The 72,089-nt window shown below is 47.3% G+C and overlaps 3 protein-coding genes across 3 annotated transcripts; all 3 read left to right on the top strand.

Moving 5' to 3' along the window:
* Positions 1 to 36,191: 36,191 nt before the first annotated feature.
* On the top strand, positions 36,192 to 40,549 carry LOC123413087 (chaperone protein ClpB 1-like). The gene is made up of 6 exons (XM_045106032.1): positions 36,192 to 36,612; positions 36,725 to 36,831; positions 36,939 to 37,276; positions 37,360 to 37,630; positions 37,730 to 37,927; positions 40,339 to 40,549. The coding sequence occupies exons 1-6, from the start codon at positions 36,192 to 36,194 to the stop codon at positions 40,495 to 40,497; spliced, it is 1,494 nt and encodes a 497-aa protein (XP_044961967.1). The 3' UTR covers positions 40,498 to 40,549.
* Positions 40,550 to 53,116: 12,567 nt separating this feature from the next.
* On the top strand, positions 53,117 to 64,951 carry LOC123408026 (chaperone protein ClpB-like). The gene is made up of 4 exons (XM_045101248.1): positions 53,117 to 53,972; positions 54,097 to 54,248; positions 57,601 to 57,941; positions 64,819 to 64,951. The coding sequence occupies exons 1-4, from the start codon at positions 53,117 to 53,119 to the stop codon at positions 64,949 to 64,951; spliced, it is 1,482 nt and encodes a 493-aa protein (XP_044957183.1).
* A 203-nt stretch (positions 64,952 to 65,154) lies between these two features.
* LOC123408025 (chaperone protein ClpB1-like) lies at positions 65,155 to 67,508 on the top strand. Its single transcript, XM_045101247.1, has 5 exons — positions 65,155 to 66,010; positions 66,126 to 66,277; positions 66,358 to 66,698; positions 66,787 to 67,057; positions 67,134 to 67,508. Exons 1-5 carry the CDS (start codon positions 65,155 to 65,157, stop codon positions 67,506 to 67,508), a joined length of 1,995 nt encoding a protein of 664 aa, XP_044957182.1.
* The last annotated feature ends 4,581 nt before the right edge of the window (positions 67,509 to 72,089 follow it).

The following is a 72,089-nucleotide window of genomic DNA, read 5'->3' as shown; positions in this document are numbered from 1 at the left end:
GGGAGCCACACCAGCCCTTAGTGGGCTGGTGGGACAGCCCACAAGTGCCCAATGCGCCAAGAGAAGAAAAATCAAGAGGAAAGAAAAAAAAAGGGGAAGGAGGTGGGAAGGAAGGGGGACTCCTCCCACCAAACCAAGTCCAACTCGGTTTGGGGGGGGAGTCCTCCCCCCTTTGGCTCGGCCGACTCCTTGAGGGTCCTTGGACCCCAAGGCAAGGCCCCCCTCCCTCCCACCTATATATACGGAGGTTTTAGGGCAGATTTGAGACGACTTTCCCACGGCTGCCCGACCACATACCTCCACGGTTTTTCCTCTAGATCGCGTTTCTGCGGAGCTCGGGCGGAGCCCTGCTGAGACAAGGTCATCACCAACCTCCGGAGCGCCGTCACGCTGCCGGAGAACTCTTCTACCTTTTCGTCTCTCTTGCTGGATCAAGAAGGCCGAGATCATCGTCGAGCTGTACGTGTGCTGAACGCGGAGGTGCCGTCCGTTCGGTACTAGATCGTGGGACTGATCGCGGGATTGTTCGCGGGGCGGATCGAGGGACGTGAGGACGTTCCACTACATCAACCGTGTTCTCTAACGCTTCTGCTGTACGGTCTACGAGGGTACGTAGATCTCTCATCCCCTCTCGTAGATGGACATCACCATGATAGGTCTTCGTGCGCGTAGGAATTTTTTTGTTTCCCATGCGACGTTCCCCAACAGTGGCATCATGAGCTAGGTTCATGCGTAGATGTCTTCTCGAGTAGAACACAAAAGTTTTTGTGGGCGGTGATATGCGTTTTGCTGCCCTCCTTAGTCTTTTCTTGATTCCGCGGTATTGTTGGATTGAAGCGGCTTGGACCGACATTACTCGTACGCTTACGAGAGACTGGTTTCATCATTACGAGTAACCCCCTTTGCTCAAAGATGACTGGCAAGTGACGGTTTCTCCAACTTTAGTTGAATCGGATTTGACCGAGGAGGTCCTTGGATGAGGTTAAATAGCAACTCATATATCTCCGTTGTGGTGTTTGCGTAAGTAAGATGCGATCCTACTAGATACCCTTGGTCACCACGTAAAACATGCAACAACATAATTAGAGGACGTCTAACTTGTTTTTGCAGGGTATGATTGTGATGTGATATGGCCAACGATGTGATGTGATATATTGGATGTATGAGATGATCATGTTGTAATAGAAATATCGACTTGCACGTCGATGGTACGACAACCGGCAGGAGCCATAGGGTTGTCCTTATACTAACGTTTGTGCTTGCAGATGCGTTTACTATTTTGCTAGGATGTAGCTTTAGTAGTAATAGCATGAGTAGCACGACAACCCCGATGGCAACACGTTGATGGATGATCATGGTGTGGCGCCGGTGACAAGAAGATCGTGCCGGTGCTTTGGTGATGGAGATCAAGAAGCACGTGATGATGGCCATATCATGTCACTTATGAATTGCATGTGATGTTAATCCTTTTATGCACCTTATTTTGCTTAGAACGATGGTAGCATTATGAGGTGATCTCTCACTAAAATTTCAAGACGAAATTGTGTTCTCCCCGACTGTGCACCGTTGCTACAGTTCGTTGTTTCGAGACACCACGTGATGATCGGGTGTGATAGACTCAACGTTCACATACAACGGGTGCAAAACAGTTGCGCACGCGGAACACTCGGGTTAAGCTTGACGAGCCTAGCATGTGCAGACATGGCCTCAGAACACATGAGACCGAAAGGTCGATCATGAATCATATAGATGATATGATTAGCATAGGGATGCTTACCACTGAAACTATACTCAACTCACGTGATGATCGGACTTGAGCTAGTGTAAGTGGATCATGAACCACTCAAATGACTAGAGAGATGTACTTTTTGAGTGGGAGTTTAGCGAATAATTTGATTAAGTTAAACTCTAATTATCTTGAACATAGTCTAAGTCCACTTTGAATATATTTGTGTTGTAGATCATGGCTCACGCGACTGTCATCCTGATTTTTAATACGTTCCTAGAGAAAGCTAAGTTGAAAGATGATGGAAGCAACTTTGTAGACTGGGCTCGTAATCTTAAGCTAATCTTACAAGCTGGGAAGAAGGATTATGTCCTTAATGCTACGCTAGGAGATGAACCACCCACTACGGCTGATCAGGATGTTAAGAACGCTTGGTTAGCACGTAAGGAGGACTACTCAATAGTTCGATGTGCAGTCTTGTATGGCTTAGAACCAGGACTTCAACGTCGCTTTGAGCGTCATGGAGCATTTGAGATGTTCCAGGAGTTGAAGTTTATCTTTCAGAAGAACGCCCGGATCGAGAGGTATGAGACCTCCGATAAATTCTATGCTTGCAAGATGGAGGAAAACTCGTCTGTCAGTGAACATGTGCTCAAAATGTCTGGGTACTCAAACCGTCTAGCTGAGCTGGGGATTGAACTCCCGCAAGAGGCTATCACTGACAGAATCCTTCAACCACTGCCGCCAAGCTATAAAGGTTTTGTGTTGAACTACAACATGCAAGGGATGAACAAGTCTCCCGGCCAGTTGTTTGCGATGCTGAAAGTCGCAGAGTCTGAACTCCGTAAAGAGCATCAAGTGTTGATGGTGAGCAAGACCACTAGTTTCAAGAGAAACGGCAAAGGCAAGAAGGGCAATTCGAAGAAGAGCGGCAAGCCTGTTGCCAATCCAACGAAGAAACCCAAAGCTGGACCTAAGCCTGAAACGGAGTGTTTCTATTGCAAGGGTATGGGTCACTCAATTGCCCCAAGTATCTGGCAGATAAGAAGGCGGGCAAAGAAAAATCAGGTATATTTGATATACATGTTATTGATGTGTACTTAACCGGCTCTCGTAGTAGTGCCTGGGTATTCGATACCGGTTCTGTTGCTCATATTTGCAACTCGAAACAGGAACTACGGAATAGGCGAAGGCTGGCGAAAGATGAAGTGACGATGCGCGTAGGAAATGGTTCCAAGGTTGATGCAATCGTCGTCGGCACAGTGTCACTTCAGCTACCGTCGGGATTAGTGATGAACTTAAATCATTGTTATTTAGTGCCTGCGTTGAGCATGAACATTATATCTGGATCTTGTTTATTGCGAGACGGTTACTCTTTTAAGTCAGAGAATAATGGTTGTTCTATTTCTATGAGTAACATCTTTTATGGTCATGCACCGAATGTGAGAGGATTGTTCATATTGAATCTTGATAGCGATACACATATACATAACATTGAGACCAAAAGAGTTAGAGTAAACAATGATAGCGCCATATTTTTGTGGCACTGCCGCTTGGGTCATATTGGTGTAAAGCGCATGAAGAAACTCCATGCTAATGGACTTTTGGAGTCACTTGACTTTGATTCACTTGACACGTGCGAACCATGCCTCATGGGCAAGATGACTAAGACTCCGTTCTCCGGAACAATGGAGCGTGCAAGTGACTTGTTGGAAATCATACATACCGATGTGTGTGGTCCAATAAGCGTAGAGGCACGCGGCGGATATCGTTATTTTCTCACCTTCACAGACGATTTAAGTAGATATGGTTATGTCTACTTGATGAAGCACAAGTCTGAAACATTTGAAAAGTTCAAGGAATTTCAGAGTGAAGTGGAAAATCATCGTAACAAGAAGATCAAGTTCCTACGGTCTGATCGTGGGGGTGAATATCTGAGTTTCGAGTTTGGTTCTCACTTAAGACAATGTGGAATTGTTTCGCAGTTAACACCGCCTGGAACACCACAGCGTAATGGTGTGTCCGAACGTCGTAATCGTACTTTGTTAGAAATGGTGCGATCTATGATGTCTCTTACTGATTTGCCGTTATCATTTTGGGGCTATGCATTAAAAACAGCTGCATTCACTTTAAATAGGGCACCATCAAAATCCGTTGAGACGACACCATACGAACCGTGGTATGGTAAAAGACCAAAATTGTCGTTTCTTAAAGTTTGGGGATGTGATGCTTATGTCAAAAAGCTTCAGCCTGAAAAGCTGGAACCCAAAGCGGAAAAGTGCGTCTTCATAGGTTACCCAAAAGAGACAGTTGGGTACACCTTCTATCTCAAATCCGAGGACAAAGTGTTTGTTGCTAAAAACGGAGCTTTTCTCGAGAAGGAGTTTCTCTTGAGAAAATTGAGTGGGAGGAAGATAGAACTTGACGAGGTTGTCGAACCTCTCATCCCTCTGGATGGTGGTGCGGGGCAAGGGGAAACCTCTATCGCTGCGACGCCGGTTGAGGAGGAAGTTAATGATGATGATCATGAAACTCCAGTTCAAGTTTCTGTTGAACCACGCAGGTCGACGAGATCACGCGCTGCTCCAGAGTGGTACGGTAATCCCGTCTTATCAATCATGTTGTTAGACAACAATGAACCTGCAAATTATGAAGAAGCAATGGTGGGCCCAGATTCCAACAAATGGCTAGAAGCCATGAAATCCGAGATAGGATCCATGTATGAGAACAAAGTGTGGACTTTGGAGATACTACCTGAGGGCCGCAAGGCTATTCAGAACAAATGGATCTTTAAGAAGAAGACGGACGCTGACGGTAATGTGACCGTTTATAAAGCTCGACTTGTGGCAAAGGGTTTTTCACAAGTTCCAGGAGTTGACTACAATGAGACTTTCTCACCCGTAGCGATGCTTATGTCCATTAGAATCATGTTAGCAATAGCTGCATTTTTCGATTATGAAATCTGGCAGATGGATATCAAAACGGTGTTCCTTAACGGTTTCCTTAAGGAAGAGTTGTATATGATGCAACCCGAAGGTTTTGTCGATCCTAAAAATGCTGACAAGGTGTGCAAGCTACAGCGATCCATTTATGGACTGGTGCAAGCATCTCGGAGTTGGAACAAACGCTTTGATGAGGTGATCAAAGCTTTTGGGTTTATACAAGTGGTAGGAGAATCTTGTATTTACAAGAAAGTGAGTGGGAGCTCTGTGGCGTTTCTAATATTATATGTGGATGACATATTACTGATTGGAAACAACGTAGAGCTTTTGGAGAGCATAAAAGGTTACTTGAATAAAAGTTTCTCTATGAAGGACCTAGGAGAAGCTGCTTACATTCTAGGCATTAAGATCTATAGGGATAGATCAAAACGCCTGATAGGACTTTCACAAAGCACATACCTTGATAAAGTTTTGAAGAGGTTCAAAATGGAACAGTCCAAGAAAGGGTTCTTGCCAGTTTTACAAGGTACAAGATTGAGTAAGACTCAGTGCCCTGCAACTGATGAATATAGAGAGCATATGCGCTCCGTCCCCTATGCTTCAGCCATAGGTTCTATCATGTATGCGATGCTGTGCACTAGACTGGATGTTAGCCTAGCCATAAGTATGGCAGGTAGGTTCCAGAGTAATCCAGGAGTGGATCACTGGACAGCGGTCAAGAATATCCTGAAGTACCTGAAAAGGACTAAGGAGATGTTTCTCGTGTATGGAGGTGACGAAGAGCTCGCCGTAAAGGGTTACGTCGATGCAAGCTTTGACACAGATCCGGACGACTCTAAGTCGCAAACCGGATACGTATTTATTCTTAATGGGGGTGCAGTAAGCTGGTGCAGTTCCAAGCAAAGCGTCGTAGCAGATTCTACATGTGAAGCAGAGTACATGGCTGCCTCGGAGGCAGCTAAGGAGGGTGTCTGGATGAAGCAGTTCATGACGGATCTTGGAGTGGTGCCAAGCGCACTGAATCCAATAACCTTGTTCTGTGACAACACTGGTGCCATTGCCTTAGCAAAGGAACCACGGTTTCACAAGAAGACCAGACACATCAAACGACGCTTCAACCTCATCCGCGACTACGTCGAGGGAGAGGACATGAATATATGCAAAGTGCACACGGATCTGAATGTAGCAGACCCGCTGACTAAACCTCTTCCACGACCAAAGCATGATCAACACCAGAACTGTATGGGTGTTAGATTTATTACAATGTAATTCACATGGTGATGTGAGGGCTAGATTATTGACTCTAGTGCAAGTGGGAGACTGTTGGAATTATGCCCTAGAGGCAATAATAAATATAGTTATTATTATAATTCCTGTATCAAGATAATAGTTTATTATCCATGCTATAATTGTATTGAATGAAGACTCATTTACATGTGTGGATACATAGATAAAACACCGTCCCTAGCATGCCTCTAGTTGGCTAGCCAGTTGATCAATGATAGTCACTGTCTTCTGATTATGAACAAGGTGTTGTTGCTTGATAACTGGATCACGTCATTAGGAGAATCACGTGATGGACTAGACCCAAACTAATAGACGTAGCATGTTGATCGTGTCATTTTGTTGCTACTGTTTTCTACGTGTCAAGTATTTATTCCTATGACCATGAGATCATATAACTCACTGACACCGGAGGAATACTTTGTGTGTATCAAACGTCGCAACGTAACTGGGTGACTATAAAGATGCTCTACAGGTATCTCCGAAGGTGTTAGTTGAGTTGGTATGGATCAAGACTGGGATTTGTCACTCCGTGTGACGGAGAGGTATCTCGGGGCCCACTCGGTAATACAACATCACACACAAGCCTTGCAAGCAATGTAACTTAGTGTAAGTTGCGGGATCTTGTATTACGGAACGAGTAAAGAGACTTGCCAGTAAACGAGATTGAAATAGGTATGCGGATACTGACGATCGAATCTCGGGCAAGTAACATACCGAAGGACAAAGGGAATGACATACGGGATTATACGAATCATTGGCACTGAGGTTCAAACGATAAGATCTTCGTAGAATATGTAGGATCCAATATGGGCATCCAGGTCCCGCTATTGGATATTGACCGAGGAGTCTCTCGGGTCATGTCTACATAGTTCTCGAACCCGCAGGCTCTGCACACTTAAGGTTCGACGTTGTTTTATGCGTATTTGAGTTATATGGTTGGTTACCGAATGTTGTTCGGAGTCCCGGATGAGATCACAGACGTCACGAGGGTTTCCGGAATGGTCCGGAAACGAAGATTGATATATAGGATGACCTCATTTGATTACCGGAAGGTTTTCGGAGTTACCGGGAATGTACCGGGAATGACGAATGGGTTCCGGGAGTACACCGGGGGGGGGGGGGGGCAACCCACCCCGGGGAAGCCCATAGGCATTGGGGGAGCCACACCAGCCCTTAGTGGGCTGGTGGGACAGCCCACAAGTGCCCAATGCGCCAAGAGAAGAAAAATCAAGAGGAAAGAAAAAAAAAGGGAAGGAGGTGGGAAGGAAGGGGGACTCCTCCCACCAAACCAAGTCCAACTCGGTTTGGGGGGGGAGTCCTCCCCCCTTTGGCTCGGCCGACTCCTTGAGGGTCCTTGGACCCCAAGGCAAGGCCCCCCTCCCTCCCACCTATATATACGGAGGTTTTAGGGCAGATTTGAGACGACTTTCCCACGGCTGCCCGACCACATACCTCCACGGTTTTTCCTCTAGATCGCGTTTCTGCGGAGCTCGGGCGGAGCCCTGCTGAGACAAGGTCATCACCAACCTCCGGAGCGCCGTCACGCTGCCGGAGAACTCTTCTACCTTTTCGTCTCTCTTGCTGGATCAAGAAGGCCGAGATCATCGTCGAGCTGTACGTGTGCTGAACGCGGAGGTGCCGTCCGTTCGGTACTAGATCGTGGGACTGATCGCGGGATTGTTCGCGGGGCGGATCGAGGGACGTGAGGACGTTCCACTACATCAACCGCGTTCTCTAACGCTTCTGCTGTACGGTCTACGAGGGTACGTAGATCTGTCATCCCCTCTCGTAGATGGACATCACCATGATAGGTCTTCGTGCGCGTAGGAATTTTTTTGTTTCCCATGCGACGTTCCCCAACAAAATCATCGCCCACAACCTTTTGTGTTCTACTCGTGCATAGAATCTACGCATAGAAAACCTGGCTCGGATGCCAGTGTAGGGTAACGTAGCATAAATTCAAAAACTTTCCTACGCATATTCAGATCTTCCTATGGAGAGACCAGCAACGAGAGAGGGGTGAGAGCATCTTCATACCTTTGAAGATCGCTAAGCGGAAGCGTTGCTAGAACGCGGTTGATGGAGTCGTACTCGCGGCGATTCAGATCGCGGTGTGATTCCGATCTAGTGCCGAACCACGGCACCTCCGCGTTCAACACACGTGCAGCCCGGCGACGTCTCCCGCACCTTGATCCAGCAAGGAGGAGGGAGAGGTTGGGGAAGATCTCCGGCAGCACGACGACGTGGTGTCGATGGAGAGACGAGGTCTCCTGGCAGGGCTTCGCCAAGCACCGGTACAGAGGAGGAGAAAGAAGAGCAGGGCTGCGCCGAGGAAGAGGGAAAACTGTGTCTCCAAAAGCCCAAAAGTGCCCACTATATATAGAAGGAGGGGGGGTGCCACCCCTAGGGTTCCCACCCTAGGTGGTGCGGCAGCCCCCTGTTGGGTAACGTAGCATAAATTCAAAAAATTTCCTACGCATGTTCAGATCTTCCTATGGAGAGACCAGCAACGAGAGAGGGGTAAGAGCATCTTCGTACCTTTGAAGATCGCTAAGCGGAAGCGTTGCTAGAACGCGGTTGATGGAGTCGTACTCGCAGCGATTCCGATCTAGTGCCGAACAACGGCACCTCCGCGTTCAACACACGTGCAGACCGGTGACGTCTCCCGCACCTTGATCCAGCAAGGAGGAGGGAGAGGTTGGGGAAGAAGACCAGCAACACGACGGCGTGGTGTTGGTGGAGAGACGAGGTCTCCCGGCAGGGCTTCGCCAAGCGCTGGCAGAGAGAATGAGGAAGAAGTGCAGGGCTGCGCCAAGGGAGAGGGAAAACTGTGTCCTGCAAAGGCCAAAAGTGCCCACTATATATAGGGGAAGGGGAGAGGGGGTGCCACCCCTAGGGTTCCCACCCTAGGGGGTGCGGCAGCCCTCCCAAATGGGGTTTGTGGCGGCCAGATGGGGAGGAGGGGGTGGCGCACCCCTCTGGTGGGCCTAAGGCCCACCAGAGTTAGGGTTCCCCCCTCTTTTTCCTTCCCCTGCGCCATGGGCTGAGTGGGGAGGCGCACCAGCCCAACTAGGGGCTGGTTCCCACCCCCACTTAGCCCATCTTACCTCTTGGGGTCGCAGCCCCCCTTCGGTGGTCCCGGTGGTCCCGGTACGTTACCGGTGATGCCCGAAACACTTCCGGTCTCCGAAACCATCCGTCCTATATATCAATCTTTACCTCCGGACCATTTCGGAGCTCCTCGTGACGTCCTGGATCTCATCCGGGACTCCGAACAACTTTCGGTAATCTCGTATAACAATTTCCTATGACCCTAGCGTCATCGAACCTTAAGTGTGTAGACCCTACGGGTTCGGGAGACAGGCAGACATGACCGAGACACCTCTCTGGCCAATAACCATCAGCGGGGTCTGGATACCCATGGTGGCTCCCACTAGCTCCACGATGATCTCATCGGATGAACCACGATGTCAAGGATTCAATCAATCCCGTATACGATTCCCTTTGTCTGTCGGTATAGAACTTGCCCGAGATTTGATCGTCGGTATACCTATACCTTGTTCAATCTCGTTACCGGTAAGTCTCTTTACTCGTTCCGTAGCACGTCATCGTGTGACTAACTCCTTAGTCACATTGAGCTCATGATGATGTTCTACCGAGTGGGCCCAGAGATACCTCTCCGTCACACGGAGTGACAAATCCCGATCTCGATTCGTGCCAACCCAACAGACACTTTTGGAGGTACCCGTAGTGCACCTTTATAGTCACTCAGTTACGTTGTGACGTTTGATACACCCAAAGCACTCCTACGATATCCGAGAGTTGCACAATCTCACGGTCGAAGGAAAATATACTTGACATTAGAAAAGCATTAGCATACGAACAATACGATCTAGTGCTAGGCTTAGTATTGGGTCTTGTCCACCACATCATTCTCCCAATGATGTGATCCCGTTATCAATGACATTCAATGTCCATGATCAGGAAACCATGATCATCTATTGACTAACGAGCTAGCCAACTAGAGGCTTGCTAGGGACACATTGTGATCTATTCATTCACACATGTATTACTGTTTCCTGTTAATACAATTATAGCATGAACGATAGACGATTATCATGAACGAGGAAATATGATAATAACCATTTTATTATTGCCTCTAGGGCATATTTCCAACAGTCTCCCACTTGCACTAGAGTCAATAATCTAGTTACATTGTGATGTATCGAACACCCATAGCATTATGGTGCTGATCATGTTTTGCTCGTGGAAGAGGTTTAGTCAACGGGTCTGCAATATTCAGATCCGTGTGTACTTTACAAATATCTATTACTCCACTCTGGACATGGTCGTGGATGGAGTTGTAGCGGCGCTTGATGTGCTTCGTCTTCCGGTGAAACCTGGGCTCCTTGGCTATGGCAATGGCTCCAGTGTTATCACAGAAGAGTGTCATAGGACCCGACGTGCTTGGAACCACTCCAAGGTCGGTGATGAGCTCCTTCATCCAAATTCCTTCATGAGCCGCTTCTGAAGCAGCTATGTACTCCGCTTCACATGTAGATGCTGCCACGACTTCTTGCTTGCTGCTGCACCAGCTCACTGCCCCACCATTCAACACATGTACGTATCCGGTTTGTGACTTAGAGTCATCCGGATCTGTGTCGAAGCTAGCATCGACGTAACCCTTTACGACGAGCTCTTCGTCACCTCCATAAATGAGAAACATTTCCTTAGTCCTTTTCAGGTACTTAAGGATATTCTTGACCGCTGTCCAGTGTTCCGCATCGGGATTACTCTGGTACCTTCCTACCAAGCTTATCGCAAGGTTTATATCAGGTCTGGTACACAGCATGGCATACATTAGAGAGCCCACGGCTGAAGCGTAGGGGACAGAACTCATCTTCTCTCTATCTGCTGCCGTGGTCGGCGACTGAGTCTTACTCAATCTCATACCTTGCAAAACTGGCAAGAACCCTTTCTTTGAGTTTTCCATATTGAACTTCTTCAATATCTTGTCAAGGTATGTGCTTTGCGAAAGACCTATGAGGCGTCTCGATCTATCTCTATAGATCTTGATGCCTAATATGTATGCAGCTTCTCCAAGGTCCTTCATTGAAAAACTCTTGTTCAAATAGGCCTTTATGCTCTCCAGCATCTCTATATCATTCCCCATCAATAATATGTCATCCACATATAGTACGAGGAAAGCTACAGAGCTCCCACTCACTTTCTTGTACAGACAGGCTTCTCCGTAAACCTGTATGAATCCAAACGCTTTAATCACCTCATTAAAGCGAATGTTCCAACTCCGAGATGCTTGCACCAGCCCATAGATGGAGCGCTGGAGCTTGCACACTTTGTTAGCACCCTTAGGGTCAACAAAACCTTCTGGTTGCATCATATACAACTCTTCCTTAAGGTTCCCGTTAAGGAACGCTGTTTTGACGTCCATTTGCCAGATTTCATAATCATAAAAGGCGGCAATTGCTAACATGATTTGGACTGATTTCAGCTTCGCTACGGGAGAGAAAGTCTCTTCGTAGTCAACTCCTTGAATTTGTCGAAAACCCTTTGCGACAAGTCGAGCTTTGTAAACGGTCACATTACCGTTCGCATCAGTCTTCTTCTTGAAGATCCATTTATTTTCTATGGCTCGCCGGTCATCGGGCAAGTCCACCAAAGTCCATACTTTGTTCTCATACATGGATCCTATCTCGGATTTCATGGCCTCAAGCCATTTGTTGGAATCCGGGCCCGCCATCGCTTCTTCATAGTTCGAAGGTTCACCGTTGTCTAACAACATGATCTCCATCACAGGGTTGCCGTACCACTCTGGTGCGGAGCGTACCCTTGTGGACCTTCGTGGTTCAGCAGTAACTTGATCCGAAGCTTCATGATCATCATCATTAACTTCCTCTTCAGTCGGTGTAGGCACCACAGGAACAACTTCTTGCGCTGCGCTACTTTCCTGTTCGAGAGGGGGTGTAATCACCTCATCAAGTTCTACCTTCCTCCCACTTACTTCTTTCGAGAGAAACTCTTTTTCTAGAAAGGATCCGTTCTTGGCAACAAAGGTTTTACCTTCGGATCTAAGATAAAAGGTATACCCAATAGTTTCCTTAGGGTATCCTATGAATACGCATTTCTCCGCTTTGGGTTCGAGCTTTTCTGGTTGAAGTTTCTTCACATAAGCATCGCAACCGCAAACTTTAAGAAACGACAACTTAGGTTTCTTGCCAAACCACAGTTCATACGGTGTCGTCTCAACGGATTTAGACGGTGCCCTATTTAAAGTGAATGCTGCAGTTTCTAATGCGTATCCCCAAAATGATAGCGGTAAGTCGGTGAGAGACATCATAGATCGTACCATATCTAATAAAGAACGATTACGACGTTCAGACACTCCGTTGCGCTGCGGTGTGCCAGGCGGCGTTAGTTGTGAAACGATTCCACACTTCCTTAGGTGTGTGCCAAACTCGTGACTCAAATATTCTCCTCCACGATCAGATCATAGACATTTAATCTTTCTGTCACGTTGATTCTCAACCTCACTCTGAAATTCCTTGAACTTTTCAAACGTCTCAGATTTGTGCTTCATCAAGTAGATATACCCATACCTACTCAAATCATCGATGAGAGTGAGAACATAACGATAACCACCGCGAGCTTCAACGTTCATTGGACCACACACATCAGTATGTATTATTTCCAATAAGTCGGTGGCTCTCTCCATTATTCCTGAGAATGGAGTCTTAGTCATCTTGCCCATGAGGCACGGTTCGCATGTGTCAAATGATTCAAAGTCAAGAGACTCTAGCAGTCCATCAGTATGGAGCTTTTTCATGCGCTTAACGCCGATATGACCAAGGCGGCAGTGCCACAAGTATGTGGGACTGTCATTATCAACTTTGCATCTTTTGGTACTCACACTATGAATATGTGTAACATCACGATCGAGATTCATCAAGAATAAACCATTCACCAGCGGAGCATGACCATAGAACATATCACTCATATAAATAGAACAACCATTATTCTCTGACTTAAATGAGTAGCCGTCTCGCATTAAGCAAGACCCTGATACAATGTTCATGCTTAAAGCTGGTACTAAATAACAATTATTAAGGTTTAAAACTAATCCCGACGGTAGATGTAGAGGTAGCGTGCCGACGGCGATCACATCGACCTTTGAACCATTCCCGACGCGCATCGTCACCTCGTCCTTGGCCAGTCTCCGCTTATTCCGCAGTTCCTGCTTTGAGTTGCAAATGTGAGCAACCGCACCGGTATCAAATACCCAGGAGCTACTACGAGCGCTGGTAAGGTACACATCAATAACATGTATATCACATATACCTTTAACGTTGCCGGCCTTCTTGTCCGCTAAGTATTTGGGGCAGTTCCGCTTCCAGTGACCTTTTCCCTTGCAGTAGAAGCACTCAGTCTCAGGCTTGGGTCCGTTCTTTTTCTTCTTCCCGGCATCTGGCTTGCCGGGCGCGGCAACAGCTTTGCCGTCTTTCTTGAAGTTCTTCTTACCCCTGCCTTTCTTGAAACTAGTGGTCTTGTTGACCATCAACACTTGATGCTCCTTCTTGATTTCTACCTCTGCAGACTTGAGCATCGAGTACAACTCGGGAATGGTTTTCTCCATCCCTTGCATGTTGTAGTTAAGCACAAAGCCTTTGTAGCTTGGTGGGAGAGACTGGAGGATTCTGTCAATGATAGCATCATCCGGAAGTTCGACTCCAAGTGAAGTCAGACGACCGTGTAACCCAGACATTTTGAGTATGTGCTCACTGACAGAACTGTTCTCCTCCATCTTACAGCTGAAGAACTTGTCGGAGACTTCATATCTCTCGACACGGGCATGAGCTTGAAAAACTAGCTTCAGCTCTTGGAACATCTCATATGCCCCGTGTTGCTCAAAACGTCTTTGGAGCCCCGTTTCTAAACTGTATAACATGCCACACCTGACCAGAGAGTAGTCATCACTCCGCGCTTGCCAGACGTTTAGAACGTCCTGCGCTGCTGCGGGAGCGGGAGGGTCACCTAGCGGCGCATTAAGGACATAAGCCTTTTTAGCTGCTTCAAGGATGAGCTTCAGGTTGCGAACCCAGTCCGCATAGTTGCTACCATTATCTTTCAGCTTGTTTTTCTCTAGGAATGCGTTGAAGTTGAGGTTGACGTTGGACATCTACAATATTTATAAAGACAACTTTTAGACTAAGTTCATGACAATTAAGTTCATTTAATCAAATTAAGTATGAACTCCCACATAAATCGACATCCCTCTAGTCATCTAAGTGATACATGATCCATGTTGACTAACCCGTGTCCGATCATCACGTGAGACGGACTAGCCACCATGGTGAGCAACTTCATGCTGATCGTATTCAACCATACGACTCATGTTCGACCTTTCGGTCTCTTGTATTCGAGGTCATGTCTGTACATGCTAAGCTCGTCGAGTCAACCTAAGTGTTTGCGTGTGTAAATCTGGCTTACACCCGTTGTATGCGAACGTTAGAATCTATCACACCCGATCATCACGTGGTGCTTCGAGACAACGAACCTTCGCAACGGTGCACACTTAGGGGAATACGTTCTCGAAATTTTAAGAGGGATCATCTTATTATGCTACCGTCGTTCTAAGCAATAAGATGTAAAACATGATAAACATCACAATGCAATCATATAGTGACATGATATGGCCATTATCATCTTTGCTCATTCGATCTCCATCTTCAGGCATCGCATGATCATCATCGTCACCGGCGTGACACCCTGATCTCCATCATCATGATCTCCATCATCGTGTCTCCGTGAAGTTGTCACGCCAACTACTACTATCACTACTACTATAGCTAACCGTCAGCAATGAAGTAAAAAATAGTAAGCACATGGCGTTGCATCTCATACAATAAATTAAGACAACTCCTATGGCTCCTGCCGGTTGTCATACTCATCGACATGCAAGTCGTGAAACCTATTACTATAACATGATCATCTCATACATCATACATGCAACATCACAACTTTGGCCATATCACATCACATGTCAAACCCTGCAAAAACAAGTTAGACGTCCTCTAATTGTTGTTGCAAGTTTTACGTGGCTGATTTGGGTTTCTAGCAAGAACGCCTTACCTACGTGACAGCCACAACGATGATATGCCAAAGCTATTTACCCTTCATAAGGACCCTTTTCATCAAATCCAATCCGACTAGAGTAGGAGAGACAGACACCCGCTAGCCACCTTTATGCACGATGTGCATGTTTGTCGGTGGAACCAGTCTCACGTAAGAGTACGTGTAAGGTCGGTCCGGGCCGCTTCATCCCACAATACCGCCGGAAAAGAATAAGACTAGTAACGGCAAGCAAATTGACAAACCATCGCCCACAACTTTTGTGTTCTACTCGTGCATAGAATCTACGCATAGAAAACCTGGCTCGGATGCCACTGTTGGGTAACGTAGCATAAATTCAAAAATTTTCCTACGCATGTTCAGATCTTCCTATGGAGAGACCAGCAACGAGAGAGGGGTAAGAGCATCTTCGTACCTTTGAAGATCGCTAAGCGGAAGCGTTGCTAGAACGCGGTTGATGGAGTCGTACTCGCAGCGATTCCGATCTAGTAGCGAACAACGGCACCTCCGCGTTCAACACACGTGCAGCCCGGTGACGTCTCCCGCACCTTGATCCAGCAAGGAGGAGGGAGAGGTTGGGGAAGAAGACCATCAACACGACGGCGTGGTGTTGGTGGAGAGACGAGGTCTCCCGGCAGGGCTTCGCCAAGCGCCGGCAGAGAGGAGGAGGAAGAAGTGCAGGGCTGCGCCTAGGGAGAGGGAAAACTGTGTCCTCCAAAGGCCAAAAGTGCCCACTATATATAGGGGAAGGGGAGAGGGGGTGCCACCCCTAGGGTTCCCACCCTAGGGGGTGCGGCAGCCCTCCCAGATGGGGTTTGTGGCGGCCAGATGGGGAGGAGGGGGTGGCGCACCCCTCTGGTGGGCCTAAGGCCCACCAGAGTTAGGGTTCCCCCCCCTCTTTTTCCTTCCCCTGCGCCATGGGCTGAGTGGGGAGGCGCACCAGCCCAACTAGGGGCTGGTTCCCACCCCCACTTAGCCCATCTTACCTCTTGGGGTCGCAGCCCCCCTTCGGTGGTCCCCCGGGACCACCTCCGGTGGTCCCGGTGGTCCCGGTACGTTACCGGTGATGCCTGAAACACTTCCGGTGTCCGAAACCATCCGTCCTATATATCAATCTTTACCTCCGGACCATTCCGGAGCTCCTCGTGACGTCCTGGATCTCATCCGGGACTCTGAACAACTTTCGGTAATCTCGTATAACAATTCCCTATGACCCTAGCGTCATCGAACCTTAAGTGTGTAGACCCTACGGGTTCGGGAGACAGGCAGACATGACCGAGACACCTCTCTGGCCAATAACCATCAGCGGGGTCTGGATACCCATGGTGGCTCCCACTAGCTCCACGATGATCTCATCGGATGAACCACGATGTCAAGGATTCAATCAATCCCGTATACGATTCCCTTTGTCTGTCGGTATAGAACTTGCCCGAGATTTGATCGTCGGTATACCTATACCTTGTTCAATCTCGTTACCGGTAAGTCCCTTTACTCGTTCCGTAGCACGTCATCGTGTCACTAACTCCTTATTCACATTGAGCTCATGATGATGTTCTACCGAGTGGGCCCAGAGATACCTCTCCGTCACACGGAGTGACAAATCCCGATCTCGATTCGTGCCAACCCAACAGACACTTTCGGAGGTACCCGTAGTGCACCTTTATAGTCACTCAGTTACGTTGTGACGTTTGATACACCCAAAGCACTCCTACGATATCCGGGAGTTGCACAATCTCACGGTCGAAGGAAAAGATACTTGACATTAGAAAAGCATTAGCATACGAACAATACGATCTAGTGCTAGGCTTAGTATTGGGTCTTGTCCACCACATCATTCTCCCAATGATGTGATCCCGTTATCAATGACATTCAATGTCCATGATCAGGAAACCAAGATCATCTATTGACTAACGAGCTAGCCAACTAGAGGCTTGCTAGGGACACATTGTGATCTATTCATTCACACATGTATTACTGTTTCCTGTTAATACAATTATAGCATGAACGATAGACGATTATCATGAACGAGAAAATATGATAATAACCATTTTATTATTGCCTCTAGGGCATATTTCCAACACCCCCCCAGATAGGAGGTGCGGCGGCCAGGGCAAGGGGGAGAGGTGGCGCACCCCTAGGTGGGCCTTAGGCCCACCAGCGCCAAGGGTTTCCCCCCCCCCCTCTCCACCTCCTGCGCCTTGGGCTGAGTGTGGGGGGCGCACCAGCCCACCAAGGGGCTGGTTCCCTCCCACACTTGGCCCATCTATCTGTTGGGTAACGTAGCATAAATTCAAAATTTTCCTACGCATATTCAGATCTTCCTATGGAGAGACCAGCAACGAGAGAGGGGTAAGAGCATCTTCGTACCTTTGAAGATCGCTAAGCGGAAGCTTTGCTAGAACGCGGTTGATGGAGTCGTACTCGCAGCGATTCCGATCTAGTGCCGAACAACGGCACCTCCGCGTTCAACACACGTGCAGCCCGGTGACGTCTCCCGCACCTTGATCCAGCAAGGAGGAGGGAGAGGTTGGGGAAGAAGACCAACAACACGACGGCGTGGTGTTGGTGGAGAGACGAGGTCTCCCGGCAGGGCTTCGCCAAGCGCCGGCAGAGAGGAGGAGGGAGAGGAGCAGGGCTGCGCTGAGAGAGAGATTAAACCGTGTCTCAAACAGCCCCGAACCTCATCTATATATAGGGGGAGAGGGAGGGGGTGCAGCCCTTAGGGTTCCCACCCCTAAGGGGTGCGGCAGCTCTCAGATGGGGAAGGGGTGGCGGCCAGGGCAAGGGGGAGGGGTGGCGCACCCCTCTGGTGGGCCTAAGGCCCACCTAAATTAGGGTTCCCCCCTCTTTTCCTTTCCCCTGCGCCATGGGCTGAGTGGGGAGGCACACCAGCCCAACTAGGGGCTGGTTCCCACCCCCACTTAGCCCATCTTACCTCTTGGGGTCGCAGCCCCCCTTCGGTGGTCCCAATCTCGTTACCGGTAAGTCTCTTTACTCGTTCCGTAGCACGTCATCGTGTGACTAACTCCTTAGTCACATTGAGCTCATGATGATGTTCTACCGAGTGGGCCCAGAGATACCTCTCCGTCACACGGAGTGACAAATCCCGATCTCGATTCGTGCCAACCCAACAGACACTTTCGGAGGTACCCGTAGTGCACCTTTATAGTCACCCAGTTACGTTGTGACGTTTGATACACCCAAAGCACTCCTACGGTATCCGGGAGTTGCACAATCTCACGGTCGAAGGAAAAGATACTTGACATTAGAAAAGCATTAGCATACGAACAATACGATCTAGTGCTAGGCTTAGTATTGGGTCTTGTCCACCACATCATTCTCCCAATGATGTGATCCCGTTATCAATGACATTCAATGTCCATGATCAGGAAACCATGATCATCTATTGACTAACGAGCTAGCCAACTAGAGGCTTGCTAGGGACACATTGTGATCTATTCATTCACACATGTATTACTGTTTCCTGTTAATACAATTATAGCATGAACGATAGACGATTATCATGAACGAGGAAATATGATAATAACCATTTTATTATTGCCTCTAGGGCATATTTCCAACAGTCTCCCACTTGCACTAGAGTCAATAATCTAGTTACATTGTGATGTATCGAACACCCATAGCATTATGGTGCTGATCATGTTTTGCTCGTGGAAGAGGTTTAGTCAACGGGTCTGCAATATTCAGATCCGTGTGTACTTTACAAATATCTATTACTCCACTCTGGACATGGTCGTGGATGGAGTTGTAGCGGCGCTTGATGTGCTTCGTCTTCCGGTGAAACCTGGGCTCCTTGGCTATGGCAATGGCTCCAGTGTTATCACAGAAGAGTGTCATAGGACCCGACGTGCTTGGAACCACTCCAAGGTCGGTGATGAGCTCCTTCATCCAAATTCCTTCATGAGCCGCTTCTGAAGCAGCTATGTACTCCGCTTCACATGTAGATGCTGCCACGACTTCTTGCTTGCTGCTGCACCAGCTCACTGCCCCACCATTCAACACATGTACGTATCCGGTTTGTGACTTAGAGTCATCCGGATCTGTGTCGAAGCTAGCATCGACGTAACCCTTTACGACGAGCTCTTCGTCACCTCCATAAATGAGAAACATTTCCTTAGTCCTTTTCAGGTACTTAAGGATATTCTTGACCGCTGTCCAGTGTTCCGCATCGGGATTACTCTGGTACCTTCCTACCAAGCTTATCGCAAGGTTTATATCAGGTCTGGTACACAGCATGGCATACATTAGAGAGCCCACGGCTGAAGCGTAGGGGACAGAACTCATCTTCTCTCTATCTGCTGCCGTGGTCGGCGACTGAGTCTTACTCAATCTCATACCTTGCAAAACTGGCAAGAACCCTTTCTTTGAGTTTTCCATATTGAACTTCTTCAATATCTTGTCAAGGTATGTGCTTTGCGAAAGACCTATGAGGCGTCTCGATCTATCTCTATAGATCTTGATGCCTAATATGTATGCAGCTTCTCCAAGGTCCTTCATTGAAAAACTCTTGTTCAAATAGGCCTTTATGCTCTCCAGCATCTCTATATCATTCCCCATCAATAATATGTCATCCACATATAGTACGAGGAAAGCTACAGAGCTCCCACTCACTTTCTTGTACAGACAGGCTTCTCCGTAAACCTGTATGAATCCAAACGCTTTAATCACCTCATTAAAGCGAATGTTCCAACTCCGAGATGCTTGCACCAGCCCATAGATGGAGCGCTGGAGCTTGCACACTTTGTTAGCACCCTTAGGGTCAACAAAACCTTCTGGTTGCATCATATACAACTCTTCCTTAAGGTTCCCGTTAAGGAACGCTGTTTTGACGTCCATTTGCCAGATTTCATAATCATAAAAGGCGGCAATTGCTAACATGATTTGGACTGATTTCAGCTTCGCTACGGGAGAGAAAGTCTCTTCGTAGTCAACTCCTTGAATTTGTCGAAAACCCTTTGCGACAAGTCGAGCTTTGTAAACGGTCACATTACCGTTCGCATCAGTCTTCTTCTTGAAGATCCATTTATTTTCTATGGCTCGCCGGTCATCGGGCAAGTCCACCAAAGTCCATACTTTGTTCTCATACATGGATCCTATCTCGGATTTCATGGCCTCAAGCCATTTGTTGGAATCCGGGCCCGCCATCGCTTCTTCATAGTTCGAAGGTTCACCGTTGTCTAACAACATGATCTCCATCACAGGGTTGCCGTACCACTCTGGTGCGGAGCGTACCCTTGTGGACCTTCGTGGTTCAGCAGTAACTTGATCCGAAGCTTCATGATCATCATCATTAACTTCCTCTTCAGTCGGTGTAGGCACCACAGGAACAACTTCTTGCGCTGCGCTACTTTCCTGTTCGAGAGGGGGTGTAATCACCTCATCAAGTTCTACCTTCCTCCCACTTACTTCTTTCGAGAGAAACTCTTTTTCTAGAAAGGATCCGTTCTTGGCAACAAAGGTTTTACCTTCGGATCTAAGATAAAAGGTATACCCAATAGTTTCCTTAGGGTATCCTATGAATACGCATTTCTCCGCTTTGGGTTCGAGCTTTTCTGGTTGAAGTTTCTTCACATAAGCATCGCAACCGCAAACTTTAAGAAACGACAACTTAGGTTTCTTGCCAAACCACAGTTCATACGGTGTCGTCTCAACGGATTTAGACGGTGCCCTATTTAAAGTGAATGCTGCAGTTTCTAATGCGTATCCCCAAAATGATAGCGGTAAGTCGGTGAGAGACATCATAGATCGTACCATATCTAATAAAGAACGATTACGACGTTCAGACACTCCGTTGCGCTGCGGTGTGCCAGGCGGCGTTAGTTGTGAAACGATTCCACACTTCCTTAGGTGTGTGCCAAACTCGTGACTCAAATATTCTCCTCCACGATCAGATCATAGACATTTAATCTTTCTGTCACGTTGATTCTCAACCTCACTCTGAAATTCCTTGAACTTTTCAAACGTCTCAGATTTGTGCTTCATCAAGTAGATATACCCATACCTACTCAAATCATCGGTGAGAGTGAGAACATAACGATAACCACCGCGAGCTTCAACGTTCATTGGACCACACACATCAGTATGTATTATTTCCAATAAGTCGGTGGCTCTCTCCATTATTCCTGAGAATGGAGTCTTAGTCATCTTGCCCATGAGGCACGGTTCGCATGTGTCAAATGATTCAAAGTCAAGAGACTCTAGCAGTCCATCAGTATGGAGCTTTTTCATGCGCTTAACGCCGATATGACCAAGGCGGCAGTGCCACAAGTATGTGGGACTGTCATTATCAACTTTGCATCTTTTGGTACTCACACTATGAATATGTGTAACATCACGATCGAGATTCATCAAGAATAAACCATTCACCAGCGGAGCATGACCATAGAACATATCACTCATATAAATAGAACAACCATTATTCTCTGACTTAAATGAGTAGCCGTCTCGCATTAAGCAAGACCCTGATACAATGTTCATGCTTAAAGCTGGTACTAAATAACAATTATTAAGGTTTAAAACTAATCCCGACGGTAGATGTAGAGGTAGCGTGCCGACGGCGATCACATCGACCTTTGAACCATTCCCGACGCGCATCGTCACCTCGTCCTTGGCCAGTCTCCGCTTATTCCGCAGTTCCTGCTTTGAGTTGCAAATGTGAGCAACCGCACCGGTATCAAATACCCAGGAGCTACTACGAGCGCTGGTAAGGTACACATCAATAACATGTATATCACATATACCTTTAACGTTGCCGGCCTTCTTGTCCGCTAAGTATTTGGGGCAGTTCCGCTTCCAGTGACCTTTTCCCTTGCAGTAGAAGCACTCAGTCTCAGGCTTGGGTCCGTTCTTTTTCTTCTTCCCGGCATCTGGCTTGCCGGGCGCGGCAACAGCTTTGCCGTCTTTCTTGAAGTTCTTCTTACCCCTGCCTTTCTTGAAACTAGTGGTCTTGTTGACCATCAACACTTGATGCTCCTTCTTGATTTCTACCTCTGCAGACTTGAGCATCGAGTACAACTCGGGAATGGTTTTCTCCATCCCTTGCATGTTGTAGTTAAGCACAAAGCCTTTGTAGCTTGGTGGGAGAGACTGGAGGATTCTGTCAATGATAGCATCATCCGGAAGTTCGACTCCAAGTGAAGTCAGACGACCGTGTAACCCAGACATTTTGAGTATGTGCTCACTGACAGAACTGTTCTCCTCCATCTTACAGCTGAAGAACTTGTCGGAGACTTCATATCTCTCGACACGGGCATGAGCTTGAAAAACTAGCTTCAGCTCTTGGAACATCTCATATGCCCCGTGTTGCTCAAAACGTCTTTGGAGCCCCGTTTCTAAACTGTATAACATGCCACACCTGACCAGAGAGTAGTCATCACTCTGCGCTTGCCAGACGTTTAGAACGTCCTGCGCTGCTGCGGGAGCGGGAGGGTCACCTAGCGGCGCATTAAGGACATAAGCCTTTTTAGCTGCTTCAAGGATGAGCTTCAGGTTGCGAACCCAGTCCGCATAGTTGCTACCATTATCTTTCAGCTTGTTTTTCTCTAGGAATGCGTTGAAGTTGAGGTTGACGTTGGACATCTACAATATTTATAAAGACAACTTTTAGACTAAGTTCATGACAATTAAGTTCATTTAATCAAATTAAGTATGAACTCCCACTTAAATCGACATCCCTCTAGTCATCTAAGTGATACATGATCCATGTTGACTAACCCGTGTCCGATCATCACGTGAGACGGACTAGCCACCATGGTGAGCAACTTCATGCTGATCGTATTCAACCATACGACTCATGTTCGACCTTTCGGTCTCTTGTATTCGAGGTCATGTCTGTACATGCTAAGCTCGTCGAGTCAACCTAAGTGTTTGCGTGTGTAAATCTGGCTTACACCCGTTGTATGCGAACGTTAGAATCTATCACACCCGATCATCACGTGGTGCTTCGAGACAACGAACCTTCGCAACGGTGCACACTTAGGGGAATACGTTCTCGAAATTTTAAGAGGGATCATCTTATTATGCTACCGTCGTTCTAAGCAATAAGATGTAAAACATGATAAACATCACAATGCAATCATATAGTGACATGATATGGCCATTATCATCTTTGCTCATTCGATCTCCATCTTCAGGCATCGCATGATCATCATCGTCACCGGCGTGACACCCTGATCTCCATCATCATGATCTCCATCATCGTGTCTCCGTGAAGTTGTCACGCCAACTACTACTATCACTACTACTATAGCTAACCGTCAGCAATGAAGTAAAAAATAGTAAGCACATGGCGTTGCATCTCATACAATAAATTAAGACAACTCCTATGGCTCCTGCCGGTTGTCATACTCATCGACATGCAAGTCGTGAAACCTATTACTATAACATGATCATCTCATACATCATACATGCAACATCACAACTTTGGCCATATCACATCACATGTCAAACCCTGCAAAAACAAGTTAGACGTCCTCTAATTGTTGTTGCAAGTTTTACGTGGCTGATTTGGGTTTCTAGCAAGAACGCCTTACCTACGTGACAGCCACAACGATGATATGCCAAAGCTATTTACCCTTCATAAGGACCCTTTTCATCAAATCCAATCCGACTAGAGTAGGAGAGACAGACACCCGCTAGCCACCTTTATGCACGATGTGCATGTTTGTCGGTGGAACCAGTCTCACGTAAGAGTACGTGTAAGGTCGGTCCGGGCCGCTTCATCCCACAATACCGCCGGAAAAGAATAAGACTAGTAACGGCAAGCAAATTGACAAACCATCGCCCACAACTTTTGTGTTCTACTCGTGCATAGAATCTACGCATAGAAAACCTGGCTCGGATGCCACTGTTGGGTAACGTAGCATAAATTCAAAAATTTTCCTACGCATGTTCAGATCTTCCTATGGAGAGACCAGCAACGAGAGAGGGGTAAGAGCATCTTCGTACCTTTGAAGATCGCTAAGCGGAAGCGTTGCTAGAACGCGGTTGATGGAGTCGTACTCGCAGCGATTCCGATCTAGTAGCGAACAACGGCACCTCCGCGTTCAACACACGTGCAGCCCGGTGACGTCTCCCGCACCTTGATCCAGCAAGGAGGAGGGAGAGGTTGGGGAAGAAGACCATCAACACGACGGCGTGGTGTTGGTGGAGAGACGAGGTCTCCCGGCAGGGCTTCGCCAAGCGCCGGCAGAGAGGAGGAGGAAGAAGTGCAGGGCTGCGCCTAGGGAGAGGGAAAACTGTGTCCTCCAAAGGCCAAAAGTGCCCACTATATATAGGGGAAGGGGAGAGGGGGTGCCACCCCTAGGGTTCCCACCCTAGGGGGTGCGGCAGCCCTCCCAGATGGGGTTTGTGGCGGCCAGATGGGGAGGAGGGGGTGGCGCACCCCTCTGGTGGGCCTAAGGCCCACCAGAGTTAGGGTTCCCCCCCCTCTTTTTCCTTCCCCTGCGCCATGGGCTGAGTGGGGAGGCGCACCAGCCCAACTAGGGGCTGGTTCCCACCCCCACTTAGCCCATCTTACCTCTTGGGGTCGCAGCCCCCCTTCGGTGGTCCCCCGGGACCACCCCCGGTGGTCCCGGTGGTCCCGGTACGTTACCGGTGATGCCTGAAACACTTCCGGTGTCCGAAACCATCCGTCCTATATATCAATCTTTACCTCCGGACCATTCCGGAGCTCCTCGTGACGTCATGGATCTCATCCGGGACTCTGAACAACTTTCGGTAATCTCGTATAACAATTCCCTATGACCCTAGCGTCATCGAACCTTAAGTGTGTAGACCCTACGGGTTCGGGAGACAGGCAGACATGACCGAGACACCTCTCTGGCCAATAACCATCAGCGGGGTCTGGATACCCATGGTGGCTCCCACTAGCTCCACGATGATCTCATCGGATGAACCACGATGTCAAGGATTCAATCAATCCCGTATACGATTCCCTTTGTCTGTCGGTATAGAACTTGCCCGAGATTTGATCGTCGGTATACCTATACCTTGTTCAATCTCGTTACCGGTAAGTCCCTTTACTCGTTCCGTAGCACGTCATCGTGTGACTAACTCCTTATTCACATTGAGCTCATGATGATGTTCTACCGAGTGGGCCCAGAGATACCTCTCCGTCACACGGAGTGACAAATCCCGATCTCGATTCGTGCCAACCCAACAGACACTTTCGGAGGTACCCGTAGTGCACCTTTATAGTCACTCAGTTACGTTGTGACGTTTGATACACCCAAAGCACTCCTACGATATCCGGGAGTTGCACAATCTCACGGTCGAAGGAAAAGATACTTGACATTAGAAAAGCATTAGCATACGAACAATACGATCTAGTGCTAGGCTTAGTATTGGGTCTTGTCCACCACATCATTCTCCCAATGATGTGATCCCGTTATCAATGACATTCAATGTCCATGATCAGGAAACCAAGATCATCTATTGACTAACGAGCTAGCCAACTAGAGGCTTGCTAGGGACACATTGTGATCTATTCTTTCACACATGTATTACTGTTTCCTGTTAATACAATTATAGCATGAACGATAGACGATTATCATGAACGAGAAAATATGATAATAACCATTTTATTATTGCCTCTAGGGCATATTTCCAACACCCCCCCAGATAGGAGGTGCGGCGGCCAGGGCAAGGGGGAGAGGTGGCGCACCCCTAGGTGGGCCTTAGGCCCACCAGCGCCAAGGGTTTCCCCCCCCCTCTCCACCTCCTGCGCCTTGGGCTGAGTGTGGGGGGCGCACCAGCCCACCAAGGGGCTGGTTCCCTCCCACACTTGGCCCATCTATCTGTTGGGTAACGTAGCATAAATTCAAAATTTTCCTACGCATATTCAGATCTTCCTATGGAGAGACCAGCAACGAGAGAGGGGTAAGAGCATCTTCGTACCTTTGAAGATCGCTAAGCGGAAGCTTTGCTAGAACGCGGTTGATGGAGTCGTACTCGCAGCGATTCCGATCTAGTGCCGAACAACGGCACCTCCGCGTTCAACACACGTGCAGCCCGGTGACGTCTCCCGCACCTTGATCCAGCAAGGAGGAGGGAGAGGTTGGGGAAGAAGACCAACAACACGACGGCGTGGTGTTGGTGGAGAGACGAGGTCTCCCGGCAGGGCTTCGCCAAGCGCCGGCAGAGAGGAGGAGGGAGAGGAGCAGGGCTGCGCTGAGAGAGAGATTAAACCGTGTCTCAAACAGCCCCGAACCTCATCTATATATAGGGGGAGAGGGAGGGGGTGCAGCCCTTAGGGTTCCCACCCCTAAGGGGTGCGGCAGCTCTCAGATGGGGAAGGGGTGGCGGCCAGGGCAAGGGGGAGGGGTGGCGCACCCCTCTGGTGGGCCTAAGGCCCACCTAAATTAGGGTTCCCCCCTCTTTTCCTTTCCCCTGCGCCATGGGCTGAGTGGGGAGGCACACCAGCCCAACTAGGGGCTGGTTCCCACCCCCACTTAGCCCATCTTACCTCTTGGGGTCGCAGCCCCCCTTCGGTGGTCCCAATCTCGTTACCGGTAAGTCTCTTTACTCGTTCCGTAGCACGTCATCGTGTGACTAACTCCTTAGTCACATTGAGCTCATGATGATGTTCTACCGAGTGGGCCCAGAGATACCTCTCCGTCACACGGAGTGACAAATCCCGATCTCGATTCGTGCCAACCCAACAGACACTTTCGGAGGTACCCGTAGTGCACCTTTATAGTCACCCAGTTACGTTGTGACGTTTGATACACCCAAAGCACTCCTACGGTATCCGGGAGTTGCACAATCTCACGGTCGAAGGAAAAGATACTTGACATTAGAAAAGCATTAGCATACGAACAATACGATCTAGTGCTAGGCTTAGTATTGGGTCTTGTCCACCACATCATTCTCCCAATGATGTGATCCCGTTATCAATGACATTCAATGTCCATGATCAGGAAACCATGATCATCTATTGACTAACGAGCTAGCCAACTAGAGGCTTGCTAGGGACACATTGTGATCTATTCATTCACACATGTATTACTGTTTCCTGTTAATACAATTATAGCATGAACGATAGACGATTATCATGAACGAGGAAATATGATAATAACCATTTTATTATTGCCTCTAGGGCATATTTCCAACAGTCTCCCACTTGCACTAGAGTCAATAATCTAGTTACATTGTGATGTATCGAACACCCATAGCATTATGGTGCTGATCATGTTTTGCTCGTGGAAGAGGTTTAGTCAACGGGTCTGCAATATTCAGATCCGTGTGTACTTTACAAATATCTATTACTCCACTCTGGACATGGTCCTGGATGGAGTTGTAGCGGCGCTTGATGTGCTTCGTCTTCCGGTGAAACCTGGGCTCCTTGGCTATGGCAATGGCTCCAGTGTTATCACAGAAGAGTGTCATAGGACCCGACGCGCTTGGAACCACTCCAAGGTCGGTGATGAGCTCCTTCATCCAAATTCCTTCATGAGCCACTTCGGAAGCAGTTATGTACTCCGCTTCACATGTAGATGCTGCCACGACTTCTTGCTTGCTGCTGCACCAGCTCACTGCCCCACCATTCAACACATATACGTATCCGGTTTGTGACTTAGAGTCTTCCGGATCTGTGTCGAAGCTAGCATCGACGTAACCCTTTACGACGAGCTCTTCGTCACCTCCATAAACGAGAAACATTTCCTTAGTCCTTTTCAGGTACTTAAGGATATTCTTGACCGCTGTCCAGTGTTCCGCACCGGGATTACTTTGGTACCTTCCTACCAAGCTTATCGCAAGGTTTATATCAGGTCTGGTACACAGCATGGCATACATTAGAGAGCCCACGGCTGAAGCGTAGGGGACATAACTCATCTTCTCTCTATCTGCTGCCGTGGTCGGTGACTGAGTCTTACTCAATCTCATACCTTGCAAAACTGGCAAGAACCCTTTCTTTGAGTTTTCCATATTGAACTTCTTCAATATCTTGTCAAGGTATGTACTTTGCGAAAGACCTATGAGGCGTCTCGATCTATCTCTATAGATCTTGATGCCTAATATGTATGCAGCTTCTCCAAGGTCCTTCATTGAAAAACTCTTGTTCAAATAGGCCTTTATGCTCTCCAGCATCTCTATATCATTCCCCATCAATAATATGTCATCCACATATAGTACGAGGAAAGCTACAGAGCTCCCACTCACTTTCTTGTACAGACAGGCTTCTCCGTAAACCTGTATGAACCCAAACGCTTTAATGACCTCATTAAAGCGAATGTTCCAACTCCGAGATGCTTGCACCAGCCCATAGATGGAGCGCTGGAGCTTGCACACTTTGTTAGCACCCTTAGGGTCGACAAAACCTTCTGGTTGCATCATATACAACTCTTCCTTAAGGTTCCCGTTAAGGAACGCTGTTTTGACGTCCATTTGCCAGATTTCATAATCATAAAAGGCGGCAATTGCTAACATGATTCGGACTGATTTCAGCTTCGCCACAGGAGAGAAAGTCTCTTCGTAGTCAACTCCTTGAATTTGTCGAAAACCCTTTGCGACAAGTCGAGCTTTGTAAACAGTTACATTACCGTTTGCATCAGTCTTCTTCTTGAAGATCCATTTATTTTCTATGGCTCGCCGGTCATCGGGCAAGTCCACCAAAGTCCATACTTTGTTCTCATACATGGATCCTATCTCGGATTTCATGGCCTCAAGCCATTTGTTGGAATCCGGGCCCGCCATCGCTTCTTCATAGTTCGAAGGTTCACCGTTGTCTAACAACATGATTTCCATCACACGGTTGCCGTACCACTCTGGTGCGGAGCGTACCCTTGTGGACCTTCGCGGTTCAGTAGTAACTTGATCCGAAGCTTCATGATCATCATCATTAACTTCCTCTTCAGTCGGTGTAGGCACCACAGGAACAACTTCTTGCGCTGTGCTACTTTCCTGTTCGAGAGGGGGTGTAATCACCTCATCAAGTTCTACCTTCTCCCACTTACTTCTTTCGAGAGAAACTCTTTCTCTAGAAAGGATCCGTTCTTGGCAACAAAGGTTTTACCTTCGGATCTAAGATAGAAGGTATACCCAATAGTTTCCTTAGGGTATCCTATGAATACGCATTTCTCCGCTTTGGGTTCGAGCTTTTCTGGTTGAAGTTTCTTCACATAAGCATCGCAACCGCAAACTTTAAGAAACGACAACTTAGGTTTCTTGCCAAACCACAGTTCATACGGTGTCGTCTCAACGGATTTAGACGGTGCCCTATTTAAAGTGAATGCTGCAGTTTCTAATGCGTATCCCCAAAATGATAGCGGTAAGTCGGTGAGAGACATCATAGATCGTACCATATCTAATAAAGAACGATTACGACGTTCAGACACTCCGTTGCGCTGCGGTGTGCCAGGCGGCGTTAGTTGTGAAACGATTCCACACTTCCTTAGGTGTGTGCCAAACTCGTGACTCAAATATTCTCCTCCACGATCAGATCATAGACATTTAATCTTTCTGTCACGTTGATTCTCAACCTCACTCTGAAATTCCTTGAACTTTTCAAACGTCTCAGATTTGTGCTTCATCAAGTAGATATACCCATACCTACTCAAATCATCGGTGAGAGTGAGAACATAACGATAACCACCGCGAGCTTCAACGTTCATTGGACCACACACATCAGTATGTATTATTTCCAATAAGTCGGTGGCTCTCTCCATTATTCCTGAGAATGGAGTCTTAGTCATCTTGCCCATGAGGCACGGTTCGCATGTGTCAAATGATTCAAAGTCAAGAGACTCTAGCAGTCCATCAGTATGGAGCTTTTTCATGCGCTTAACGCCGATATGACCAAGGCGGCAGTGCCACAAGTATGTGGGACTGTCATTATCAACTTTGCATCTTTTGGTACTCACACTATGAATATGTGTAACATCACGATCGAGATTCATCAAGAATAAACCATTCACCAGCGGAGCATGACCATAGAACATATCACTCATATAAATAGAACAACCATTATTCTCTGACTTAAATGAGTAGCCGTCTCGCATTAAGCAAGACCCTGATACAATGTTCATGCTTAAAGCTGGTACTAAATAACAATTATTAAGGTTTAAAACTAATCCCGACGGTAGATGTAGAGGTAGCGTGCCGACGGCGATCACATCGACCTTTGAACCATTCCCGACGCGCATCGTCACCTCGTCCTTGGCCAGTCTCCGCTTATTCCGCAGTTCCTGCTTTGAGTTGCAAATGTGAGCAACAGCACCGGTATCAAATACCCAAGAGCTACTACGAGCGCTGGTAAGGTACACATCAATAACATGTATATCACATATACCTTTAATGTTGTCGGCCTTCTTGTCCGCTAAGTATTTGGGGCAGTTCCGCTTCCAGTGACCTTTTCCCTTGCAGTAGAAGCACTCAGTCTCAGGCTTGGGTCCGTTCTTTTTCTTCTTCCCGGCATCTGGCTTACCAGGCGCGGCAATAGCTTTGCCATCTTTCTTGAAGTTCTTCTTACCCCTGCCTTTCTTGAAACTAGTGGTCTTGTTGACCATCAACACTTGATGCTCCTTCTTGATTTCTACCTCTGCAGACTTGAGCATCGAGTACAACTCGGGAATGGTTTTCTCCATCCCTTGCATGTTGTAGTTAAGCACAAAGCCTTTGTAGCTTGGTGGGAGAGACTGGAGGATTTTGTCAATGATAGCATCATCCGGAAGTTCGACTCCAAGTGAAGTCAGACGACCGTGTAACCCAGACATTTTGAGTATGTGCTCACTAACAGAACTGTTCTCCTCCATCTTACAGCTGAAGAACTTGTCGGAGACTTCATATCTCTCGACACGGGCATGAGCTTGAAAAACTAGCTTCAGCTCTTGGAACATCTCATATGCCCCGTGTTGCTCAAAACGTCTTTGGAGCCCCGTTTCTAAACTGTATAACATGCCACACCTGACCAGAGAGTAGTCATCACTCCGCGCTTGCCAGACGTTTAGAACGTCCTGCGCTGCTGCGGGAGCGGGAGGGTCACCTAGCGGTGCATTAAGGACATAAGCCTTTTTAGCTGCTTCAAGGATGAGCTTCAGGTTGCGAACCCAGTCCGCATAGTTGCTACCATCATCTTTCAGCTTGTTTTTCTCTAGGAATGCGTTGAAGTTGAGGTTGACGTTGGACATCTACAATATTTATAAAGACAACTTTTAGACTAAGTTCATGACAATTAAGTTCATTTAATCAAATTAAGTATGAACTCCCACTTAAATCGACATCCCTCTAGTCATCTAAGTGTTACATGATCCATGTTGACTAACCCGTGTCCGATCATCACGTGAGACGGACTAGTCAGCATGGTGAGCAACTCATGTTGATCGTATTCAACCATACGACTCATGTTCGACCTTTCGGTCTCTTGTATTCGAGGTCATGTCTGTACATGCTAAGCTCGTCGAGTCAACCTAGGTGTTTCGCGTGTGTAAATCTGGCTTACACCCGTTGTATGCGAACGTTAGAATCTATCACACCCGATCATCACGTGGTGCTTCGAGACAACGAACCTTCGCAACGGTGCACACTTAGGGGAATACGTTCTCGAAATTTTAAGAGGGATCATCTTATTATGCTACCGTCGTTCTAAGCAATAAGATGTAAAACATGATAAACATCACAATGCAATCATATAGTGACATGATATGGCCATTATCATCTTTGCTCTTTTGATCTCCATCTTCAGGCATCGCATGATCATCATCGTCACCGGCGTGACACCATGATCTCCATCATCATGATCTCCATCATCGTGTCTCCGTGAAGTCGTCACGCCAACTACTACTATCACTACTACTATGGCTAACCGTTAGCAATGAAGTAAAAGTAGTAAGCACATGGCGTTGCTTCTCATACAAGAAATTAAGACAACTCCTATGGCTCCTGCCGGTTGTCTTACTCAACGACATGCAAGTCATGAAACCTATTACAATAACATGATCATCTCATACATCATACATGCAACATCACAACTTTGGCCATATCACATCACATGTCAAACCCTGCAAAAACAAGTTAGACGTCCTCTAATTGTTGTTGCAAGTTTTACGTGGCTGATTTGGGTTTCTAGCAAGAACGCCTTCTTACCTACGTGACAGCCACAACGATGATATGCCAAAGCTATTTACCCTTCATAAGGACCCTTTTCATCAAATCCAATCCGACTAGAGTAGGAGAGACAGACACCCGCTAGCCACCTTTATGCACGATGTGCATGTTTGTCGGTGGAACCATTCTCACGTAAGAGTACGTGTAAGGTCGGTCCGGGCCGCTTCATCCCACAATACCGTCGGAAAAGAATAAGACTAGTAACGGCAAGCAAATTGACAAACCATCGCCCACAACTTTTGTGTTCTACTCGTGCATAGAATCTACGCATAGAAAACCTGGCTCGGATGCCACTGTTGGGTAACGTAGCATAAATTCAAAATTTTCCTACGCATATTCAGATCTTCCTATGGAGAGACCAGCAACGAGAGAGGGGTAAGAGCATCTTCGTACCTTTGAAGATCGCTAAGCGGAAGCGTTGCTAGAACGCGGTTGATGGAGTCGTACTCGCAGCGATTCCGATCTAGTGCCGAACAACGGCACCTCCGCGTTCAACACACGTGCAGCCCGGTGACGTCTCCCGCACCTTGATCCAGCAAGGAGGAGGGAGAGGTTGGGGAAGAAGACCAGCAACACGACGGCGTGGTTTTGGTGGAGAGACGAGGTCTCCCGGCAGGGCTTCGCCAAGCGCCGGCAGAGAGGAGGAGGGAGAGGAGCAGGGCTGCGCTGAGAGAGAGATTAAACCGTGTCTCAAACAGCCCCGAACCTCATCTATATATAGGGGGAGAGGGAGGGGGCGCAGCCCTTAGGGTTCCCACCCCTAAGGGGTGCGGCAACCCTCAGATGGGGAAGGGGTGGCGGCCAGGGCAAGGGGGAGGGGTGGCGCACCCCTCTGGTGGGCCTAAGGCCCACCTAAATTAGGGTTCCCCCCTCTTTTCCTTTCCCCTGCGCCATGGGCTGAGTGGGGAGGCACACCAGCCCAACTAGGGGCTGGTTCCCACCCCCACTTAGCCCATCTTACCTCTTGGGGTCGCAGGCCCCCTTCGGTGGTCCCGGTGGTCCCGGTACGTTACCGGTGATGCCCGAAACACTTCCGGTGTCCGAAACCATCCGTCCTATATATCAATCTTTACCTCCGGACCATTCCGGAGCTCCTCGTGACGTCCGGGATCTCATCCGGGACTCCGAACAACTGTCGGTAACCTCGTACAACAATTCCCTATAACCCTAGCGTCATCGAACCTTAAGTGTGTAGACCCTACGGGTTCGGGAGACAGGCAGACATGACCGAGACACCTCTCTGGCCAATAACCATCAGCGGGGTCTGGATACCCATGGTGGCTCCCACTAGCTCCACGATGATCTCATCGGATGAACCACGATGTCAAGGATTCAATCAATCCCGTATAGGATTCCCTTTGTCTGTCGGTATAGAACTTGCCCGAGATTCGATCGTCGGTATACCTATACCTTGTTCAATCTCGTTACCGGTAAGTCTCTTTACTCGTTCCGTAGCACGTCATCGTGTGACTAACTCCTTAGTCACATTGAGCTCATGATGATGTTCTACCGAGTGGGCCCAGAGATACCTCTCCGTCACACGGAGTGACAAATCCCGATCTCGATTCGTGCCAACCCAACAGACACTTTCGGAGGTACCCGTAGTGCACCTTTATAGTCACCCAGTTACGTTGTGACGTTTTATACACCCCAAAGCACTCCTACGGTATCCGGGAGTTGCACAATCTCACGGTCGAAGGAAAAGACACTTGACATTAGAAAAACTTTAGCATACGAACAATATGATCTAGTGCTACGCTTAGGATTGTGACTTGTCCATCACATCATTCTCCCAATGATGTGATCCCGTTATCAATGACATCTAATGCCCATGACCAGGAAACCATGATCATATATTGACTAACGAGCTAGCCAACTAGAGGCTTGCTAGGGACACATTGTGATCTATTCATTCACACATGTATCACTGTTTCGTGTTAATACAATTATAGCATGAATAATAGACGATTATCATGAACAAGGAAATATGATAATAACCATTTTATTATTGCCTCTAGGGCATATTTCCAACAGATTTCACTCTTTTTGGGTGAAATGAATTTGGAACGATTTGTTAAATGTGTGTGAAATCCATTGAAACATGGTTTGCAAGACATGATTTATGAATTGTTGAATCGAGTGAAATCAATTGAATTCATTGATAAGGTGATAAACGAATCCAATTGTTTGCTATTCAATTGTGTGAAATCAAGATTTTTTTCTTCTGAAATAGATTGTTGAACTGAACTTTCTTTCTGGTTATGTGATACTATATGAAATATGTAATAAGAAACAAATTATTTCCCTTTCGGAAGAGACACGGGCGTGCCTCTCATGAAGGCCAAACAGTGCCTTTTGCGGAAGCAAAATTGTGCCTCTAAAAAAAAAACAGAAAAAACATTTTTTTCTTTTCCAAGAGGCACGGGCGTGCCTCTCTCGAAGGCAAAAGCATGCCTTTCGCAGAAGCAAAAGCGTGCCTCTACCGAAAAAAACAAAAAATACATTTTCCCCCCTTTTCCGAGAGCGTGCCTCTCGTGAAGGAAAAACCGTGCCTCTACCGAAAAAACAGAAAACACATTTCCCCCCTTTCCGAGAGCGTGCCTCTCGTGAAGGCAAACCGTGCCTCTACCGAAAAAACAGAAAACACATTTTCCTCCTTTCCGAGAGCGTGCCTCTCGTGAAGGCAAAACCCTGCCTTTAGCAGACGCAAAATCGTGCCTCTCTAAAAAAAAATAGAAAACACATTTTTTCTTTTCCGAAAGGCACGGTTTCGCGAAGGCAAAATCGTGTATCTCGCGAAAGCAAAACCGAGTCTCTCGCAAAAAAAACGTGTTTTGTCGCGTAAAAAAGAGGAAAAGCGTTTTTTCATGAAAAGAAAATTTTTGAAATTTTTTATTTCATCCAGAATTACGAAAGACCGGTGAAAAACCAGAACACCAAAAAAATCCAGAAAAAACCAATCAAAAAGGCGAAAACACGTGTGAAAAAATAAAAAAACAAAATCTGAAGGGAACGCTGAGAGCACAACACGTGGCGGTGACTGGGAACAGGCGAAGTGGCGGCATGTGAAAATGATCGCTAGAATGCTTGTGAGTGAGTGCTCGCCAACTAGTTGGTCCCCACATTCTTGATAACTCAACACCGACATCAAAACACGGAGGCGGCCTCATCAACCAAACCCCGAGCCTCCACCTCAACCTAAATCCGGTTTACATTGAGTGATGGCTTACGAGATACGTTTACGTGAGAGTCAAGAACTAACAGTCATACTTTTTTTTTTTGAGGATCGCAGTCATACTATATTACAACTACGAAATCAGAAGGAAATAAAAGCACATGAGCGATACGTTCCGGTTGCAATAAATCGCTCCGTGTCGAATCTGGACGCAATTGTGTACTAGTGTTGGGCGTAGCCGGCGGAATCAATCTATCGAGTGAATCCCCACGGAGTATCCCTAGAAAGTACTCAGCTGGGTCGTCGATCTCTGCGCCAACACGTACGTCTAGTCTGTTTGTGTGCACGGTACAATATATATCGATCTCTGCGCATCGATCGAATCGAAAAGAACATCTGTTCTTCCGCTGCTTCTTTCTTCTTCTATTTCTACGGCACGTCAAACATGGTGCAGCCGGACGAGGTGGCCTTGATCGTTTCTTTTGCTGCTTTGTGCTGGTCGGCGTGGAAGTACTGCAGCATGGACGCCACGCCTGATCTGCTGCCTCAGCTCCCCTACAGACTGAGGACCTTGGACGCCAGCAGTGTTGATCCGGTCATCGGCCGCGATAACGAGATCGACCGCCTCATCTGCATCCTCTGCGGCCGGACAAAGAACTGTGCCGCGCTCGTCGGAGCCGCGGGAGTTGGCAAGACCGCCATCGTCGAGGGCCTCGCCAAACGCATCGCTGCTGGGACGGTGCCCGACCTTCTCGTGGGAGCCCGGATCGGGTTGCTCGATGTCGGGGCGATGGTCGCTGGGACCACGTTGCGCGGCATGTTCGAGCAACGCTTGAAGGAGGCCATCAATCAAGCCGAGGATGCAGGGGGCAAATTGATCCTCTTCATCGACGAGATGCACATGCTCATTGGTGCAGGCGCAGGCGAAGGAAGAGGCACCGGGGATGCTGCCAACATCCTCAAGCCGGCATTGGCTCGTGGTCGCATCCGCTGCATTGGTGCTACCACCTATGAAGAGTATTACAGGTACATTGAGCGGGATGGGGCGCTCGAGCGACGGTTCAAAAAGGTTGAAGTCGGGGAGCCGAGCATGCGAACGACCGTTGCCATCCTGCGGGGGCTGAAGCACAAGTACCAAGAGCACCATGGCTTGAAAATTGACGAAGAGGCGCTTGTTGCTGCTGTAGAACTCGCTGCCCGTTATATTACTGGTAAGTTTGTTAAAGAGAGTGGATTTTCAGCACCCGGCTGTCTAGGATTGATCTGAATTACTCTTGTAAATATGTGCATCTTGAAGAAAAATTGTGGATTTTTTGGTTCCAGGTCGCAAATTTCCTGATAAAGCAATAGATCTCATCGACGAGGCATGCACAACTGTAAAGTTGCGGGTCAGCAAAAAAAGAGAAATAAATGCACCGGGTGAGCTACTTGTTGGTCCAGGTCATATCACACAGGTAATTCCTAATCACATATTCTGAATGCTTTCTATTATTTCGTTATTATGCTCGTGATTACCAATTTCTAATACTGTTTGAAGGTTGTGAGCCGATGGACTAGAATCCCTGTCACTACACTTGATCAAGAGGAGGAAAAGCTGGCCCATTTAATAGATAGATTGCATGAGCGGGTTGTTGGCCAGAATGAAGCACTTAATTTGGTTGCTCAAGCAGTGCTACGTTCTAGGGTAGGTCTTGATAAATTTGATCAACCGATATGTTCGTTCCTCTTTTTGGGCTCAACCGGCGTTGGAAAGACAGAGCTTGCCAAAGCTTTGGCCGAGAAGCTTTTTAACAACGAGAAGATGTTAGTTCGTTTTGACATGTCCGAGTATGCTGAGAGTGGATCTTTATCCCATCTCATTGGAGGATCACGAAGGTACAACTTGTATACTTTTTGCATACGTATTTCTTTTTGACACTTAATCATCATGCCTCACGTCTTCGTTTCATTTCCTAAAGCTATGAAGAAGAGGGACAACTCTCAGAGAAAGTCAGGCGCCAACCATATAGTGTTATCCTTTTTGACGATGTGGATAAGGAAAATCCCTCAATTATCAATGTTTTTATTCAACTTCTCGATGATGGTACGTTGATTGATGGAAAAGGACAGAACGTAGATTTCAAGAATACAATCATCATTATGACTTCAAATCTAGGATCAGAACACCTATCAACTGGAGCGAACGGAGAAAGTGGAATGGAAAATGAACGTGATCTTCTCATGAAACAGGTCGGTAAATCACAAATTCTCCCTTGTAATCTCATCGGTGAATTTTCGCACAAACAATGCCATTGCTGAATGATCGTTACATAATACTTGTTCATGCAGGTTGAGAAACGCTTCAAGCCTAGTCTTATCAATAGACTGAGTGAGATTGCAATATTTGAACCACTTTCACGCAACGAATTGAGGGAGATTGCAAAAATCCAAATGAAAAGACTTGTTGCCATCATGGCTAATAAGGGTTTTTCTTTATGTGTGACTGGTGCCGTCTTGGAGGTCATTTTATCGGAATCACGTAACACGGTAAGCATATCCTTTTATATCACTCTTTTCTGGTACAAGCATAGCTTCTTATCACGGCCAGCATAAGATAAAGATATAATATCTGTTAGAATAATCCGAGTCAATCCGTCGATCTACCGAGGATCAAGCAATCACACGAACACGACACCAACATTTGTTAAGGAGGTTCATCGATATGGCTACATCCCCGGATCTGACTACGGGCGCTCCTCTCCATGACACCGTCACAATACCTCACCGTCGCCCTGTGTCACCCCGGAGTCAAATTTGCAGTTGTTTCATCCTTTTCCTGGATAGTCTCTGACATGTCCCAAAGCTATAGCACTCCGCCTTCTTCTGTACTTGTCATCTGTACCCTCCCATGTGCACTAAACACCACAGCATATACGGTCATGTACTTTCTTCGCTTATGACAATTCAGAATTTCCGTCGCTTTCTCAGATTCTTCATGGTCAACTCCTATCCATCAACTAGCACCAATAGATCCAGTCACCAACTTCAATCTGGTACTCGTCAACGCTGCTTCAACACCCTTTACACACTTTGTCTGACAACATGTCTGACCACCAGCGCCTTATTCTGTCGCTGTGTCCCGTGCTTACCGCACACCTCGTCGCTATCACCGCGTCGAGCCTCTGCTTTCCTGGTCAAGTTTTCCAAGATCGCAAACCCACACCACTCAACCCGGACTGCAGAGAACAACCGATCATCACCGACCGATGTCGAGTATCACGTCTCCATCAGACCACTGGTACCCAGTCCAATCCACGTGTCTCTCGCTATCCCACTGAAATAGGCTAAGATTCTCCAAATTCTTACGGCGTAGCCCCTCCATCAGCATAGAGTGAAGTCTTCCACCAGACTCCAGCTCCACCTTCAACATGACTCCATGTAGCTGGCTGTGCTACCCTACGCCCTGTCGACTTCAAGCTCTCATGTGTGCACTGCCTTGAATCAACCCCGCGTCATAGTCTGTCGAAGCCACACAAGCCCTCAGACCTGCACCACGTGTTTCCACGTCCCAGAAGTTGGCCACCATCAGCATCACGCTGCTATGTCGTCGTCGCTGAAATCATCATCGTCTTCTACTTTGACTGACATCCCCGTTGATCCATCAGACTGTCCTGTCCGACCCAGCCGAAATTATCCGACTGTAACTATGCTTCACCCCGCGTCGTGTCCGCCCGCACATCTTCCTGCGTTGCTTGACGTCCTATGTATGCATGAACCTGCCGCGACGCACTCCAGACTCCCCAAGATTTATACGCACGTCACGAGCCTTGAAACTTGTCCCGGATACCTTGACCGCTTCATGATTACTCATTGGTCTCTCGAGTCAATGCCAGCTTGACCAAACCCACGTCCGATTCCAGCTTGCTTCAGACAGCCACATGATGCAAATACATACCATCTGCACCTACCAATTGATAATTGCATGCACCCACCACGCTCATGCATTGCATGACATGTTTCCAAAACTTTTAGAGTCATGTGCGTCCGTCTCTCTGCACCTCATTCCTGGAACTTGTTTCAATCCTTTTTTTTAACAAATCTTGCATGCACATATACGTACAGCCTCCTGCAACTCTCGAGCACTTGCGACTTGTCTCGATCGCCCTCCGACCATATGCCCGCAACGCACGACAACCCCTGCAGCGCCCCAAGCCATGAATCGAGCCTGGCCATGCACGTCTGGTCCGCCTCGGTCAGCCCCGCCTGGGCCAGCTACTACCCGCCTGCCACATACTACCCGCCTGCACGCGCCGCCAGCCTGTTGCCCGCTTCTGATCTCGCGAGCTCTATACGTGTGCTGCTGCACGAATCTGCTGCCTCTGATCGCTTCCATAAACCCGAATAGAACCACGCCGCACTATCAACCTTCAGCACTTGCCGATTCAACCAACCGACTTTTGCGAAATCGATCCGACGAATCTTTTTGCTCCGCTCCTCTAGACCAACGATCTGCAACCTTCTTGAACCTTGTTCGTAATACCACTTGTTAGAATAATTCGAGACAATCTGTCGATCTATCGAGGACCAAGCAATCACACGAGCACGACACCAAGGTTACATCCCGGGGCCTGATTACGGGCGCTCCTCCCAATGACACCGTCACAATACCTCACCCCGGCTGCCCCGCTGGCTTCCCCGCGTACCTGTGCTATTATGTTGGCATATGTTACATCATGTGTCTACCCTCGCTATATATGAGAGGCCTAGGATACAAGTGTCCTATCAGAACACGACTCCATATCCTGTCTAAACACAATACTACTCAGAGTCCAACTGTAACCTACCTTGTACAAGAATATTCGACACAGCTCTAATAATATCCAGTTATCAAAAAGCCAAATTCTTATTGAAGCCTCGTCCGTGTGTTTCCATAACCCATTGTTCCTGAATGCTTATAGGGGTACGGGGCAAGGCCTTTAAAGAAGTGGATGCGGAAGCATGTGACAACAACTCTTTCAAATATGTTGGTCAATGGAGAAGCGTGTAAAGGCACAACAATCTCCATAGATGCTAGCGACGATAGGAGGGGGTTGAAATACGAAGTCCTAAAGCAGTAGGGGATGGGCGATCAATTAATCAGGAGAGTTATGTTGCAGAAGTGACTCCTATAACAAAAAAGACAAAAAAAGGAAGAACATGCATATATGTATATATAGCGGCAGCAGACATATGGGACTGAATATGTGGTTTGTTACTGATCTACCCAGGTTTATAGGTCATTATGTTTGCTTTAGATTTATAATTCAGTAGATAGGAAATGATGAAATGCATGATCACTATTTTTTCTGTTAATGAAAATATGAATTAAACAAATCAGTTAAGCCTCAGCTTAAGCTGACTAACAACTCATGTTTTTTCGGTGAGATAATGGGTCAAGTATCTGTTGCCCATTGAAAGTGGGAACGTCCATTCTTCACAAGCCGCTGCTCCCACAGATTTCATCAACAGTATCAAGTAACAAAAGTTTGCAGACCGACTTCCACGCGTTCTTGCTGACCCGGCGCAAACACTTTGGGGCCAGCGGCGGCATATGGGGTGGAAGAGGAATACCATGCTGCACCATACAGAAGTGTCATCTGCCATACGTGTATGGACTATGGACGGGAAGGGAAGAAGAAGAGGAAGCCAAAAAAAGAACGTGGTTTGGTCAGTAAAAAAATTAAAAGCGGAAATGTTGAACACTTTGTTTTAGACAACATTTATTTTTTGTCAGTTTCCTATAGATCACGATCTGAACAAATCATGGACTACAACGTCAGGATAAAGGCAAGAGTATTTCGTTAGTTTAAAGACGATGTACACGTTAGCTCCGCCCTTGGCACCACAGATACTGCAAGGAATTTGAAAACCCCTAAGGAGAACAAAAAAGTTTCTTTTTCAAAGGTACGTCGAAGGTAGGACGTATCTGTAGCATAGAAGATGGCCAAATATCACACCGTTTCCCGCTATAACGCCCTCAAGAAATGAAGGCCAGGAGAGGGCAAAGTGTACTACTGACCTCTCGCCGACCTATCTACAAGATTGGAAGGAAACAACCTAACTGGTTGCCAATTTGCAGCCTCCTCCAGATCCTGCGCAGAACTGTGTTTCAGACCCGTGTGGTATTGTTGAAGATGATGTTTGAAAAGGTGTTTGATACGTTTTCGGGCTTCAACCTCTGTTGAAGCAGGTTTAGTTCGCTGTGGACAACTCGCATCCTGAGGGTGCGGCCATTATTGCTGAGGTTACACATCCATCCACCAACGGATGGTGGAAAAAGGTCTCGCGTTGTCTCTCCAAAAAGTAGCTTCTTCACCTGTTTGTGCTACCTTCGCTTGTGGCACGACATAATATGGAAGGAGAGAACCACATGATATTTGATGATCAGACTATATATCACATGACGTGACGCTGTGGTGAGATTCATTCGAGATGATCTCTGGACTATTGATCAGGTATTCAGGAAGGAGTAGTTACTAGCTAGCTAGATGTACATGCATAAGTGCACTTCTCAACTCGAGCTCTAACGAACAGTAAAATCAGAAAAAAAAAATGTTAACAAATTCAAAAAAAAATCTTAGTTTTTGTGACATTATTTGACAAATGTTTTCAACGTTTGCAAATTTTCATCACGAGATAACATTTGTGAAGGTCGTGGCATGTAAGACGAAGGGTTTGGGGGAACTGGCTCAACCCTCTAGGGGTGGCCTATCACATATATTTATAGATGGTGTACCAAGGATACGTTACAATATACACGTATAGGTACAGATAATTATACAGTCTAACATCCTCTCTCAATCTTAACTACTTCCTAAAGAATCTAGGAGAGTAAGATTGCGCCTACAGGCCTCAAACTGTGGTAGAGCCAATGGCTTGGTGAAGATGTCTGCAAGTTGATCCTTTGAAGAGATGAACTTGATCTGTAATAGCTTCTGAGAAACACGTTCCCTCACAAAGTGATAGTCAACTTCGATGTGTTTTGTTCGAGCATGGAATACCGGATTCGCCGAGAGGTATGTAGCACCGATGTTATCACACCAAAGTATAGGAGGCTGCGGTTGGGAAATCCCCAATTCCTGAAGCAAAGACTGTACTCATATGAGCTCTGCAGTGGCATTGGCCACAACCTTATATTCAGCTTCAGTACTGCTACATGACATAGTAGCCTGTTTCCGAGCACTCCAGGCGATCAAGTTGGAGCCAAAGAACACAGCATAGCCCCCCGTGGATCGCCTGTCATCCGGACTGCCAGCCCAATCCGCATCAGAATACGCTGAGAGCACCCCAGTAGGGTTCGGCCGAAGGTGAAGCCCGTGAGACACTGTAAGTCGCACATAGCGCAAGATGCGCTTAACAGCAGACCAATGAGTGTCACGGGGTGCATGAAGATACTGACAAACTCTGTTGACTGCGAAGGAGATATCTGGCCTCGTGATCGTCAGATACTGAAGACCACCAACAATACTCATGTACATAGTAGCATCAGCAGAGGACAGAAGCTCACCATCAACAGCAGTGATCTTGTCAGTGGTAGACATAGGCGTAGTGGTCGTCTTGCACTTAAGCATCCCAGCTCGCTGCAACAAGTCTAATGAATACTTCTTTTGTGTCATAACAAGACCATCAGCCCGAGGAGCCACTTCCACACCCAGAAAGTAGTGAAGTCTCCCAAGATCTTTGACAGCAAAATCAGTACCAAGAGCACGAACAAGGGCGTCAACAGCAAACTGTGAAGAACTGAGCAGAATGATATCATCTACATAAACCAGCAAGTACATAGTGACCTCAGGTTTCTGGAGCAGAAATAATGATGAATCAGCAGTAGACGGTGCAAAACCATGAGCACGAAGAGCTGTTGCAAGGCGGGCATGCCAGGCACGAGGGGCTTGCTTCAGACCATAGAGTGCTTTGGTAAGAGGACATAGATAATCAGGACGATCGGGATCAGAAAAACCAGGAGGTTGTCGCATATAAACCTCCTCCTCCAATAAGCCATGAAGAAAAGCATTCTGCACATCAAGCTGACGGAGAGACCAACCTCGAGTAACTGCAAGTGACAGAAGAAGCCTGATAGTAGTAGGTTTGACCACAGGGATGAAAGTGTCCTCATAATCAAGACCATAGCGCTGCCGGAATCCCCTGGCAACAAGACGCGCTTTGTAGCGCTCAATAGACCCATCAGAATGCTTTTTCACCTTGAAGACCCATTTAGAATCAATGACGTTGACCCGAGGTGGTGGAGGAACAAGAGTCCACGTCTCATTGCGAAGAAGAGCATGATACTCCTGCTCCATAGCCTCTCTCCAATGAGGAATAGTCATTGCAGCCTGGTACGTACACGGTTCCGAGGACGGATCCGCAAGAGCAGCAGCCATGCAAGAGGCAAACCACGCCACAGTGCCATCGGTGCGCTTAAGAGGGCACACAACACCACTGCGACTGCGCGTGTGTGGGCGAGAGACCACAGGAGCCGGCGAGGGCTGGGCGGCGGTGTAGGGGGCCCAGCCGGCGAGGGGCTGGGCGTCGACGAAGAAGGCCCAGCCAGCGAGGGGCTGGGCGTCGGCAAAGACGACCCAGCCGGCGAGGGGCTGGGCAGCGGGGAAGGGCGCCCAACCGGCGAGGGGCTGGACGACGCCGACGAACGAAGCGGCGGTGACGCAGGCGAGGACGGCCGCGTGGGCGAGGCAAGGCGAGGGCTCGCCTAGGGTGACGCGGGCCAAGAGGCCATCGGCGACAGCCCTGGCGCAGGCGAGTCGGCCGGTCGGACCGGCGGCAGGGAGGCCGACCGAACCGGCGTCTCCAGGGAACCGCGGTCGTCGCGACCGGCAGCAGCCGATACAGCTGCAGGCTCATCCAGGAGCTCAAGGCGAGCACCTCTACCAACACCTGCACCATGGTTAGGTAACAAAATAGGAGCATATGCAACATCATCAAATTGGTCAGAGGCAAGAGAGGATGGATGCATAGATGGCGACTCATGGGTGGACACAGGTAAGTTGGCAAAGGAAAACACATGTTCATCAAACACAACATCCCGAGATATATAGACACGATTTGTGGGAACATGAAGACATTTGTATCCTTTATGAAGGGAACTATAGCCAAGAAAAACACACTTCTTAGATCGAAGCTCCAGCTTACGTTTATTGTAGGGACGTAAACGTGGCCAGCAAGCACACCCAAACACCTTAAAAAAGGTATAATCAGGTTGTTCATTAAGAAGGAGTTCGATAGGAGTCTTCATGTCTAAAACACGAGTAGGAGTACGGTTGATGAGGAAACATGCGGTGGTAAAGGCATCACTCCAAAACCAAAAAAGGAACAGATGCATGGGCCAAAAGAGTAAGACCAGTCTCAACAATATGACGATGCTTACGCTCGACAGAACCATTCTGCTGATGTGTGTGTGGACATGCTAAACGATGCGCGATCCCAAGCGAGCTGAAAAAGGAATCAAGGTTGCGATATTCGCCACCCCAATCTGACTGCACATGAACAATCTTATGCTTGAGAAGGCGTTTAACATGTTTTTGAAATTGAACAACTATATGGAACACATCAGATTTACGCTTAAGAAGATAAAGCCAAGTAAAGCGACTGTAAGCATCAATGAAACTGACATAATAATTATGACCAGTGGTAGAAGTCTGAGCAGGACCCCATACATCTGAAAAGACAAGTTCAAGAGGATGTTTGACCTCACGACTAGATGCTGAAAAAGGAAGTTGATGACTCTTCCCTTGCTAACAAGCATCACACACTGCTACATCTTTATTACTAGACATGCTAGGAAGCTCATGACGACGCAAAATATGACGGACGATAGGAGTGGCAGGATGACCAAGGCGAGCATGCCACTGTGACGGCGAAACACGAACTCCACTAAAAACCCGAGAGACGCCAGGATGCTCCAGACGGTAGAGACCCTGGCATAGCCGTCCGCTAAGAAGAACGTCCCTCGTGGCCCGATCCTTAATAAGTATATCAAAGGGGTGAAATTCACAGAAAACATTGTTATCAGCATTAAGCTTAGGAACTGAAAGGAGATTACGCGTCACAGCAGGAACTCGAAGGACATTACGAAGTTGAAGACTCCTATTTGTATGGCTAGTGAGAAGAGATGCTTGACCAATATGAGAGATGCGCATACCTACTCCATTGGTGGTGTGAACCTTGTCGGTGCCGTGGTAGGCCTCACGAGAGTGGAGCTTGCCGAGCTCGCTGGTGAGGTGATCCGTAGCCCCAATGTCCATGTACCAGTGAGGGTCGACGGGATAGGACTACGTGTGTCCCTGCTGCTCCCGAGGTGCTGGCTTATCAGCCAACTGCGCGTGACGCTCATTGTTGCGCGAGTCCTTGCCGTCGTTGTAGAGGCCAAGGAAACTCTTCTGGAAGCGGCGGTGACACTTAGAGGCATAGTGACCCGCACGTCCACAGAGCTGGCACTCCCGGGTAGGACGACCCCCCCCCCCCCCAGGGGACGATGCAGGAGGGGGGGCCGAGAGCAGCGGCGCGGTGGGACCCTTGCCCGAGGGGGCCGAGTGGGCACCGGGGCCAGGACCGCCACGACCCGCCTTGTAGGCAGCGTTTGCCGAGGGAAGACCTCGGCCCCGAGTGCGGCGCGCTTCCACGCGCTGCTTGGTGAGAAGAAGGCGCGAGTAGAGCTCGTGCGCCGGCATCGGAGACGTGTTGCCACGCTCGTTGATGATCTCCACAAGTCCATCATACTCCTCGTCAAGACCGTTGACGGTGTAGGAGTTGAACTCGGTGTCGGTGAGAGGCTGGCCAATGGAGGCCAGAGTGTCGGCGATGGACTTGACCTTGTGATAGAAGGCAGTGGCCGTGCCATCGAGCTTCTGGCACTCGCCAAGTTGGCGACGGAGAGCACTGGAACGCGCCTGCGACTGCGACGCAAAGGAGCGCTCCAGGATAGTCCATGCCTCGTGAGAGGTCTTGGCGAAGACGAGCATCCCGGCAACCTCCGGGGTAAGCGACCCCTGGATAGCCGAGAGGTTCGCCTGATCCTGCCCTGTCCAGACGCGATGCGCCGGGTTGTAGACGGGTCCATTGACGCTGTCCACGACCGCAGGAGGGCACGGATAGGAGCCGTCGACGTAGCCGAGGAGGTAATGACTCCCAAGGAGTGGAAGAACCTGCGCACGCCAGAACACATAGTTATCCGAAGATAGCTTGGTGGTGATGAGGTGGCCGAACTGGAACGACGCAGGTAGACTCCCCGGCGTGAAGACAGCAGGCGGCGTATACGCCGCAGCAGCCGCTGTCACAGCCGCCGGAGCCTCGTAAGCACCGATCGGCGGCGGCAGGTGGGCGGTGTTGGCGTCGAAGGAGGCGCCATGGCGGGCGTCGTGGCGGGCGTCGTGGAGGCGGCGCCGAGAGGGCGGCGACCGAAGCGGGCGCCGAGGGGGTCCCCGAGGAGGGAACCAATGGCAGCACAGGCACCAGAGGTGCGGCAGCCGGTGGCGGTGGCGAAAATGAAGCCGCCTGAAGCCGCCGAGAAGATGGAGCCGACGCTGCGGGTGCTGATCGGAGCAGCGACAGCAGCGGCGTCAGTAGGGCGAGAGAGGAGCGCAGCGAGGGAGGCCGGAAGTAAGCCGGCAGAGGCGGAAGCGGTGGAGGTGGTCGTCATCGAAGCGGCCGGAGGGGCGCGGTAGCCGCGGCTGCCCGGGATGGTGCAACGGTGGCGGCGAACAGGAGATCGCGGCAGCGGTGGCGGCCCGAGGCGGGGCGACGGCGGCGGCGGCCAGGAGAGAGGCGGTGGCGCCGTAAACCCTAACCTAGTCTGATGCCATGTAAGACGAAGAGTTTGGGGGAACTGGCTCAACCCTCTAAGGATGACCTATCACATATATTTATAAATGGTGTACCAAGGATACGTTACAATATACACGTATAGGTACAGATAACTATACAGTCTAACATGGCAAAAACAGAAAAATCAGCACTCCAAAAATAGATTGGGAACTCCTGGCTTCGGACCGAGAATACGTTAAATTTGGGCATTTGGCCGGTCATTATCAGACATCCCACTGCAGGGACGGGGCTAGAAAAAATGGACACTGATGTCTGCCCACTATGGGACGGACTATGGAAGGGTAATGTAAGGAGTGAAAATATGCAATTGAACAATAATATAATTAATTATTTCAAACAAGCCTCCTTGGAGAGTACTACTGTGCAAGGGTAGGGCTCTTGAGAAATTCCCTTTCCCAGACCAATCATGTGGAATCATTTTGCACTAGGTACACTCTTCTTTATTTAAAAGGTTATCATATCGATCATTGGTTGAGGGAAGCCATAAAACAACTTGTTTACATATATAGGAAATAATTCAGCATAACATGACCACGGAGCATTGCATTTGTAACTTTCTGGATATGAAGAATGCTACAGAAAAAGATAATAAACAAAATAAATATCATAAAAAAAATATAAAGTGGCATGAGACCCATTTTATATTTTCCCTTCTCGATCTTCTATTCTCATAATAGATTAATTTCCATCATTTGTAAGGGTAGAATGTATTTTTTTCACTCCTGCGAAAACCAGAGAGCCTTTGGTTACTGGGTCTACCCGATGGGAGATGGTAGCGCGAGATATCTTCAACCGGTTTGGATGACAGTCCAGTAGTAGGATAGATGGTTAGGCATCTAGTTCTATTTTACCGGTTGTGGCACTTTTTGTTTTACTATTTCATAATTTTTGTATTACCGGAGACTATGTTGAACCGTGAACCTTTTTTTTAATTGCAATAAAGGGGCCGTATGCATCGTGCTGATGCATAGGCCGGAGGTGACCCTCCTTTTCTAAAAAAAAAGTAAGGGTAGAATGTATATCTTCGCCCAATCTTTTTATGATTTTTAGTGCACTGCAGTATTGTTTTTCTATCAACTGGACAACAAGGAAGTTCATCTAATTTAATTTCTGCCAAAGTAGGAGCACCGGAGTTAGATACATGAGAATGATCTCGTCAAAGTCTGGTACAAGTTCCTATTGTCAGTTGCATCAGTGTCTGATAATAGCGTTTGTTTCAAAAATGTTCCTGTTATCAGTTACATAAGGGGGTATTTGTTTTCAGTGACTTTTTGTTGTAGGGACTAAAAAAAGTCTCAAAAAGCCCATGTGAAACAAACATGGGGGACTTATAGGGATTAAAAGGGGGTATTTGGGACTATTTGGAGAAGTCTCTATGGAAGGGTCTTTTTGGGACTTTTTTGGCACTTTTTCCAACAATGGCCCTACTTTTAGCATGTCATTTAATAACTACTACTACATTACTAAGTATAACATGGTCTTTTTGCATGTCATTTAGTGACCTCTAGTCCCTGTTTAGTCCCTGGAAACAAACGAGTAGGGACTACAGACTTTTAAGTTGGGACTAAAAAAATCCCGAAACTTCTGAAACAAACAGGGCCTAAACATCCTAGTGCTAGATGAATCAAAGAAGAGAAATTCAAATTTTCAAGTTGCATAAAGGTGAGAAACTCCAGTATAGAGGTCAAGTATGTACATATTGCAATGCCATAGCTGGGAAGAGACGAACGAAGAGGGTAACCAGACTCGGTTGATTAATATGAGATTATTACACTCGGCTGGCTGCTATCAGAGCTGGAGGCCCCAAACCCGCCTCAAGTGTCCGGTGAATGGTCCGTTCATGAAAATGTGACCCACATGTGTTCCTCTAATGGCCGGGCTAGCTAGCACCCCATATATCCAGCCTAAATCTGGGACGGATACGGGACCGTCCGGGCGTATCCACTACGTCAAACTTAAGGTTGTCCCATAAGGAATCGCCACCCGACGGTGCGACGTCAGTCTCCTCCGTCGTCGCTTGGTGTCACTCCGGCGGTCCGCGTACATCCCTGGCCCGACTATTTAAACCCATTGTCGGTATCGAATCCTAACAATCCCCCCCTCCCCGCCCCCCGGTATTGTTTAACTAATACCATTCGTGGTTTCTACTTCATTATTATATAAACATATTTACAGAACCTCCTAGAATATGAATCGAACCACTTTCAATAAATCATGTTACGTTCAGTAATAAATTGGAAAAATGTGGGTAGTAGGCTAACTAATAATTTGGTTTTTTCTGGTATAAAATGCTTCTGGGAAAAAAAACAGAAAACGTGTTTTTTCTTGAAAAAACACGATTTTTTTTGGAAAAAAGTCCAAAAGTTACGAAAGACCGGTAAAAAATCGGAACACCAAAAAATTCAAAAAAAAACACTCTAAAAAGCCAAAAATACGCGCAAAAAAAAGAGCAAAATACGAAGGAAACATTCAGAGCGCGATACATGACGACGGCTGAGAACGCGCTAAGTGTCGGTTTCCGAGAACGATCGCTGGAAGGCTCCTGAAGGAGTATTCGCTAACTAGTTGCTCTCGAGCTTTTATTGGGAGCTCCACTCGACCGCCGCCGGAAACGGTCCTGTGTTTCACGGGAGCTTTTATTGGACGCTCTTTGCATCCAACAGCGCGCAGACGCACAGTGGTTCCGCGACTGGGCCAGCCCATTAACACTAAACAAAGGATAGCACAGCTACAAAAATATTACTGAAATGGACGAGGATCTGCTAGCATTAGAATTCGCGAATTTTGAGTCCTGAACGAGTTGTTGTAGGCACTGGATCTGTGGCTGCTACTTATAATAAAGTGTGATTTTTGAAGATATCGCCTAAGAGTCACATTTAATAGAATGCTTACAATTTTTTGTTTTTTTTCTGAAACTTTTCAGAAACAAGTAAATCTATTTTTTTAAATTACAATGAATTCTGTATTCCATACTTTTTTATTCTGAATGTTTTTGATAAGTTGAACAAATTTTATTACCATCAACTGTGTTGAGTTTCATTCATATATATATGGACCCCTTCTTTAAATTAGATAAAGCGGAAGCGAAAAGAACTCCTACCAAATGATCGCATACGAGTAATTCAAGAGGAATTGACGGGATTCTTTGTTGAGCATGTTATACCATCAAACGTGAAATGTCATCAAGATTTCCTTACCGATTTTGGTGGACGATAGATATTAGCTAGTTAGGGATTGCAAGAGATATTATACATTGTATATATGCATGATCGTGTACTATATGTAGTAGCGTCGAGTTGTTCGACCAAGCACGGAGAAAGAGAGATCACTTCTATCTATATATGTTCATGACGATGTTGTGTAGTTAATGGTTCCTTCATTTACTTACTAGCCAGCGTCGAGTTCTCCCTATATGTAGTAGATACAGTCAACCAAGCAGGGAGAAATTAAGAGAGATCACTTCTCTCTATATGTAGTAGCTAGCTAACACAATATGAGCCCCCTAATAAAACCCTTCAAAACCCCTAACCCCCCCCCCCCCCCCAATTTAAAAAAACAAAAAAAACCCAGCGCATGCGAGCTGCCGACGAGTGGCTCTCTTTGGGTCCCGATTGATGTTACCAACCGGGACTAACGGTCCTCCTGCCTGGGCGCCCCGCAACAGCAACGTGGAGATCCTTTGGGCCCGGTTTGTAAACCAACCGGGACTAAAGGTTTGGGCCTTTAGTCCCGATTGTTTTCTCCCGGTTGGAGAACCGGGACTAAAGCCCCTCTGGAACATCGACTAAATTCATGTTTTCTACTAGTGTATGGTCGTGGTACTGTGAGAACAAATCAGAATGGTGTAGATCTGAGTGAATTTTAGTACATTGAGGTGCCAATGACTGCCCCTCAAACATGGTGAGTTGAGTGAATTGGCTGGCCGGATATATAGGTTTTAATACTACAACCCACACCGTGGGTATTCATGCCGGGTCTCGTTCAAATATTTTCTTTTATTTGAAGGAAATAGAGTGGGTGCGTTGGTTATAAGCTTACGAGAGTAAGGGATGTAATCCTCTAGCCTTAGTGCTCCCCGTCATGAAGCAGGTTAGTGCACGTAAAGCCGAGGTTGGTTATGATTATGGCCAGAGCAATGAAGGGATGCATGATTTAATGTTAAATTATGCATCCCATCTTAGAGATGATGTTTACAAGACATGAATATCTAATTATGTCTCTAATAATAGGGACTTGACTATCTAATTATGCATGAGACATATGTCTATTCTATGTATGGAACAAATGACTATCTAGTTATGTATGAGACATAACACTTATACTATGACAACATGTACTTAGATAGAACATAATGCTCCCACAACAAGACATTACAAACAAATAATAGAAAATTCATCTGAATTAAAACGGTACACCTGAACTTACAAAATACACTTTAACAACTACATGATGGCATCATCGTCATCCTTCATCGATGTGAAGCTCTTGCCCTTTGTTGATGCAGAGCTCTTGCCCTTCGTCGATGCAGAGCTCTCGCCCTTCAACGATGCAATACTCTTGGCCTTGGTACTCGGCATGAAGTCCTGGTTGGACTTAAGAGTCCCTACCTTCTTTGCCAAGCTTCAAGGAGCAGGCTACCCGTGGGTAGAGGGCCCCTGGGCCACTACTCTGCCCGCTGTCCCCGCAGTCCAACCTGGTGGACTAACTTGCTGGTAGTCACCCCTTGGTGTTATGCACCGTCATCTTTGGGTCCTTTAGACGTGGTGTGTGTGGGCCTTGGCACTGATGGTGTTAGCAACTAATATAATATTTAATATATATGGTTGGTAAGATAATATAATCTTAAAATATACCCCCTTCTTTCCTGAATATAAGACTTCTTCAGAGATTGCACTACAAATTACATATGGATGTGTATAGGCATATTTTAGAGTGCAAATTCACTCATTTTACTCTATATAGTCCATAGTGAAATCTCTATAAAGACTTTTATTTAGGAACGAAGGGAGTACATTTTAACTATTGCGTTTTGTTTTAAATTGATGAACATTTTTTTTTCAATTTTTAAACAATTTTTCAATTAGAGAACATTTTTGGATCCATGAACTTTTTTGAATTAAAATAGCGTTTTAGTTTGCAAAAAAAAAAACATCGTTAACTCTAGGGCAATTTTTGAATTCATGAACATTTTTCAAAATCATGATTTTTCTTGGAATCATGATTTTCAAATCGGTAAACAATTACACTTTTTTTAGTTTAAGAGAACCTTTTGAATTAAGAATTATATTTACAATTACTGAACATTTTTCAATTTTCTGATTATTTATTTAATATCATTTTGGGAAGATATAAATATAAATAAATTGAAAGAAAAGCTGTCGAAGTAGAGAAAAGGGATCAGAAAAGAAAGGGGAATTTTAAACATACAGAGTAAATACGGAGGGTTTACGGACTCCTTCGTCAGCTGATCTCAACCGCCCCATGATTTCAAGGGGTGTGGACCCCCTCGCCCTTATTTCTTTCAATCATCTTAGCCCATCTAATCTTTTCTGTAAATTTCCGTAAAAACTTTACGTACTTGTAGCTTCGCTCGAAAAGAAAAGCTGTCGAAGTAGAGAAAAGAAGACCATGCGGGGGGAGCCTCTCCCGCATCGCATCACCCCCTTCGCATCCCTCTCCATGGCGGCGCAATACGCACCAGAGGTGTACTCGGATTTCCTTCTCCTCGCCGAGCCGATGGCGACTCGGTGAGCTGCTCTACTCTTTCTACACGGAGACGGAAAGGCCTGTGCCTAAATATATATACACACACGCCCCACAGCCTCGTGGAAGATCGATCGAATAGAATCGGGCCTTGGAACAATGTCAGCGTGGTCAGACCTCGCCTTCGTTGTGGCCTCGGCCGTCACGGGCAGCGCCGTCACCCTGGCGGCGTCGGCGTTCTATGACCTCTACCTCCAGCGCTCACACGCCTTCGACATCATGCCCTCGGATCTGTCTCCCGGCAGCCGGTACATCTACACCCGCACCCAGAGCAACGACAAGGCGGAGCGGGCCATCACCACCTGCAGCGTCCTCAGCGCCTTGGACGCCTACAGGGCCGATCCGGTCGACGGCCGCGACGACGAGATCGACCGCGTCGTCTGCATCCTCTGCCGCCGCACCAAGAACTGCGCCGCCCTCGTTGGCCCTGCGGGGGTCGGCAAGACGGCCATCGTCGAGGGCCTCGCGCAGCGCATCGCCACCGGGAACGTCCCCGACGCCCTTGCCGGAGCACGCATCCTGGAGCTCGACATGGGAGCGGTGGTTGCCGGGACAAAATGGCGCGGCATGTTCGAGGAGCGCTTGAAAGACGCCATCAAGCACGCCGAGGAGGCGGGAGGCAAGGTGATCCTCTTCATTGATGAGTTGCACATGATTGTTGGCGCCGGCGATAAAGGAGGCCCCATGGACGCTGCCAATATCCTCAAGCCAGCATTAGCCCGCGGTCGCATCCGTTGTGTGGGTGCTACTACTTCCGAAGAGTATCACAGGTATATCCAGAGGGACGCTGCGCTTGAGCGCCGGTTCCAGAAGGTTGTTGTCGAGGAGCCAAACGTGCAGGCAACCATTGGCATCCTAAGAGGGCTGAAACAGCGGTACCAAGAGCACCATGGCTTGAAAATCCACGACGATGCTCTCGTTGCTGCAGCACAGCTCGCCGGCCGTTACATTACTGGTTTGTTACTCAAGTCTTCACGAAAATTTAAAAAATGATAATTCAGTTTACTGTTGTTTTAATTGCAACTTGTCAATCAGTGTATGTATGTTGAAGGCGATTGATTGATTTTGTGTGTTCTCAGGTCGCCAGTTTCCTGACAAGGCGATTGATTTGATGGACGAGGCATGCTCTACCGCAAAGGTGCATTTTGACAAGCAGAAAGTCGAGAACAATATAATTAGCTCTATATTTGCACCGAAGGAGTTAACTATTAGCCCAGATCATGTCGCACAGGTAAATCATAATCATATGTGTGAATAGTTTCTGTTGTTACCAATAGTATGTATCTTTCATATTTCAAATGTTATTTGTGTTGAAATTGGTAGTGGGCTTTAGGCCCATTAGAGAATTTCAGAAAAAATCTTCAAGGGCCCATGTAGGTTGTGGAATGACAAGGTGGTGGGAAGTTTAGTCCCACCCCGCTAGTGAAGGAGAAGGTGGACCCCTTTATAAGGGTCTCTCTTGCACATGCTATTGGAGAGTGAGAAGAGAAGGTGCCCTCGCGCACTCCTCCGCCGCCCGCCTCGCCACGTCACAACGCTATGCGGGTTGCGGGAATGAGCCGAGCCTAGCTCATACCTACATCGGGGTTGCCGAGCGGAAAAACCGTATGTCCTGAGTAGTGAAATTTGAGGTACCTGGGCAAGAGACAAACAGCGTAGAACACATCATGAGAGGGGGCTGGTTGCTCCGTTATATGCCATGCTAATGGGGCAAGTATGTTTCTCATTGTGGTTCACCTTCATATTTTTCGTGGTCTATATCATGCGAGTTATAGCAGTCCTAGGGAATTTGTTCGGTGTCTCGGAGTTGTCGTATTCCTAAAAGGACTGCAAAGACCTTTGGTGATGATTTCTGGTCTTCTCGTTCATCAAATGGACGTTAAGACGGCTTTCCTGAATGGAGAGTTAAATGAGGAAATCTATATGCAACAGCCTGATGGCTTTGTGATAGAAGGTCAGGAAGGAAAGGTGTGTAAGTTGCTGAAATCTTTATATGGTCTGAGACAAGCACCTAAGCAATGGCATGAGAAGTTTAATACAACTCTGACATCTGTTGGCTTCGTTGTTAATGAAGCTGGCAAATGTGTATACTATCGCCATGGTGGGGGCGAAGGAGTTATATTGTGCTTGTATGTTGATGACATACTGATATTTGGAACCAACCTCAAAGTAATTGAGGAGGTTAAGTCTTTTCTGTCTCAAAACTTTGAGATGAAGGACCTTGGGGTGGCTGATGTTATCTTGAACATCAAGCTGTTGAGAGATGATGAGGGTGGGATTACACTTCTGCAATCCCACTATGTTGATAAGATTTTGAGTCGCTTTGGATATTCAGACTGCAAAATTTGTCAAACACCATATGATCCTAGTGTGCTTATTCGAAAGTTTAAAGGCACAGCTATAGATCAATTGAGATTCTCTCAAATTATCGGTTCACTTATGTACCTAGCTAGCGCAACGAGGCCTGACATCGCGTTTGCTATGAGCAAACTTAGCCGGTTTGTTGCAAACCCGGGTGATGTTCATTGGCGCGCTGTTGAAAGAATTATGCGCTACTTGAAAGGTACTGTCAACCACGGGCTTCACTATACGGGATTCCCATCGGTACTTGAAGGGTATAGTGATGCAAATTGGATCTCTGATGCTGATGAGATGAAGGCTACCACTGGGTATATGTTTACTCTTGGGGGTGGTGCTGTTTCCTGGAAGTCTTGCAAGCAAATGATCTTAACGAGATCGACAATGGAAGCAGAATTAATAACATTAGACACATCTGGTGTCGAAGCAGAATTTCTTCGAGATCTTTTGATGGACTTACCTGTGGTTGAGAAGCCGGTTCCGGCTATCCTTATGAACTGCGATAATCAGACGGTTATTGTTAAAGTGAAGAGTTCAAAGGAAAATATGAAGTCCAACAAACATATAAGAATGAGATTGAAGTCTGTCAGACGTTTGAGAAACTCCGGAGTGATAGCGTTGGATTATATCCAAACGGCTAAGAATCTGGCAGATCCCTTTACTAAAGGGCTATCACGTGTTGTGATAGATAGTGCATCGAGGGAGATGGGTATGAGACCCACATGATTTGCGATGGTAGTAACCCAACCTATATAATCGGAGATCCCGTGAAGTAGGACCTGGGAAAACAAGCCAGTGGTGAACTGAGGAGAGTAAGTTTACTAACCCACTCCGTTGGAGATGCAATACTCTCGGATACTGTATGGTAGGATGACTATTGTCTTAATGTGTTCTAAAGCTTATATGTAAGCAAGATGCTGTCCTACAGAGCGATCTTTGGAGGAACACACCTATATGAGCTTGACTGCTGGTCACAGTCTATGAGATTTGGGTGATCTCTAGTAAACTCATGAATAGGCCAGGAGTGTGACTAATATGCTCCACCCGAGGGGTCACCTTCGGCAGCCTAGTATTAGTAAGACTTGTGGTGAAGCTCCTTTACGCCAAACTGACAATTCAAGGCATAGTCCATTGTTCAGTTGTAAAGGGGTGTAGCTACTTGCTCTAGGTGAAGCTCAACCTTAACAGGTATTCACTGAAATGCTGGTATATTAAAACAGTGATTGGAACGAGGGAACACGATGTGCCCTTGAGATCTGGTTGGGGATTGTTGAAATTGGTAGTGGGCTTTAGGCCCATTAGAGAATTTCAGAAAAAATCTCCAAGGGCTCATGTAGGTGGTGGCATGACAAGGTGGTGGGAAGTTTAGTCCCACCCCGCTAGTGGAGGAGAAGTTGGACCCCTTTATAAGGGTCTCTCTTCCACATGCTATTGGAGAGTGAGAAGAGAAGGTGCCCTCGCGCACTCCTCCTCCGCCGCCCGCCTCGCCACGCCACGCCTCGTCACGACGGGTTGCGGGAATGAGCCGAGCCGAGCTCATACCTACGCGCTTATTTTTGCCAGTCAGGAACGGAGAATACGTAACGGACACGGTACGATCCGAGACGTCGGATCGTGGGCTGTTACCGACTCGGACGTGCTCCACCCAGCCGCCTTTATAAGCACACGATCGCCTACCCTAGCCGTCACGAGAATCAAATCACATCTGCCTCACGCGTTCGTTCCTTGACTGCTGCTGCCGCCGGCGACTCCGTCCCGTTTACCGCGTACACGGTCGACGGGAGAGCAGGCCTCCGAAACCTCGTCTCTCTGGTTCCTGTACGGGAGAGGGGCGATTAGGTTTTTGGGGAGCGATCACGCGACTGCTCGCCTCCGTCCGTCTGCTTCGTCTACGTCCGCGTCGCCCTCGTCATCGCCATGTCTTCACCAAGCGAAGCTGACCGTCTCCGCGAGAAGGCCGAAGCCGAGAAGAAGGCGGCAGAGGATACTGCCGCCGCCGCCGCTGCTACGGCCAACTGGCCGATTGGAGGGTATGACTCGTTTATCCTCATGTTCGTATTTATCCTAGCAGTACTACTTGTCTGCATAGATGTATCCACTATATGCGTAGTATGTGCTAGGTTAGCTCAAGATCAGTATATCATTAGTCTAGTCAATGTCATGCTAGTTATTATCTCGTGGATTAATATACTCGAAAAATTGCCTATTTACTCAACAATTTGAAGGTTGTCAGTCGATGCACTAGTATCCCTCTCACCACACTTGGTCAAGAAGAGAAGGAGAAGCTAGTCCACCTAGCGAAAAAATTGCATGAGCGAGTTGTCGGTCAGGATGAAGCCGTCAATTTGGTTGCTCAAGCTGTGCTACGTTCTAGGATTGGTTTTGGTCAATCTAGCCGACCGATAGGTTCATTCCTCTTTTTGGGGCCGCTTGGTGTTGGAAAAACAGAACTCGCAAAAGCTCTCGCCGAGAGGATATTTGACAATGAGAAGGCATTGATCCGCTTTGATATGTCGGAATATGCTGAGAGTGGGTATGTGGCACGCCTCATTGGGGGACCTCGAAGGTTTGACTCTCCCACTTCCTGCACATGTTTTATTCCTTCTTGACACACTCTATTTTCATATCTCACTAATGTTAGGTTGATCTCCCAACGGCTCACCGGGCCCTTGATCTATACGCCCTGATGAGGGGGCGCCCAACCCGTTATGGTTGGTGGGCCCCTGTGACCTGCGTTATATATAAAGTGGTGGGGGCCGGGGCGCACGGTACGAGGTTCACCGCGCCGCCAAACACCCCACCTAAATCCCCTTCCGATCTAGGGTTTTGCGCAGTGCTCACGGGAAGCACCACCAACGACCACACCTCCTCCCTCACGCCACCGACGACTACACCGGCACCAATGGCCGGAGCAGGGAGTTCATCGGGCTCGGGATTAGGTGAGTACATGGTAATTCCGGATCTGTCTATGCCTAGTCGATCTACGGCTTCAACATTGGTATCATGAGCCACTAGGCAGAGATCTATTCGGTACAGAGAAAAGAAAGCTTGTTCCCCACCCCTACGAACCCTAGATGGGCATAGCACCGAGGATGGCTACGGCATCGTCGGAAAAGAAGCGCCGCCGCAAGGCCGCGCCTGTTCCTCTCGATCCCCACACGCATCGGCAAGCCGAGGTGCGGGGAAGAAGAACCTACCCCCTCGGGGGCTAAGTACGGATCAAGATCCGAAAGGAAAGACAAAAGAAGATCGGATTAAAACCGACAAAAGACAACAACAAAAGAGAAAGGGGGAACTATGCAAAAAGGAAAAGGGCGCCACTACCGAACCGTTTGACGGCAGCGCATTCACCCTAGAGGTGCTCGCGCAGCCGGCAAAGGGGACGGAGATGGCGCCATCGAACTGCTCAAGGACGAAAGGGATAGCAGGGTGTATGGCACCCCAACGCCCCCCTTGACGGCGGCGCACTCTCCCTCGGGAGAGGGCGCGCACCGGCAAGAGGAGCGGAGGGGGCCGCCGCTGCATCTCCGGCGGGGCAAGAGCCTCCACGCGAGAGAGAAAAAAGAGTCGACCGGGGCCCTCTCCGGCGGGGCGAGTCGCCGCCGCGCAGAAGAGCCGAACCGGCAAGAGGAAGAAGCAGAGAGGCCGCCGGCTCGCGAGAGGGCCGACGAGAGGCCACTCGGCGGGGCCTTAGAGCCACCGCGCGAGGGAAGAGGGAAGGGCCATGGCCACCCGTCGGACATGCTCCACGTGTAGATGAGCACCCTCTGTCTCTGTGTCGAGTGAGGGAGAGAGAGCACAGGTTAGAGCGGCGCTGGAAAGGGAAGAATGAGCTAGGGTTTTTTCGGTGGTGCGGCTCCAACCCTTTTTGTTGCACCGATGGACCCGCCCGACCGTCGGATCTCATCCGACGGCCGAGGCCGATAACCTAGCTCGGCAGCAGGCCGCGCGAGGGGCTGCGCCGCCCCAGTGGGCCGGCGGGAGCCGCGCAGAGGTAGACTGGGCCACCAGGAGGTGCGCCGGTGCGTCGTTTCGGCCGACAGGCCAAGTGGCGCTGTGCCTTGCGGGCGCGCAAGGGAGACGGGCCTTCGGGCCGCAACCAAACCGACCCAGGCCGAAGCCGGCCCAGAAAGAAAAGGCCTCGGCCATTTTCCTTTTTTAAAGGATATTATGTTTCTGTCTATTTAGACAGATATACAAGGGTTATCTAGACATTTTTTCTATGAAGATATGTTTAGAAAAATAGAAAGTAAAAATGCTCAAAGTTTCTGTAATTTTTTACAGCATTGTTATGTATTTTTCTGTAAAGAAAAGTAGAAAGTATTTTGAGAATAAAATAGCTTTCTCAGAAAAGGAATAGTTCATGAATTTTATAAAAGCATTAATAAAGTTCATGAATTTTATTTTAAATGTCAGAATTATCTTCTGTTAAGTTATGAGGTAGATGAAATTTTGTTTCACGTTTTCAGCTGCTATAAGAAATATGGAATATGATCATGTTGTTATTCTGACCGACGTTGATTAATCACACGGTCATATTGCATATTGCAAAATGATGCATTTACTTCTATCATTTGCCCAACGGTAATGTAGATTAATATGCATAGGCAATTATATGATTACATTAACCAACGTTATTTAATGCATATGATTGTCGTACTGATTTCGCTTATTTGGTGATTTCAGGAGGTTTCCATCTGATGAGCTGCCTCAAGGAAATTCCGACACTCAGGGGAGACAACTACTCTGAGTGGAGGAAGAAGGTGGACATGGCCCTCTGCATTGCAGAGGTAGACTGGGTGCTGGAGGAACCACAACCAGCCGCACCTGCAGACCCAGAGAGAGAGGCTGATGAGGATGATGAGAGCCGGGACAAAAGGAAAGGAAATTATGAAAAGGAGGTCATGTCCCACTCCATCAGCAACAGGCTTTGGTTGAATGCCAACAAGAAATGCTTGGCGTTCATAAAGAACACCATTGAGACCACTATCGTGGGATCAATTGCTGATTGCCCTACGGCAAAAGAAATGTTGAATAAGATAAAGAGTCAGTTTACTAGCTCTTCTAAGACGTATGCCACCCAGCTGATCAAGCAGCTGGTGACAGAGAGCTACCATGGTGGTGGCCATGGCATAAGGGAGCACATCCTTAGGATGAGCCACACGACGGCTAAGCTCAAACCTATGGATGCGGACTTAGAGATAAAACCAGCTCTCCTTGTCCACCTGGTGATGGCATCTTTGCCCAAGGAGTCTGAGACGTTTGTTGTCAATTACAACATGCAGCCCGAGACTTGGGACATAGAGAAAGTCATCGCCATGTGCACTCAGGAGGAGGAGAGGATTAAGGCCTCACATGGTGGATCTATCAACTATGTGAAGGATAAGAAGAAGGGATTTCCGCCCAACAAGGCTTCTCCCTCCAAGCCACAGGGAAATGGCTATGGCAATAGCAATAGCCATGGCAATGGCAATGGTAAAGCTCCTGCCTATTTTCAGCATAGGCACATTCCAGTGGACAAGGAGACTTGCATCGTATGTAAGGAGAAAGGGCACTACAAGAAGGATTGTCCTGTTTTTCTAAAGACCTTCATGGCGAAGAGAGGTAAAGATATAGTTTCTTTTGTTAATGAATCCTTGTATACAAAGTTTATGAAATCTACTTGGTGGATTGACTCAGGAGCAACTGTTCATGTTGCAAATTCTTTACAGGGATTCAGTTCGACGATAACTATGCCAAGAAATTCAAGAAGAATTGAAGTTGCGAACGGTGTCCAAGCCGAAGTTGAAGCTGTGGGTGACGTCTCCTTGGAGCTAGCCGGTGGTTTTAAACTTCTGCTTAGGGATGTGCTTTTCGTACCTTCATGTAATAGGAACTTAATAAGTGTTTCCTGTTTAGACAAAGATAATTATCACTGTTTCTTTGGACATGGCAAATGCGCCATTTGGTCTATTAATGATTATGTTGGGGATGCATTTCTTCATGATGAGCTTTATTTATTATCGCTATGTGAAAAAGCACCCTATGTGTTGAATGTGAATGAACAAAGTACTTCGTCGAACAACGATCAAAAGAAAAGAAAAAGAACTCACGACTCCTCGAAACTATGGCACTGTTGATTGGGCCATATTTCGAGGGGGAGAATAGAAAGATTAATCAAAAATGAAATTCTTCCAAAGTTGGAGTTCTCTGACTTAGAACAATGCGTGGATTGCATTAAAGGGAAATATGTAAAACAGATAAAGAAAGGAGCAAACCGAAGCACAGGCACGCTGGAAATTGTCCACACTGATATTTGTGGACCGTTTCCGGTGAAAAGTGTGGACGGTTATGATTCGTTCATAACGTTCACAGACGATTACTCCCGCTTCGGTTACATTTATCCAATCAAAGACCGACATGAAGCATTGGATAAATTCAAGATATTCAAAGCTGAAGTTGAAAATCAGCTTGATAAAAAGATTAAGATAGTGAGGTCTGACCGTGGGGGGGAGTACTACGGTTGACACACTCCATATGGCCAAGTCCCTGGACCTTTTGCAAAATTCTTGCAAGACACTGGCATTGTTGCCCAGTATTCCATGCCGGGCGAGCCTCAGCAAAATGGAGTAGCTGAAAGGCGTAACCGTACTCTCATGGATATGGTACGCAGCATGATGAGCTACTCAGACCTTCCGTTGGGATTGTGGATGGAGGCGCTTAAAACCGCCATTCACATTCTCAACAGAGTTCCAAGCAAGTCGGTGCCCAAAACACCGCACGAGCTCTGGACAGGAAGAGTGCCATCCCTACAACACTTAAGAGTGTGGGGATGCCCTGCGGAGGCCAAAATGTTTAATCCAAATCTTGGAAAGTTAGACCCGAAGACAGTGAGTTGCCATTTCATTGGCTACCCTGATAGGTCAAAAGGTTTTCGTTTTTACTGCCCAGAAAGATACACAAAGTTTGTGGAAACGAGACATGCTGTTTTCTTAGAGGACGAGATGATGAGGGGGAGCCGGGTAGCTCGGACAATTGATCTTGAGGAGAAAAGGGTGCATGCACCCATTCCGATGATTCAAGAACCATTTTTCTCACTACCCGACGTAACTCCAACCATGACAACTGCGGGAGAAGACCCGGAACCTGTCCTTCAGGAGCTGACTGAACCCGTTGTTGATCATGAATTGGAAGTGCAGCAAGAAATAGTGGAAAGTGTGCCCGACAATGAGGCACTTAGAAGGTCTAATAGAACAAGAAGACCTGCTATTTCTACTGATTATAAAGGATACAATATAGAAATGGCCCACATGGAAGGTGATCCCACCACATATGAGGAGGCCATTAAAAGCCCTCACTCATCAAAATGGATAGAGGCAATGGAAGATGAGATGAAATCGATGAGTTCCAATCATGTTTGGGACTTAGAGATTATTCCCAAAGGAGCAAAGACAGTAGGCTGCAAATGGGTCTACAAAACAAAGTATGACTCTAATGGGAATGTAGACAAGTATAAAGCCCGACTTGTCGCAAAAGGATTTACACAAAGAGAAGGGATAGATTACAACGAGACCTTTTCTCCGGTCTCCTGTAAGGATTCCTTCAGAATCATAATGGCACTAGTTGCTCATTTTGATTTAGAGCTGCATCAAATGGATGTAAAAACGACGTTTCTAAACGGTGATTTAGAAGAAGATGTCTACATGAAACAACCCAAGGGTTTTCTCATGGAAGGCAAGGAAGATCTAGGTTGCCGTCTAAAGAAATCCATTTATGGGCTAAGGCAAGCCTCTAGACAGTGGTACATCAAGTTCAATGATACCATTAAAAGATTTGGATTCCAAGAAAATGTTGAGGATAATTGCATTTATGCTAAGTTTAAACATGGGAAATATATTTTCCTAATCTTGTATGTGGATGATATCTTGCTTGCAAGCAATGGTATTGGTCTACTACAAGAGACAAAGAAGTTTTTATCCTCACATTTCGACATGAAAGACCTTGGTGAAGCTTCATATGTTTTGGGCATTGAAATTCACCGAGACAGGAAGAATGGAGTCTTAGGACTCTCACAGAAAGCATATTTAGAGAAAGTTCTCCAAAAGTATAATATGCACAAGAGCAAAGCCACACCTGCTCCCATAGTCAAGGGTGATAGTTTTGGGAAATACCAATGTCCCAAGAATTAGTATGAGCTCAGTGAAATGAAATCAGTACCGTATACTTCGGCTGTTGGAAATTTACAGTACGCACAAGTGTGCACACGCCCTGACTTAGCTTTTATCACCGGAGTACTCGGTAGATATCAAGCAAATCCAGGCCAAGAGCACTGGAAGATGGCAAAGAAAGCTTTGCGTTATGTGCAAGGCACAAAGGAAATCATGCTGACATATAGGCGATCTGATTCCCTAGAGATAAAAGGGTACTCCGACGCCGATTTTGCGGGAGATAGAGATGATAGAAAATCCACGTCTGGGTACGTGTTCACTCTCGCAGGGGGAGCTATTTCATGGAAAAGCTCTAAACAGACCATAGTTGCATCGTCTACGATGCAAGCAGAGTTCATAGCATGTTTTGAAGCCACCGGGCAGGTGATATGGCTAAAGAAGTTTATACCCGACTTGAAAGTGGTAGATTGTATCCACAAGCCACTAAAGATATACTGCGACAACCAGCCCGCAGTATTCTATGCTCACAACAACAAGTCCAGCAATGCTGCCAAGACAATAGATATAAAGTATTATGTTGTGAAAGATAAAATCCAGGATCAAACTATAAGTCTCGAGCATATAAGTACGAAGTATATGCTTGCGGATCCGCTAACGAAAGGCTTACCACCCAGTGTGTTCAAGGAACACTTAGCCGGCATGGGTTTGATGGAAAGCCTATGATCCCTGGATAATAAGAGGCCCAAAAGTAAATGAATTTATTTCAAAACAAAAGGTGTGTTGTGGCTGTATGATTCTATCGGCAATCAAGCTGTGACGATGAGACATGCTCTGCACGCCTATATGTGATGGAATAAATAAAAGTATAAAGTCAAAGTAAAAGTTGAGATCAAGGGGGAGAATGTTAGGTTGATCTCTCCGCGTGGGCCCAACGGCCCACCGGGCCCTTGATCTATGCGCCCTGATCGGGGGCGCCCAACCCGTTATGGTTGGTGGGCCCCTGTGACCTGCGCTAGATATAAAGTGGTGGGGGCCGGGGCGCACGGTACGAGGTTCACCGCGCCGCCAAACACCCCACCTAAATCCCCTTCCGATCTAGGGTTTTGCGCAGTGCTTACGGGAAGCACCACCAACGACCACACCTCCTCCCTCACGCCACCGACGACTACACCGGCACCAATGGCCGGAGCAGGGAGTTCATCGGGCTCGGGATTAGGTGAGTACATGGTAATTCCGGGTCTGTCTATGCCTAGTCGATCTACGGCTTCAACAACTAATTCATTTGACTTTCTAAAGTTATGAAGAAGATGGACAACTTACCGAGAAAGTCAAGAGGTGTCCATACAGTGTTGTCCTTCTCAACCAGGTGGATAAGGCAGATCCCTCATTATTCAAGGTTTTTATCCAACTCCTCGATGATGGTGTTTAAGTATTTATTACCGCCAGTCTTACAGCCAACCAAAAAGCCAGTCTATTGTACGAATGAAGGCTTTAGGTGATGTGGCAACGGGTTATAGCCAGCAGCCGGCTGTGCTATTAACCTTGCTCTTAGCTTTTCCCAATATATATATACACACGCCCCACAGCCTCGTGGCAGATCGATCGAATCGAATCGAATTGAGCCTTGGAGCAATGTCGTCGTGGTCAGGCCTCGCCTTCGTTGTCGCCTCCGCCGTCACAGGCAGTGCCGTGACCCTGGCGGCATCGGCGTTCTACGACTTCTACTTCCAGCGCTCACACGCCTTCGACATCATGCCTTCAGATCTGTCCCCCGGCAGCCGGTACATCTATACCCGCGCCCAGAGCAACGATAAGGCGGAGCGGGCCATCACCACCTGCAGCGTCCTCAGCGCCTTGGACGCCGACAGGGCTGATCCGGTCGTCGGCCGCGACGACGAGATCGACCGCGTCGTCTGCATCCTCTGCCGCCGCACCAAGAACTGCGCCGCCCTCGTTGGTGCCGCCGGGGTCGGCAAGACGGCCACAGTTGAGGGCCTTGCACAGCGCATCGCGGTCGGGAACGTCCCCGACGCGCTTGCCGGAGCGCGCATCCTCGAGCTTGATATGGGAGCGGTTGTCGCCGGGACACGATGGCGCGGTATGTTCGAGGAGCGCTTGAAAGACGCCATCAAGCACGCGGAGGAGGCGGGAGGCAAGGTGATCCTGTTCATTGATGAGTTGCACATGATTGTTGGCGCCGGCGATAAAGGAGGCCCCATGGACGCCGCCAATATCCTCAAGCCAGCATTAGCTCGTGGTCGCATCCGTTGTGTGGGTGCTACCACTTCCGAAGAGTACCACAAGTATATTCAGACGGACCCTGCGCTTGAGCGCCGGTTTCAGAAGGTAGTTGTTGAGGAGCCAAGCGTGCAGGCCACCATTGCCATCCTAAAAGGGCTGAAACAGCGGTACCAAGAGCATCATGGTTTGAAAATCCAGGACGATGCTCTCGTTGCTGCAACAAAGCTTGCCGCCCGTTATATTACTGGTTCGTAACTTAAGTCTTTAGAAAAATAAAAATAAAATTCAGTTTACTATTGTGTTAATTATTTGCAGATTGACTGTATGTTGAAGGCGATTGATTGATTTTGTTGTGTTCTCAGGTCGTCAGTTTCCTGACAAGGCGATTGATTTGATTGACGAGGCATGCTCTACCGCAAAGGTGCATTTTGATAAGCAAAAAATGGAGAAAAATATAATTAATTCTATATTTGCACCGAAGGAGTTAACTGTTGGCCCAGATCATATCGCAGAGGTAAATTATAATCTTATGTCTGAATAGTTTCTGTTGTTATCAATAGTATGTACCTTTCATATTTCAAATGTTATTTGAAGGTTGTCAGTCGATGCACCAGAATCCCTCTCACTACACTTGGTCAAGAGGACAAGGAGAAGTTGGTCCACCTATCGGAAAAATTGCATGAGCGAGTTGTCGGTCAGGATGAAGCCGTCAATTTGGTTGCTCAAGCTGTGCTACGTTCTAGGGTTGGTTTTGGTCAATCTAACCGGCCGATAGGTTCATTCCTCTTTTTGGGGCCACTTGGTGTTGGAAAAACAGAACTCGCAAAAGCTCTCGCCGAGAGGATATTTGACAATGAGAAGGCATTGATCCGCTTTGATATGTCGGAATATGCTGAGAGTGGGTCTGTGGCGCGCCTCATTGGGGGACCTCGAAGGTTTGACTCTCCCACTTCCTGCACATGTTTTATTCCTTCTTGACACACTCTATTTCCATATCTCACTAATCCATTTCACTTTCTAAAGTTATGAAGAAGATGGACAACTTACCGAGAAAGTCAAGAGGTGTCCATATAGTGTTGTCCTTCTCAACCAGGTGGATAAGGCAGATCCCTCATTATTCAAGGTTTTTATCCAACTCCTCGATGATGGTGCGTTGACTGATGGCAAAGGAGAGGTCGTAGATTTTAAAAACACTATCATCATTATGACCTCAACTCTAGGAGCAGAGCACCTAGCAACGAGAATGGCCGTAGAAAACGCAGTCAAAGTTGGATGGGATCTTCTTATGGAGCAGGTATGTAATATCAGGGTGCCCTTTTTACAGGTCTTAATAGATGCCTGCTAATTGTCATATGCACTTGTTCTTGCAGGTTCGGAAACGCTTCAAGCCTGAACTTATTGACAGACTGAGTGAGGTTGTGATATTTGAGCCGCTTTCACATGGCGAACTGAAGGAAATAGTGAAAATCCAGATGAAGGATGTCATTGCCACAGTAGCTAACAAGGGTGTCTCTCTATTTATAACTGATGCCGCGCTGGACGTCATTTGGTCGGAATCATACCACCTGGTAAGTGGGGCAAGGCCCATCAGGAGATGGGTGGAGAAGAATGTGATGACAGTTCTTTCAAACATGCTGATCAATGGAGAAGCTTGTGAAGGCTCGACGGTCTCCATCGATGCTGCAGATATTAACAGGGGGCTGAGGTTCCATGTACTGAAGAAGCAAGGGAGCATAGATCCATAATGCCAGCAATGAGTTCTGCCGTGGCCACTCCATAGCAGCATCTGACGAAAACAGTGGATGTATATAGATTGCTAGTGATTTATGATGGGTATTTTACTTAGCTTTTTGTAACAAGATGGTAGTACACAAATATACAAACATGTCCATGTTGATCAAGGTTATTGAGCTATACTATTGCAATGAGTGAGTTTTGCCAGTCCATGCTCTGTGTGTAGTACACACACACAAATATATCGAGGTTGATCAAGGTTACTTAGTACACTGTCACATTTAGTTAGTTGCATTTACTATATTCTTAGAGCCTGTTTGGAACTGCTCTGCTCCTGAAAATTCAGCTCCGCTCTAGAAAACTTAAGCCAAACGGGGTAGCTCCACGAGATACCGCTCCGTAAAAAAATTAGAATCTGGGGTCCAACTCCTTGTTTTTTGTGAAGCTCTCTAGGAGGTGCTCCATAAAATTATAGAAGATGGAGTTGGAAGAAAATTATCCACCACTGCCACCAGTAAGTGGATACCCCTTCGTTTCTTACCTCTCATCCAATCAAATAGATCATTTTCACCAAATTTTCCATTCGTGACGCTGGAGCTAAATGAGAGCCAAACATTCTCTTAAAATGGTTGCAACTCCTATATGAAACTGCTTTAAAGTGGATTTGGTGAAGCGAAGCTGATTTTAATGAAGCAAAGCAGTCCCAAACAGGCCCTTACTTGCTTTTCGGCCCTTACTTGCTTTTCGTAAACTGTCTGCCTTTTGGGGGTTGTCATAAGCAGGGCCAAGCGGATTTTTTTTCTAGGACTATTGTATCGGCTATTTATGTATGTGCACAATGAAGTGTTCCTGCATGGGCACTATTTTAGGACCGCAAAATACTACCAGTGTGACAGATGATAGAATTTTTGTTTGTGTAATTTATGTGCACTGATATTATTGTCGGATAAAACGGACTTCAGAGCTTGGCATGACTCTTTCGTGCTGCCGGATGTCCTCCATCTCCAAAGAATTGTATAACTGACAATTGCCTTGTTGTTTTAAGTTAATGCCGGATTGTGTTTAGTCTTGTTGTGTCTTACAGGTTTACTCCATGCATCACCGTGGAGAATTATGTTGTACATCAATGCCTACTTCACATAATTTAGGACAATAAAACCGGGCACCTTTCCTGCCCTCCAAGGCCATCAAGGTTTCTGACCGTTAGATATCAGTTCTGGGTCGTTGTTGGCCATCGGATGACATAATTTCATAATTAATCAGTGGGTTGTGTGTCCTTGGGAGGCTATTCCGGAGGAAAAATCGATGGCCTCTCGTTGATTGGGCCAGGCAGCCCATCTAGCGGTTGGGGAAAGCACAACCCACCAAGGAGCCTCTGAGGTCACTCCAGGTAAGAAGACGGACATCGAAGGGGCAGCGATCCATCTCCCTTCCTCCTCCGCTTTGCAGCCTCTTCGCGAAGGTTGAAACAGAGAGGGGCTCTGTTCTTAGATCGGTGGCGACGAGGGGTTCAATACTCCACTGTTAGGCCACCTAGGAATCATGGAAGGACCCGTCACCTCCATCGATGTTGACCATAATCGGGAGGTCCCACTACGATCTGACTGTTCGGCGGTGGCAGCGACCCTAGAACCCTAGGCGGGCCGACGAGCAGTCGCTCAAGATGAACCTTATTGTTCATTAATCTGCAGGTGCACCCCCTCCCAGCCTCCCTCCTTAAGACCATGTCCGTTTCTAGGAGTTTGATTCCATACCTGCGGGGTTTCAATTTCTAATCCATGTATAATCTTCCTTTGAAAATTTGTTCGATTATGGGAGGGATCAAAGTGAATCTGACAGTGACAATGCTAACTGCAATAACCCATGGCTAGCAATTTGAAAGTGTGCGGTGATTTTTGCAAGAAAAGAAAATATATTTTGTCATGTCAACAGTCTGCATCTATAGGTGAAGTCAATGGTCTAGAGCATTTAAACATGTCAGGATGACAAGTTATGTTTAAGCGTTCAGCCACCAAGTTGTGGTCTAACGATTATTGGTATCTTCCTGAACTACTTAGATACAAATCTAGGTAATATAACATATGCCGTTCACTTACACATGTTTGTTCCTCTATACTACATATTCAATTAAACATATTTGAATTTTATCTGAAGAGAGTAGAGCAGGTGTTGCACGTTTTACTGATAAGTGATTAGCTGTTCTCTCTGAAAATATCTCAGACAACTATTTGAGACATTGGCCTTTATTGAAGGTGCCATGGTGTTTTCTCTCTAGAAATATCTCAGCCCACTATTTGAGACATTGGCCTTTATTAATAAAGGTGTCATGGTCTTTTCAAGAAATTTGAATCTTGGAGATATGTACAAATGTTGTCTTCGACTATTGCCAGGAGCATGCTTGTTTCTACCATTTGACGATCACAATTACTAAATGCATCAAACTTGCTGTAAGATGAACTTTTGGATAATAGGACACGTATAGGAATTATGAAGTGTGTTTTGACGGATACATCAAAGGAAATAGCGATGCCTAATTTGTTTTGAAAATTATTTTTATTAGTTCATAACTAAGCATACCTTTTTTAATAGTAAGATAAGAAATTTGTAACTAATCCACCACTTCATACTGAAGTTTCTTGTTGTCGGTATTGCTCCTTGTCCTCGATCATACCATTTAATTGAGTAGTGTGTAGTCCATTTGCTCTGATGAAGACACAAGCATATTCTCTTATAAATTATAAGTTCGCATTGCAACTAAGAATAAGACCATCATTAGTAAATTTGTTCCAGGATTGACATTATGCATGACCATACATTTGTGATCCAACTATCATTGGATGACTAAAATATGTTTAGCACTCAAAGATTTGTTGTTTCATTGTATCACATAGTTTGTCAAGTTATGCCTGTATTTTTGGTTCCTCGTCCCTGTGGCATGCAATAAAGCTCTAGCTCAAATCCTCCCCGAACCATCGTGGAGAAATTTATGCAGCCATGCTCATATCTGTACACCGTTGAAGGGTTTTCTAGGTGTGCTTCAGCAATATGCGCACTATTGCCCAATATGTGAACATCGCTTCATTATGTTAATTAATGTCACGCCAAAGAATGTTTAACGTACATGCAGTCTTATTAAAGGAAAATGATGACTAGGCCAACTGTCAATCATACATACGAAACACAAGGTGGATCAAACTGTCTTATCAGTTATAAGTACTTATAAATTTCCACAATTGCGATTATTTTTTGAAAATTCTGATTATTTTATCATCACAATGGACGGGCACAGCAACGCGCGCCATCAATGATCTAGTCTGAGTTTAGAATGCATTCAAGGGGACAAGGAGACCCGAGGAAGGTAGAAAAGTGGTTAGTGAGTCCCCTCAATTTATCTCCGTGTAAGGACCACTGCCTCGACTCAGTATGGAGAACAGGAATGAATTTGTGGTACCTTCTACCATTATATCCTTGAGGTGGACGGTTTTAGTATTTGCACCCCCAGCCTTCAGCCCAATCATCCTTGAGTGTTGCTAATGATTTCTCTTTTTTTTTGTGATCTTATTGTCAAATTATAGGGAATCATTTCCAGTCGGAGCGTCAGCTGAAACGTCCCACCGGACGCGCAAGGCACGTTGGATCTATTGCGATCCAAAGACCCCCTCAACGTCATATGGATACCTTCTTAGTTTTTTTTTCAGCTGCCCACCGATTGCTACAAGGGGATTCATTTGCTACAATCGCTCATGGGGTCGACTCCATTTCGAACAACACGGGCGGCGACGGCGTTCTCCAACGATCTATGGCTTCCCTGGAAGGTAACCCCTTTCGTTCTCCCCGATTTCCCCCCTCTCCCCTCATTCTCGCTAGGGTTTCGTGGTGTGTCGTCGATCAGGCTGCAGAGGAGCGGCGGAGGCTCGGAGGGGGACGCGGTGGTGGACCTTCTTTCCCCGCAGCCACACCTTCTTCCACGCGTGCGCCCGCGAGGTCCTAGCGCTAATGTGGACCGATGCTTCACCACCAGCCTTCCCAGTTCAGTCGACGAGCGACGACCTGGCACCAAACAACATCAGTCCAGCAGTTTCTTTCCTTTCCTTTCCTTTCCTCCCCGATTCCCAGTGACGGACGGACGAGCAGGACCGACGGGAGGCATCTCAACGCTCGCTCCACCGCCACCGCCGCTCTGCTCCTCCTCCTACCCCGTCAATCGCCATGGAGGAAGCCAAGGGTAAGCTCTGCCGCCCTGCATCAGTTATTACCTTGTGGGTCAGATTGTTTAGTACTCTGCTCAATTCAGCACGACAAGTTCAACTGTCCAAGGATTTGGAAGAAGCCGGTCCTCCGCTTGTTAAATCTGGAGATCCTGTAGTTCCGGACAAATAGTAGAGCAGAGTAGGCCATACACGAGGGCTAAAGAAAAAAAAAGAAAAAGTCAATTTTAAACTCTGAATTCATAGAGGTTCGACAAATCAAACCCTCAAGTCCAAATCCTTGTCGTTTCCACTCTGAACTATATGGTCCGGGTCTAAATCGAACCCTGAGACACAAAAATACTCACGTGAGAAATGTCAACCGGGATTCGGCTGGTTGATGGG

The sequence above is a fragment of the Hordeum vulgare genome, chromosome 7H (genome assembly GCF_904849725.1).
Source record: "Hordeum vulgare subsp. vulgare chromosome 7H, MorexV3_pseudomolecules_assembly, whole genome shotgun sequence".
In the NCBI taxonomy this organism is placed as follows: domain Eukaryota; kingdom Viridiplantae; phylum Streptophyta; class Magnoliopsida; order Poales; family Poaceae; genus Hordeum; species Hordeum vulgare.
This window is presented reverse-complemented; position numbering and strand designations above follow the sequence as displayed.

What these genes read in the sequence shown, in the direction of transcription:
- LOC123413087 (XM_045106032.1), top strand. Translation starts at nt 36,192, where the DNA reads ATGGTCGCTGGGACCACGTTGCGCGGCATGTTCGAGCAACGCTTGAAG. An exon ending in CTCATTGGAGGATCACGAAG is followed by an intron (nt 37,277 to 37,359) that starts GTACAACTTGTA and finishes CATTTCCTAAAG; the next exon opens with CTATGAAGAAGAGGGACAAC. An exon ending in GTGATCTTCTCATGAAACAG is followed by an intron (nt 37,631 to 37,729) that starts GTCGGTAAATCA and finishes TTGTTCATGCAG; the next exon opens with GTTGAGAAACGCTTCAAGCC.
- LOC123408025 (XM_045101247.1), top strand. Translation starts at nt 65,155, where the DNA reads ATGTCGTCGTGGTCAGGCCTCGCCTTCGTTGTCGCCTCCGCCGTCACA. An exon ending in TGCCGCCCGTTATATTACTG is followed by an intron (nt 66,011 to 66,125) that starts GTTCGTAACTTA and finishes TTGTGTTCTCAG; the next exon opens with GTCGTCAGTTTCCTGACAAG. An exon ending in CTCATTGGGGGACCTCGAAG is followed by an intron (nt 66,699 to 66,786) that starts GTTTGACTCTCC and finishes CACTTTCTAAAG; the next exon opens with TTATGAAGAAGATGGACAAC.
- LOC123408026 (XM_045101248.1), top strand. Translation starts at nt 53,117, where the DNA reads ATGTCAGCGTGGTCAGACCTCGCCTTCGTTGTGGCCTCGGCCGTCACG. An exon ending in CGCCGGCCGTTACATTACTG is followed by an intron (nt 53,973 to 54,096) that starts GTTTGTTACTCA and finishes GTGTGTTCTCAG; the next exon opens with GTCGCCAGTTTCCTGACAAG. An exon ending in CTCATTGGGGGACCTCGAAG is followed by an intron (nt 57,942 to 64,818) that starts GTTTGACTCTCC and finishes GACTTTCTAAAG; the next exon opens with TTATGAAGAAGATGGACAAC.